The sequence below is a fragment of the Serinus canaria genome, chromosome 1 (assembly GCF_022539315.1).
Source record: "Serinus canaria isolate serCan28SL12 chromosome 1, serCan2020, whole genome shotgun sequence".
NCBI lineage: Eukaryota > Metazoa > Chordata > Aves > Passeriformes > Fringillidae > Serinus > Serinus canaria.
Window position 1 is genome coordinate 112,049,224 of NC_066313.1, and position 60,948 is coordinate 112,110,171.

Below are 60,948 nucleotides of genomic sequence, written 5' to 3' on the forward strand. Positions count from 1 at the left end.
CTCTCTGGTGACCTAACTGGACACACAGACTTTGACAAGCTGCCTGCCTTGATTTCCAAACTTCTCCCATGCTCACCACCAAGCTGACTCCATCTACAATGTTAAATAAATGTTCAATAAAACCAGGAATGGTTCTGCAGCCTTCAGACCGAGCAGTACAAGATATCCAGGTCATACAGCAGAGCAGCTGGCCCTGAGTCTTGTGGGGACTTTCTCTTGGTTTTAAGACATAATTAGTTAATTAACAGTGATTTTTTTTTTTAATAATCTTCAGATTATCAGAACAAGGTGAGGTCTGTGTTGCAGGCCAGGGGTTTATGTTGCTTGCAGTAGGGGTGAGATGAGAGCCTGGAGGTGTCTGAGGGAGCAAAGGTGGAACTGTGTTGGCAGACAAGAGTGAAAAAAAAGCCAAATCTGATTCAATCTCATCCATGCTGCTGAATGGGAGCACATCCTGTCTCCCAAACCCTTCCCAGGTATTTTCTTGGAGCACTAATTGGTCCAAAGCCAAAACAATCAATTTGCTAAATTAGCAGTGCAGTCACCACTGGCCAGGGCAGCCAAACTCCTATTTACACTTCCAGAAACAACCAGGAGAACTCCCCAGATATCAGAGTGAAGAATTAAATGAGTCAGAATTATCTGTGTGAAATGTTTGGGCCAGAATTATCTACACAAAATAGCTCAGCTGATCAGCTCATTTTTATTCTCACAGTTTTCAGTCAGGAAAATCTTGAGAATCTCTTCCCACAAAAATTGGGAATACTCTTTTTCCATGTAATCAGTAAGAGAATACCTGGAGAAATCAGGATTTAGCCCTCATGTAATTTCTCTGTAAGACTGAGTTCAGGTGCAAAAATAAAGCTGCAGAGAAAATGAAGCCTTTCTCTTCTCAGAGGTGCACTCTGAAGTGGTTCTGTGTTGAACAGCACATTGAAACCTTTAGAGGTTCCTTACAACCCAGAATATTCACTGATTTGAGCAGATTTTGAATTAATTTATCCATAATTTCTAGCAGTTAAAGCATACAAACAGTTTAAAATTGATAGCAATAAGGTCAGTACAAGTTTTTCATGCTTTCCCCTTTTCCTGGTACACCCCACGGAGAAGAAAAGCTGAGCTCTCAGGAGATTTTAGAAGAAATTTTGTAGCTGACAAAAATTCTGGCATTCAGATACCTGACAGCAACTGGCAGGAATAATTGGGGTTGAGTGACTGGGAAAAAAAGTCTCAGGGATCACATTAGACAAGGACACCTTGCAGCAAGCTGGGGGACATGTCTGACCCAGAGGCATCAGAAGGCAAAAGTGTGGCCAGGATTTGCAGTTTGTCTTGGTTTGAAAAGCCAGGTGTCTGCTGAGGAAGGCAGGAGCCTCCCCTGAAATGGAAAATGCAAACCCCCTCCCTCTGAATTATTGTAATTTTGAAATTAAGGGGCTCTCAGGCAAAGATGTGGAAGCAGGAATAACAGTTCTTTATTAGGGAAATGAAAAATACAATTGTAACAGTACAAACAAAAAAAACCAACCCTGCCAGAGTCAGAGCAGTCCCTGTCCCCTGTGTGTCAGGGTGGTGGCACAGTCCCATCCCAGGGGGCTCAGGGTGGTGGCACAGTCCCATCCCAGGGGGGGCTCAGGGTGGTGGCACAGTCCCATCCCAGGGGGGCTCAGGGTGGTGGCACAGTCCCATCCCAGGGGGCTCAGGGTGGTGGCACAGTCCCATCCCAGGGGGGCTCAGGGTGGTGGCACAGTCCCATCCCAGGGGGGCTCAGGGTGGTGGCACAGTCCCATCCCAGGGGGGCTCAGGGTGGTGGCACAGTCCCATCCCAGGGGGCTCAGCCCTCCTGCAGTGCCAGCTGTGGCTCTGCTGGAGCAGGGATCCTGCACAAGGGGGGAGTTTTCCTCTGCAGCTCCAGGGCTGCTGGAGATGGGCCTGCTCTCCCTCTGGGAATGCAGGGCAGCAGAAAGCTGCTCCTCTGGGAATGCAGGGGGCAAAGGCTGCTGGGCTGTTCCCAGGGTAGATTGGATCCAGGTAGGAATGCTTGGCTCCTCCCCTGGGCGGAGCATCTCCCCATGGGATGGTGGGATTTGCTCAGCCCTGCAGGGACACTCCCTGGCCATGGACAGCAGAGATCTCCTGCAGGGAGGATGGGCTGTGGGAGAGATAAAGAACAAACTGCCCCAGGAACAGCAGAGAGCTGCCCCAGCTCTGAAAGAACGGTACAGAGCACACACACCCCCCTTTCCCACCTCAGACACAGCTGCTGGATCCCTGGCAACACCATGACCCATCAGTGATCCCTGTTATCCCTCTGGCAGCACCTGGCACTAGTTTGGCACATGGAAATACCAGGGAGGAGCCCAGCTCTGGTGTTGCCAGGTGGCACAACTCAGGCTGGCACACCTGGGCTGTGCCTGCTGCTGTCCTTGTGCCACTGCTGACAGCAGCACTGACAATAGTAAGCATTTTCCGAGTGCAAAAAATGCTTTATCTCAGCTTTGTCACCTTGTCAGAGGAAACAGGGCTCTGAGGAGGCTGATCTCTGCAGTGGTTTTGGATAGGACAAGGACATGATGGAATCACAGAATTGTCTGGGTTGGAGGAGCCTTAGAGCTCATCCAGTTCCAAGGGCAGGGAACCCTCCACTAGACCAGCTTGCTCCAAGCCCTGCCCAGCCTGGCCCTGGACACAGAAATACCTTCTCTGAAGCTCAGGCTCAAGCTTTTCTGGGAGCCAAAACCCTGTTAGAGCACTAATCTGACAGGAAACCTCTCCTTACTCCAGAAATCTGTGTTCAGTGCCAGGCATTTGCTCTAGAGGTGGCTCTGAATAAAGGCTGACTTCAAGAGCTCAGGCTTCAGGGAGCAAACAAGTTTCATAATCTAATCTGGGACCCACAGCCTTGTGGAAGGCTGAGGATGTTGATAACCAGCTGTCTCTGCACATCTTTGCAGGTTCACAACCTTCCTACAGCCAGGTGCAGACTTCTTCCACTGCCCCATAAATGTCACCCAGCCAAGGCTGTTTGGCTTCCCTGTGATTCAAATGAAGATAAATTTAGCAAAGCAGATGTAAAAACAGCATTCTGGAGCCTTCAGTGGTAAATTCTGCAATGAAGTTGGTTAGAATCCAAGACAAAAACTACAAGGTCAAATGACTACCAAAAATGGAGTAATGTGTTTTTAAATTTGAGTTATCAGATTCGTTTTTCCACCCTTCATAATAAAAGGGCCAAAAATCAAGAGTGAATGGAAATGTTTGTGCTGCAGAGACACAGAGTGTTACTCAGATTGATTTCTTGCAGCTGTACAGGCTTAAAAGAAATGAAAATAGTAGAACATTATTTTTATCAAGTTGGATTAGAAGGCAGTGATGAAGCAGGTAATGTGAAAAAAACAAAGTCTCATCCTTACAGTCTCTTTTCTAATCATAAATATATCTCATGTCTTGTCTTTTTTAGTGAAAGCTGCTGCTGAGATAAATCTCAGTCACACACATGCTCCCTCTGAAATTAGGTTTATGATTCCATGGGTGCAAAGAAGCAATCTGGGTCTTGAAGAGATTTGCCAAGTCAGTGTTTATTGAGCACTCCAACATTTCAAAGTGAGGCCAGGCAATGCTTCCAGCTGAGTGAACAGTCAATCTTGCATTGATTCCAGCAGCACAAGACCAGATCCTAATTCTTTTCTTTTTCAGGGAAAAGGATCTGTGCTCTGTGATAATGACTGCTTGCAGTTGTTAGCTGGTTATAAAAGACTCCACTTTTTTTCTCTAAACAAGATTCTTTCTCCTCATATCTTGTGGTGCCTTGCAGTGTGGATTATGTGGCTGGGCTCATCCCACAGACAAATCCCTCTCTCTTCCCAGAATTCCTGTGTTCCTCTGCCCCCTTGTTAGCATTCAGGAACACATAATCACGAGAAATGATTCTATGCAGGTGCTTTTATTGAAGAGCTCTGGGTGTCAGGGGTACAAACCCAAATCTGACTCCGACATGGGTTCGGGATGGATATGCTTTTATATTCTATCCTTATATAACTTTCATGTTAATTTTTAAACTTACATTGTTCTATAGTATACATAGATTTCAGCCAAGCATGGCCACCTGAGAATAGGAATATACAGTTTCTCACTGTTCTTCTTATGATTATACAATAATTATTTTAATTACTACTACTTACGCAGGTAAAACACAAGGCTTAACATTTCAGAGTTTAACTTAGCATTTTCCAGGGCGCCACTATCACCCTGTGCTCATCACAAACAAGTTTTTGAAGAGCTCTGAAACAAAAGCCATCCAGAGATGAGGCAAAGCATTCCAAAATCTCCCCTTCCCTGACTGCTTCCACTGCAATCAGGAGGAGAAACGGAACAACGTGGATTTAGGGTGTTGAAGGCTACAAGAAATTCCTTGTGCTGTGCAAAGCCCAACAACCCCACAGGGGAGCCCAAACAGCCACCAGGTCCTGCCAAATATTCCACAGATGGATGCAGTGCCAGGGAGGCTGGGGACCACAGCAAACTGAGAGGTAAAACACTCGAGACTTCCCAAAAACCAAAGTTGGACCTCAGAGATGCAAACACCTGCTTCACTTAAAAGCAGCCCTCATGCCACCAAGAAAGGGGGGAACAAGACAGGAATCACAGTGCCTGCCCCACACTTTTCTCTACATGCAGTAAAGCCCATGAGGGCAATTTTTAGATTGTAAATGATTTTGGCAATCGGGACATTTCCAATGAATTTGCACACCAAATGTTCACGACTCTGTGATAAGAGTTGAAATCACTAAATTGCAGTGAAACGTCCATGGAACTTTCTAGGTCAGCTTCTGTTACAGAAAGGTCAGTTATGATTTGCAACATTCTCTGTTGGAACTCCTCATTATTTTGCAAATCATTCACGACCAAAACAGGAATACAGAACTTAAATTGGACAAGCAGGCCCTTCGTGTTCCTCCTTTTGCTTTGTGTTTGCACAGCACCACAGCAACTTCTCTGCAGCACTACCAAAATACACCAAAAATCACATTGTTGATGATAAAATGATGGCTTAAGGGTTATAGTGATGTGTTACACTCACAGCCTCAGAGGGAGAGAGCGTGTCCTGTCCTGTTTTGTTGTTGACACTGGTTTCATGTTGTTCTACAGGCTTTAAATAAAAGGATGTGCTTGGAAAATCAGGACTGTGCCTTTCCAGGGCTGCTTTGGAGTAGACAAGAGCATGACAACAACATTTGCTGCAATTTTACTAGAAAATTAAAATGTTCTGAGCACTGGCACAGTTCAGAAGCCCCTGGCATGGTTTGGACCAGTGCAGAACTGAGCACACACAATTCCTGGCTCCATTTCAGGACACAGATTATTCCTGTTTGGCAGATTGTATGACACTAACCTGCCTGGAAAACAACTGGAGCTCAATAATCCAAGTGTGGGCTGCACCACTCTTTACCATCCACACTAAATAATAGGTCTGGGCACACTTAATTAGCTAATTTGGCCACAGCCAGGACATAAGTGAACTGTTCAGGGACTTGTTTAGGAGAAGTCCTTGTCATTTGCTGGGAAATTAAACAAATCACTGAAATCTCCTACGTCTTGTAGGTTTTGCCTCAGAGAGTAACCAAAGCAGATCATTTGAACAGAGTCCTCTAAATTGGCCTGGATTGGTTCATTACCTGGCTGTTGTGTTCAAACCAACATCATGGGGTTTTGTTGTTTTTTTTTGTTTTTTGGTTTTTTTTTTCAATGCTGATTAATAATATGTATATATTTTTGTCAGGAAGAAAAGCAGAGAGAGCAAAAATAGCTCTCAAGTGAGGCTGCTGCTACTCACTCCCCTGTTCCTGGATCCATGACAGGCATTATGTAACCAAAAGGAAAATTAGATGAAATAAACAGCAGAAGTTAATTGGGTCGATATCAAGTAAAAATATAATTAGTCAAAGTATTTTGTGGCAAAGGCACTGACAGTTTGTGGCTGTTCCTCAGCCTCAGTGGTGAGCAGGGATCCTGCCATGTGTTTAAAACTTATTCATCAATCATTTCCATGGAAACACACAGATGCAAAACCTTTGGATCACTTATTTCAGGAATTGCTGCTCCCAAGGTTCTCTCTGGAGTGAAAGCTCAGTCCAGGAGAGGGTAACAAACTGTGGTTCTGATCCAGAAACCTCTCCACAAAGAATTCATCCAGAGCAGGATGGGGTGAGGGAAAGAAGAAAAGGGCATCTTGCAATGAAGGAAAAAAGACAAAAAATCTGACCTTAATTTTTTCCTCTCAGAGACTGAGAGTTAAGAAATGACAGCACTGGGAAGAGTTTAGAAATGGCCAGATGCCCTCAGGAAGATTGAAATGTCTGCAAGAGTGTCAAATAAATGCTGTAATGAGAGACATTTGGTTAAACGCTGGGTTTGTTACCCAAACCTGCCCCCTTACAAAGCCAGATGAGAGCCAGCCCCTCTACAACTTCTCCAGGTGATGAAAAACCCTCCCACACTGGAATTGTCACAAGCTGATCCCACTTACTGTGACAGCAGCTCCCTGCTCCTACAAACCCATGGACACAATGTGGTCCTTCCCTCATGCTGTGAAAGCCAGGTCAGGCTGGTTGTGATGCACAAATCCACAAAGAGCCTTTGGAAAGCACCAGTAAAAATTTGCTGTCTGAATTAAAGGTGCTCCAAGTACCTCCACAGGAAATAAACACTGCATGGTAAGGAGGAGTGGTGTGGTGGGAGGGCAGCCCTGGGTGTCCCCTCAGCACCTGGGTCCCCTCCCAGGATAATTTCTGGTCAGAGATGCTCAGACAGGGAGGTCTGGGACATGATTCCCTTTCACAGCAGGGCCAGGAGTCAGGAACATTCTCTAAACCAACAGGATTCTCCCACTCCTGGTCTCTGTGTCCATGCCAGCCTCTGACTGGGAAGGGAAAGCAAATTATTCATAATGCCTGAAAGATAATGAACCCCGTTATATCAGCATTAGTAGTTTAACATAAAGCCTCAAAAGCCAGAGCCTTCAGAGGTTGTTCATAATTATTTGAGGATTCTGTTGCTGCAGTGATGTGATAACTCCTGTGGACTGGAATTTCCTTAGGCACAACGGAGAGCTGAGCATAAAATGTGAAGCCTTAACTTCAAATTTCCTGGCTTTGGCTTAAGTCTGCCTCACAAAGGCCCTGCAATGCCTTTTGATTGTGTTTTGTCATGCATTGCCCAGCATCAGGGATAATGCAAGCTGTCACTGACTGGGGGAGTTCATTCAGAACTGAGGGCCCTGGGACACTGCTCCCAGTGCTGCCACTGCCATCAGCCCTGATAAGGCTCTCCTGAGACACACAGCAAGCTGAAAAGGTGACAGGATGGGGGGCACGGCCTTAAAACATGGAATTGCTCTCAGATTCTGTGCCACTGTAGGGCTTTGAGACTTTCTTTGAAAGAGGAGCAGGTCAGGAGGAGAGACAACCCCTTTTTCCCCCTGGATATTTCTATAAAACTCTGCAAGAGTCTGTGATCTTTCTCTACAGGGATGAACCTGCACATCATGAAAAAGCTGCAGGTGCTGCAGCAGATCCAGCTGCACAGGATCTGCTGCACAGGACACGTTTCTAGGAGTGAAAAAGGCTTCTAGAGCCACACTGACCCAACTGAGAGCAACACTCCATAAAGAATGGTGCAAAATCACAGCAGTGCTGCTTTTTAGATGGGATATTGGGAAGAAATCCTTCCCTGTGAGAGTAATGAGGCCCTGGCACCGGGTGCCCAGAGAAGCTGTGACTGCCCCATCCCTGGAAGTGTCCAAGGCCAGGTTGGATAGGTCTTGGAGCAACCTGGGCTAGTGGAAGGTGTCCCTGTCCATGGCACAAGGTGGGGACTGGGTGATTTTAAGGCCCCTTCCCACCCAAACCATTCTGAAATTCTCTATTCAAAGTCAAGCACCTGGGCAGACCCTCCGGAAGACTTCTCCCTTTACAGTCTGGCAGAAGAATGACAGCAGCTAGCCAGAAGAGAAGGAATTAGGAATTCAAGAGCTGAAAACCCTGCAGGAAGAAGCCCCAGAAAACAGAAGGATTTCAGCTGAAAACAACAATTACCCCCGACCTCACCATTTGCTCCATGCTAAACACATTCGATTAAAGCACTCTCCTCCTCAGTGCACTCTTTTTTTCTCTGGCACACAACCATAACAAAGCTATTTATCTCTGAAGGCTGGGAAACTAAAAAAAAGGCCCAGATCATTAGAGGACAAGGTACACTGGAATTAAAGGCCAGAGGCACAGTGAATTCAAGTGAAATCTGAAGTACCGTAGGTTTTACGTTGCTGGGAGAAGGACACACAATTCCTTGTCTCATTATCAGCAAGACATTGATTTTCTGTGGAAGTGTGCTTGAATTGCTCTTGATAGATATTACAACTTTCCTTCAACAAGAAGAGGATTGTTTCTTTCTAAAAACTGTTGGCTTTTATTATTTTTAATCCTCCTTGTGCTTATTTAATACTTTCCCCACAGCAATGCAATTGATGGGAAAAAATAGCTCAGCAATAGCTCATTTTCTCTGCTCACCCCCAAGTGAATCCATTGCCTCATTTATATCTTTTATCTCCGTAAGATCTTTGTTGGTGCATAAAAAATTTCATTCATTAAACTGCAAAGGGGCGAGGGGGGAAGGAATATCTGCTTAAACCCATCTTGTGGGATTTAAATATGGGTGTGGGTAGGATGACCTGATAAGAAACAAGAGTTTGCTTTAATTTTATTTCTCTGTAGCAATAAAATGAGGGTGCTTGGCATCTGATTAGCAAAGAACAAGGATGATCATTTTATTGATCAACACAGGAAAGGGTTTTGTGTTGACTTAGAGCAATAACAAGAGGGATAATGACTTTTCCATGTATTTTTGTTTTCCATGGCAGCCAACGTCCTGGAAGAAGACTCAATGGAGCAGGACATCGAGAGCCCTGTCACAATCCATCAACCAAAGTTGCCCAAACAAGCGAGAGAGGATCTGCCAAAAAACATCAGCAAAGAATGTGCCAAGAGGAAAATCCAGAGGTACGTTCGGAAAGATGGGAAATGCAACGTCCACCACGGGAATGTCAGAGAGACTTACCGGTACTTGACTGACATCTTCACCACCCTGGTGGATCTCAAGTGGAGGTTCAACCTGCTGATCTTTGTCATGGTTTACACGGTGACCTGGCTCTTCTTCGGCATGATCTGGTGGCTCATTGCCTACATGCGAGGGGACATGGATCACATAGGGGACAGCACGTGGACCCCCTGCGTCAGCAACCTCAATGGGTTTGTCTCAGCCTTTTTATTCTCAATCGAGACCGAAACCACCATTGGGTACGGTTACCGGGTCATCACGGACAAGTGTCCCGAGGGAATTATCCTGCTTTTAGTGCAGTCTGTCCTAGGTTCTATCGTCAACGCCTTCATGGTTGGCTGCATGTTTGTGAAAATATCCCAACCCAAGAAGAGGGCGGAAACCTTGGTTTTTTCTACAAACGCAGTCATTTCCATGCGGGATGGAAAGCTGTGTCTGATGTTCCGAGTAGGAGACCTTAGGAATTCACACATTGTAGAGGCATCAATACGAGCCAAGTTGATCAAATCCAAACAGACAAAGGAGGGGGAATTTATACCACTCAACCAGACAGATATCAACGTAGGTTATTACACAGGGGATGATCGTCTCTTTTTGGTTTCACCACTGATCATCAGCCATGAGATTAACCAGCAGAGTCCTTTCTGGGAGATTTCCAAAGCCCAGTTGCCCAAAGAGGAGCTAGAAATTGTTGTAATCCTAGAAGGAATGGTGGAGGCAACAGGTAACATTTCTTATACTTTGTATGAGGTAAATGCTTTAATTTTAGCAAGGAAAATCAGTGGTTTTGCTTCGTTTTAAAGGAATCACTTCCACGGTCGTTACGTTTGAAAAAGGCGTCCGTTCTCTGGTGAGCCTCAAAATTAAAAGCATGCCCAGTTTAATTGTCTGCTCCATCTTGCCTAACGGAATTAGTGTTGTTTCTGCTCTGTTTGGAAAATGGGAGAGCATCTCTCATTTTCTAAATTTTTCACAGCATGTCACCCAGTTATTTGTCATTCTATCGCAGGAGCAGCTCAACCACAGGGACTTTGCGGGATAAAAATGCTTAGGGGAAAAAAACAAAAAAAAAAATTCAATGCAAAAAACTCTGTTTGTGATTAACGTGGAAGCACCGTGGTCCTGCTGCTTCCAATCACCCCTGGGTATCTGCAGAACAACTGCCAGCCCTGTGGCATTCTGGATCCAGTAGGAAGTGATGATGTGTTCAGTTCTCTCTCTTTTTTTTTGGTTTTTTTGCCTGCTCGTTTTCCTTGGTTTTTGTTTTAACTTGTAACGTGGGGCTTGTTCCGCTCTAGCTCACAAAAGGTCTCGTCTGATTTGGTGTTTCACTGGGGCCCCCACAGGAGTGCACAGAGCACTGGAAGCTGGGATGTACAAACAAGGAATGTTGTGTCACCGGAGTCTTGTGGAGGTGCTGGGTGGTTGTTCCCTGCAATTATGCAGCAGAACAGCAGAAATCACTTGGTGCAGGGGAAAAAAGTGCTTGAAATCCACAGCAAATGCACCACTAAAATAAGGTTTCTTTTTTGTATTAAAGCCAGAATTATAGGAGGGTACTTTTATCTGTGTTTTAGAAGATGGAGGTGTTTTTTTCCTGTTAATAACAGCCTCAATGCCTGAAATGAGTAAATATAATCAACACATGGGAATGGCTATTATCAAATGAAGATTTGATGTGCTTGGGGGAGGAGAACGCACTGATTATAGAAATAAAAGAATGAGATTTGCCATTTTCCCCCACAACTGCAGCAAAACCCAGGGAAGTTTGAGCACGTGGATTCCACAGCTCTGACAGAGGCACAACCTTTCCAACCCTGACTCATGTTTTGCAACTGGAGCCAGGAAATAAAGAGCAGTCTCTTACTAGAACATGTGTGTGTGTTTCACACATCTATTATGTGGTGTCAGAAGAAAACTGCATTTGTCACCATATAATAAACGTGTGAGACAAAAATGGAGCAGGGAAAAAAAAAAAAAACCAACAAAAAACTGAAAGGAACTTGGCAGGGAGTTTGAAGTGGTAAATGCAAGGCTTCCAGATTTTCCAGGAAGGAGGTGGTAATGAGGAGAAATCAAGATGAAATGTTTAGCGCTCCTGATCTCTGCAGCAGGCATGGAGATTTCAAACATCTGCATCACCTTTGGGTGAGACAATGAGGAAATTGCTGTTTGTTCCCTGAAACCCTCCTGAGATCTCAGAACTGCAGCTGAAGGAACTCCACATCCCAAGGGGGTGGGGGATATTTTCAGGTTTGCTGAACAGAGCATTTTCCAGCAAAGGGATTGGCAAGTAGTGGCAGAATAAAAAATGTCTCACCATACCACCTACAAGATCAAAAGACAGAATATTTCTGCAGTGCAGCAAATGTGGATTGGTTGGTTTAGAGTCTCATCTCTCTCAGTTTGTCACCCCCCCTTTCCTCACCTCATTTTCACCCCTGCACACCCCAGGGCTCTGTCCCAGGGGTGTTCTTTGCTGCTCTGGCCTGAGCACCTCTCCCACTCAGCCACCAGCAGCCTCCCCTGCAGCACAAAACCCCTCAGACTGCTTGGGCTGGCAGGGTTTGAGATAAAATCACATTTGTCATTATCTCAAACCTTTCCCGTCCTTATCATGAGAAGAACTGAATGCAGTGATCTGGAAAACCATGGAAGATATCCAGGATGAAAGAGTTTCCCCTGCACTGGATGGGTCCATTTCCCATTTCAGGCTGTTCTGTTTGGGTAGAGTCTCCTGCTGAGTGAGATATGAGCAGAGGGCATCAAATAATGTCAGAATTACCAGCACAATTTCTAAAACATATTTGTGAGGAAGAAGCTTCTTGTGCTGGGCTTTGACCCCTTGCATTGTTATTTTTGTTGAAGGTACAATCAGGCCAACTTTCCACCAACACTAGGAATTTTCACTCTTTTAATTTACAAATATTTACACAAATTTACGCAAATATTACAAAAAATTATATTTATTTCCATCCTGGCAATCACAGAAAGCCAATCTAGGCAGTCAAATATTCACCTTTCCTTCCTCCACCTGCTGCAGGGTGAGAGCAGGGAAAGAAGCTGCTCACAGCAGCAGAGCCCAACCCTGCACTCCTGCCAGCAGAGTTATGGAAACTGAAACTATAAAAGCTGAAGGCAGGAAAATGTGATGTCACCTACAGCAGTGTCCTCGTTTGGTGTCATTGCTGAGGGATCCAAACCAGACTGAGGTCAGCAGGTTGCGTCACCCATCAGAAAAGCCACTCCCAAATTTGAGCAGGGAAAACAATCCTTTATTTTTTTTTTCAGAGCTTCCCCACTCAGATCTAGCTTCAATGAGAAATAAAATGGGAAATGATAAGGGTAAAGCTTTGCTAATATTGTTATTAATTATTGATTCTGCTTTAATTTGACTCAACGGGTAAATACATTTATAATGACTTCCACCCTAAGTGCTCCAAAATCACATTTCTCTGTTGTATGAAACACAATTTTTATGGATTCTCATGGAAGTTCTGCATTGCGTGTTAGGACAGGAAATGAAGGATAATGAATGCTCTTAAATGACATTAAAATAATGAACCAAATTAAAATTCAGCAGAAAGTTCAAGTCAAGGAGCCCTTGATTCCCCATGGGAGCATTGCCATAACTTCCTGAGATGCAAAAAGAAGTGGATGTGTCTTTTCTAAGGTACATAACAAAATATTATCCCAGACACAATCCCTACACCTTGGTTATTCCCATTCTTTCTACCATGAAAATCACTTCGAGGGAGAATCCTCAGCAAGGCATTTTCTAGAAACATGAAGTCAATCTGACTCCTTCATCCAGCACCATCAAAACTCAAAATAAGGTTGATTTTAAAAAATGTTTGCTATGGATCCCTTCAATATGCATTTTTTTCTTGATTTATTTACAGCAATATTCAAAAATATCTCTTTGGATTTGAAGGCTAAAACTTTTGCAAAGATTTAACTCAGTGCTTTTCCTGGTGGTGGTGCACATCTCTCCAGTGTCCAAAAACATTGATTTTGGGACAGCAAAAGCACATTAGGCTGCTGTGGCACCACTGGGGAGCCTGGGGGAGTGGGGGGAAAAAAATCCAACCAAACCTCACTGCAGCTGGAGGACACATCTGGTATTTCCACATTCTGCAGCCCCATTTCCCAGAGTTTTAAATGTAAAATAATCTAGAGTTAGGAATATCTTATGATAACTGAATCCTAGCCATGGGCTTAAAAAGCTTAAACAGTTTCTCACCTGGTGAAATCTATTTCCAAGGGAAGCCTTATCATCACAGGCAAAGTAGGTATTTTTAAAAATTAAGCAAATGTATAATTCTGATAAGGAAATAGACCCATAAGCAGGAAAGGAAAGCCTTTTAAATTTGGAAGGTGTAGTGGGAAGGTCAGGCAGTGAACAAGAGCAAGAGAAACTGAGAGAAAGAAACTCAGAGAGAGGGGAAAAAAGAATGGGAGGGAGGGGAAATGGTGAGAAAGAGGAAAATTCTGAACAGGACTTGTGAAGTTGTATCTGGCCAGTTGGTGACACTCTGGCAATTCCCTCTGCCTAAAAATAAACATTTGAGCATTGAACAGTTCCAGGGAAAGAAAATGATCTGCACAGTTGTGGCTGTCAAAAAAAAAAAAAAAAAAAAAAAAAACAACAAGCAACAAAGCCAGGCAGAGAACTCCAGGTTCAGAGGGATAATTTTACAAATAAACTCAGAAAAGGGTTCATTTATAATTCTGACACTGGGGCAGCCTTGAGAGCAGCATCTGCAGGAGGTTTTACAGCCACAGAAACAACCACATTTGCCAGCTGTGGAAAACGTGTGTGCAAAGCAATAAAATGTTCACTTGGATGGTTATTTATCCAGCAAACAGCGTTATCCACCAGACAAATATTGTATAAAGCTGTTCCCCTCTTCACTCCAGCCCCTTGGCCTGACTGGTTTATTGTGGGTTTGATTTCTCTGGGGTGAAATGTTGTATTTACCCCTTAGCCTTGCACAGTCCTAGCACACATCTCCCTCTGGTATGGATTTAAGCAGTTCCAACCCTTCAAAACCCCTCAGCAGACTTTGCTCTCTCTCCAAATAAAAATGGCTGGGGTTAGAGTTTCTCACTTGAATTTTCTACTGCTCTTCAAGGAAGAAATATTTATCCTCTCCAGCTGCTTCTTGAGGGCATGCAGGTGACAGGAAGAAAAACACCAGGATTTCTCCCACCTGAGTGTTTCTGCAAGACAAAGAACAAAAGTGGGTTTCCTTGTGCTGCAGGATGTGACTGAAATGCAGCTTGAGCAGGGTCAGGGACAAGTGGCTTCTGCTCCAAACTGGGTCATCTTCATTCCAGAAATGATCAGAACACAAGGGCTCTCCAGTCTGCAGCTTTCCTTTCTATTTTTAAGGGTTTTAACATCTCCTGCTGCTGGGTGCTAGACTTGGACAAGGTTTAACTTCTCACACATCCCCACTTCCCTGGAGCTGCCAGCAATTCCTTTCATTCCCATCCCATTTTGATTTTACTGAGTCTAACCAAGCATTCCATTGTTATTTATTCTCACACAGAAAATTACAGGCATTGGCAGGAGAGGAGTTCTAAATGCCAGCAGGGAAAGGAATTCCCATCTCCCTGGCATCTTTCCTTCAGGAGGATTTCTCTACAGGTGGAAAAGATGGGTTTCATTGCTGGAGAGGATTGCAAGACTTAAAGGAGGCAATTACAATTTCACAATAGTCAAAACTATGAGGAATAGCAAGAAATCAGGGAGCAGTGTTTGTGGGAAATAGAAAGGAGATGCTGATGAGGAGTGTTTCAACTAAAATGTTGCTGTATCTCACTTTCAGGGAAAAGGGATTACACATCTGTTGAACAGCTTTATTCTCTGGGGGGTGCTGTACTTTGCCTGTTATGAATGTTTGAGAATGGCTTTTTGTCCACCTCTCACACCTTTCTCACCAATTAATTCCTCAGCTCTTCACAGCTCCAGCTGCTCCCTCAGCCCTAAATGTTCAAATATAATATTCAGATTCTAGCAGTAACTCATACCAAAAGGTAAGATCTCTAAAAGACAGCTATTCAGGGATTACCTAACAGATCAGATGTTATGAAATAATTCTGTGCTGACCACATGTCAGACTTGCACAAGAAGAGCTTCATTTTGCACCTCCTGTCTTTGCAATCCCTCCAAGATCTCTCTGGGCATGGACAAAGGGCAGGTCCCTGCTCTTTCCACACTCCCACCACCCTCCCCTGCCAACATTGTTCCTTCCTAAACCAGGGCCAAGCACAGAGAGCTGCCCCAAAGTCCTGGTTTTGCTCATCCCTGCTGAGCCTACACAGGCTGCTCCCTGCAGGGCTCGTGATCTCCATGGCCAGAGCAGTGACAGGATCCCAAAATTTCCTTTAACTGGCCCTGGTTCTGTTTTCCAAGCAGAAAGGCACAGTGGGAAGCTGGGCTGGCACCCTCCTCATTGACCAGCAGAGTCTTCCTAAAATACTGTGATTCCAGATGCTAAAACTCTTCTTAAAATCTGTGATTCCAGACACATAAACTCTTCCTAAAATCCTCTGATTCCAGACTCTAAAACTCTTCATAAAATCTGTGATTCCAGATGCTTAAAGTCTTCCTAAAATCCTGTTATTCCAGACACTTAAACTCTGCCTAAAATCGTGTGATTCCAGACACTTCCACACTTCCTAAAATCCTGTCATTCCAGATACATAAACTTTCTTAAAATCCTCTGATTCCAGACACTTAAACTCTTCCTAAAATCCTCTGATTCCAGACACATAAATCCTTCTTAAAACCCCATGATTTCAGACACTTAAACTCTTCTTCCTAAATTCCTGTCATTTCAGACACATAAACGTTCTTAAAATCCTCTGATTCCAGACACTTAAACTCTTCCTAAATTCCTGTGATCCTAGACACTTAAACTCATCCTAGTTTCCTCTGATTCCAGACACCTAAACTCTTCCTAAAATCCTGGGATTCCAGACACCTAAATTCTTAAAATCCCATGATTCCAGACACTTGAACTCTTCTTAAAATCTGTGATTCCAGATACATAAATTTTTCCTAAAATCCTGTGATTCCAGACACTTCCACACTTCCTAAAATCCTGTCATTCCAGACACATAAATTCTTCCTAAAATCCTCTGATTCCAGACACATAAATCCTTCTTAAAACCAGATGATTTCAGATACTTAAACTCTTCTTCCTAAAATCCTGTCATTCCAGACACATAAACTTTCTTAAAATCCTCTGTTCCAGACACTTGAACTCTTCCTAAAATCCTGGGATTCCAGACAAATGCTTCTTAAAATCCTGTGATTCCAGACACCTAAACTCTTAAAATCCCATGATTCCAGACACTTAAACTCTTCTTAAAATCCTGTGATTTCAGACACCTAAACTCCTCTTAAAATCCTCTGATTCCAGACACCTAAACTCTTCCTAAAATCCTGGGATTCCAGACACTTAAACTCTTCCTAAAATCCTGTCATTCCAGACACTTAAGCTCTTCCTAAAATCCTGGGATTACAGACAAACGCTTCTTAAAATCCCATGATTCCAGACACTTGAACTCTTCTTAAAATCTGTGATTTCAGACACCTAAAAAAATTTCTCTTCTTAAAATCTGTGATTTCAGACACCTAAAAAAATTTCTCTTCCTAAAATCTGTGATTTCAGACACCTCCTCTTAAAATCCTGTGATTCCAGACCCTTAACCTCTTCCCAGAATCCTGTGATTGCAGACCCTTCAACTCCTCTGCACCCAGGCTAATCTCAAGGCAGTGTCCCAGCAGTTCCAGCCCAGAGCACGGCCCTGCAGAGCTGTTCCTGCTCAGCCCTTGGAGCTCCAGACCCAGCTCAGACCCCAGGGAAGGACAGGAGGGACCAGTGCCCGTGTCCCCCGCAGTCCCAGCTGGCAGAGCAAAGGGAGGATGCTGTGCAGAGGGCAGCCCAGCCTTAGCCAGGTCAGAGCAGTCCCCAGGCAGGATTAGCTCACTGAACATGTCCCACCTGCTCTCTGAGTGCAGAAGTGATTCCTGAGCCCCTCAGAGATGTGCTGGGGGCCACTGGAGTGCCTTTTCCATTCCAGAGCTCTTCCCAAGATGACACCAGGAACTTGAGCGTGCTCAGCTTGCTCCAGGTGCAATGTAAATAAAAAGGGTCAGCACTGAAATATTTTCCTGGAAAAGGAAATATTTTGCTGGTATTTCTAATTTTAGATTTTCATTGTTGGTCATCTGGGGTTGTTACCTGCCTGGAGATGCTGCTGGTGAAATCCCAGCATGGATTTGAGTCAGGGCAGGGTCTCACCCCTGGAATTTTGCTGGAATGAACTGACTCTTTCAGGCTGATTGCCTTGTTTGCTCAGCTTGATTTCCACATATGAAGTCTGTCTGGGTAGCCTGCAGTCCAAAACCCTGGGAAGTATTTTTGGTGAACTCTGCTCCTTCCCATGTTTCTAAAAGATCTTTTCACTTCTCCCCTTGGTGCTTATCTACTTCCAGCTGCATAATGTTCTTTCCTCCTGCCTCCCTGAATGGTAATGAAGGAAAAATGAAGGATTTTAAGAAAGGTTTAAGTGTCTGGAATCACAGGATTTTAAGAAGAATTTAAGTGTCTGGAATCACAGGATTTTAAGAAGAATTTAAGTGTCTGGAATCACAGGATTTTAAGAATTTAAGTGTCTGGAATCCCAGGATTTTAAGAAAGGTTTAAGTGTCTGGAATCACAGGATTTTAAGAAGATTTTAAGTGTCTGGAATCACTTTGCATTACACTCCCTGACAAGCAGAAGGCCCCTCTAAAATGACAAATATTTACATCTGTTTCTAAGGAATGTGAGCAGAAAGATTATCCACCTCCAGCAGAAAGTTTTCACCAAATTGAACAGAGCAGCTGCTGTAAAGCCAAAAGTGACCTAAAAGTTGAAAGAATGAGCAAAGTGAATTAAACCAGAAATTCAAACTCAGCAGTTGATAGATTGAAAAGAACAAGGCCATGGACTGCAAATACACCTCTGGCTGCATAAAGGACATGAAAAAAATACAGAAAATTCAGGAGTTTAAATTTTTTATCCTAGAAAGCAGCTGCCAGCACTAAAAACTCCCATCGTGGCACAGTTCTTGGGATTCCCAAAACCTCTGAAAAAAGTCCTCAGGGGATTGAAGGAAAAAGAAATCACAAAGAATTGCAGTGATCTCAGTGGTCTCAATCACAGCATTCCAAGGAAAACCAGACAAAGTTTGGATTCCCTGCTGTGCCCTTGCTCGCTCACTCCCTTTCCTGCATTCCCAATATTCCCAAGAATGATGTAAAGAAAGTCCCAATTCTCTCCAGGTTTTCTTTTCTTCCTGATTTTGGCCATTTTCCTTAGTTGGGATTTCTGTAGAATGGCATAAACCTTTAGCTTGAAAAAAAAATGGGATTTTAATAAATACAGGATTGTTGAATATGAGATATCCCATTCTTACACTTAGACCAGAAAGAAACCAGATTTAACAAAACATTCAAAACAAAGCAAAAAGGAAGGAGATCTCCAAAACCAAAATTCCAGTGCTCATGAGGAACATGATTGAGATACCTGAGGAATGCTGAAATTTGATTTAGAAAAATGAATTCAGAGGGAATATCTGGCTGAATTCCATGAACCTCCCAGAAGTGAGGAGTGAGGAGTGAGGAGGGTACCTCACACTCTGAGGAATTTCTCCCATCAGTTTGAATTTACAAAGTGATGAACTGGACAAATAATTTCCACTGATCAGGATTTATCTCCCACCAGGAGCAAAGGGAGGTCAGAGCAGCCCAAATTTCTTCTGGAGGACACTCCAGAGCAGAGGCCAGGGAAGCCAAAGCTCCAGGGATTTGTCAGGGAATTCAGGGATGTAAGAAACAGAGTTGGAAGAGGGTGAGGCTATCCAAGAGGATATCAGGGTGTGCCTGATATCACACAAGGGGATAGAAATCCCCTTGTGGATTTCCCCAAGGTGGCTCCTCCTTGTTTTATTTATGGCTGTGAAGAACTGAATGGCTTTGAAAACTTCATAGCCCAGCTCAGAGCTTTCATTGCTCTCCTCTGTCACCCCTGAAGAAATTGTGGTTTATGCAGCTTTGGCATCTTTTGCCCCTCTGGAGGCTGAGATGAGTGTCCAGCATGGATTGGCCATGGATTGCCTGCTCCTCTCTCCTTGGGGCAGGCTCCCTGTGATTCCAGCTGCCAGCAAAAACCCAGCTACAAACAACTGCTGGGTTGTCATTATTATTATTATTATTATTATTATTATTATTATTATTATTATTATTATTATTATTATTATTATTATTAATAATAATAATAATAATAATAATAATAATAATAATAATAATAATAATAATAATTTTATTATTATCATTCTCATCATCACAACTGTGTCTAACAGGACATTCCAGACTTTTTGAGGAGAGCCTTAAGCACCATCAAGGTTGACAACTTCAATTCCACATTTCTGACTGGTGCAGACCAATGTGAACTGGGGAGAGGGAGAGAGAGAGAGAGAGGGGGACTTCCCCTAAAAAAAATAAAATAATTCCATCTGATTGTGGCAGAGCTGCCAGACACCACCAGAACAAAAAAAGATTAAAAGATTTATGGTCAGCCACTCCAATTAAATTGTGCTGGCACTTTTTTTAACCAGCCATTAGCTTCTCTTTTTTTCCATTTTTTTTTTCTTTTTTTTTTTTGCAACCTTGCATAAGTATTAATTTATTACACTTAGATCCCCAGAGTGGGGGGAAACCCCCATCCATTTTCATAGTTCTCCAATTCTGTTTCCATTAATCTCCTTTTCCAGGGGGCAAGACAACAAATTAGCCACTTTTTCAGATATTAAGTGCAGCAATGAGTCTCCAGCTGCCAATAGGGCTGTGACAGATGCCGTGAAAAAGTGCAGAAGAGTCCAAAGCCAAAGGTTTTGAGGCAGTCAAAGGTTCTTGTCTGGCCAAAAATCTGCTTCAAAGGCAGCAGCCCCAACTCCAGTGTGAAGCTGGGAAGGGGAGGAGGTTTTGCTTTGCGTTTTAAGGAAAGTGCTCTTCTCCCCCCATGAGTCAAGGGCTGAATCTCCTCCTTTAGACATTCCCATCAGGGCTTGATCCCAACTAAATCAGCATTTTAAACCCCTCATAATTAGTCAAGATCCAAGGTTTGAGACATAAAACATGAATTTTAACCTTGCTACATCTTCCCTTACCCTCCAAAGGGATATAAAATACCCATCAAGCATTCAAAAGCCACCAGTGACAGAAATTCAGCCCCAAACCATCCCCTCCCAGCGTGGATCCAAGGTTTCATGCACAGCTCTAATCCAAAGCCCTCCCAAAGCTGTGGAGCAGGACTCAGTCTCAGGTGGCCTCTGAATGAGGACCCTAAAGGACTGGATTGAGCTGTGCAGAGCCTGTCAGCTCCTTAATGGTCTCAGAGAAGAAGCAATTAAGGCTCTAATTAAGAGGCAAATGGAAGGTTAGAAGCAGATGAATGTTTATAATCCAAAGTACCCACACTGGAAGTTTTGGCTTTGCAAGATCTGAGGTGACTTCAGAGCCATGGGAGGAGGAAGGGTGGATCCATGCAGGGTGTCCTTCCCTCAGGAGATCTGTCCTGGATGGATGGAAAGAGCCATTCCACAAGGACAGACCCAACAAACCTGGAATATTTCAGTGTACAAACTGTTCCATGGCAAATAGAGGCACTGGAATGGACAACAATTCTCAGTTTGTGGGAGTTCTCCTTCCTTTTTTGCCCTTCCTCGGGTTCTGAGTTCATCCTTCCCACCACACCTTCCATCCATCATCTGTGGTTTGATGCTTAATCTGTCATCAAGAAAGGAACCAAAAGCCAAAATTCCAGCAGGTGCAGCAGGTCCATTACAAACATGGGCTAAGAATTCCATTGGAAAGGTGACAGAACTGGAGCAGGTATTTCTGAAAACACAGATCTCAGAGATTCAGATTCTCTGTCTTTATGGCAGCCAAGACATTTATCACATCTCTCCTAAACCTCTTTCCATTAGATTCTGTAAATATCACACCCAGCAGAACAGAGTAACATGGTAAGAAAAATAAAAATTAAAACATTTCCAGGAGTTCCCCTGGAATTTTTTTGTGCAGATTAAATTCCTTCACTTCCTTCTAGCAGGACCCAGGAGACAGAGAATCCTAATATTTCAAAGTAGTCTTCTGAAGAGCCTCTGATGCTGGAAAGGACCTCTGAGAGGGAAAAGACACCAGTCAAGCTTTACTGATGCCTCCAAAGGGGCCAGAGCCCAAAGCACAGAAAGCTTTAAATATTCAGAGCAGTTTCTGTCCAGCACCTTCTCCCCAAGGGCTGCACCACAGCCAGGGCACGAGGGGCTGGTGCTGCTGACCCCTCCTTCTTCAGGCAGCTCTGATTTCCAGCTGTACCCACTGGGACATGGAAACAGCCTGAGGGCAGCACAGAATGAGCCTGATCATCCTTTAGGGGCTGAAACAAATCCCCAGGGATGCAACAGCAGCCAAGGCAGAGGTGAAAATTCTGGGCTGATTTGCACCAAGTAAAGGGGAGCTGTGGGACTGAGGAAAAATGGGAAAGAGTTTAAAATAAAAGAGGAGGAGAATAGGGTTAGATGGGATCTTGGCAATGAGAAATTGTTCCCTGGCAGGGTGGGAACAATTCCTCATTCCCAAGAGGAATTTCCAAGGGCTGGGATGGAATTTCCAGAGCAGCTTGCAGGGCCTGGAGGAGCCCCAGGAAAGCTGGAGAGAGACAATTCCCAGGGGATGCAGGGACAGCAGCCAGGGAATGGCTCCCAGTGCCAGAGGGCAGGGCTGGGTGGGATCTTGGCAATGAGGAATTGTTCCCTGGCAGGGTGGGCAGGGCTGGGATGGAATTCCATCCCTGGATCCCTGGCAGTGCCCAAGGCCAGGCTGGACACTGGGGCTGGAGCACCTGGCACAGTGGGAGGTGTCCCTGCCATGGCAGGGGTGGCACTGGGTGACCTTCAGAGCCTCTTCCAACCCAAACCATTCCATGACTGTACAATATTTTATTAATATCACCTGTGCCAGGTTACCAGGCCCTTCTCTCCTCCCTCAGCACACCCTCAGTATCCCACAGGCACCTGGGAGAGGGGAGGACACCAAAATCTGGGCACTGTTCTTCAGGGATGCAGGAGGGACCCCCATGGAATCCCCAGAACTCCAGGAAGTGCTGAGGCAGCTGGAGTAGCATCCTTCAGCCTCATTCCCCAAAACTGCAGGGGGTATCAGCATCCCCAGGCAGGGGTTGGTGTCAGGATCCCCAGCACAGGGATGTCACAGGGAGAGCAGTTCCCTTCAGCCAGACTCCTTCCAGGAGAGCACCACAAACCTTATCTGCACTATTCTCCTCACTGCAGGACTGGAGAAGATAAGGAAAAATCCCATTTTAAAGCAATTTCATGGAGGATGGCCATAGCTCTCTTAAATGGACAAAACACACAGCATACCTGTAGGTTTTTGGGACAAAAGGAGAAGAAAAGAGCAGGAGGAGCAGGTGTAGTGGCACAAAAATGACACTTTGTGTGCAGCTGGGGCCATGAAAGCCCAGAAAATGCAGGTTGTGCTATTAATCCAGGCTGGTGTTTATAATCTGTGCTGTAAAGTGTTTACCATGAGACCCCTGGCATGGCACTGGAAGGAAAAGATGAAACCATGCTGATATAAAGAGGATATTCCATGCAGGTGGTGGCATTAGGCAGCAACTGTGTTTTCCAGAGATGTCATGTAATCACAGCCAGCTCAGGCTGGGAAATCTTGTAAAAAAGTATTATTTGTGCTGGGGTAGTTCCCTTCTGCTCTCCAGGCTGTAAAATCTTGCTTTTTTTTCATTATTGTGAGCCCAAAGGCCTGGTGTTAAAGAGATCCTGGGAACAGTTGGGGTCTGCCAAGGAAGAAATGTGATTTTCTCAGTGAGTTTTGAGGCACAGATTGCTGGAAAAGCTCTGAGTTCATGAGATTGCAATAAAAACCAGGAAAGGGCCTGGGCTGAGGCCACAAAAATACAGATGGTCACTCAAATCCCTCAAAATGAGTGACAAGGTCCTCTGACTCTTCTTGGGGATGTGTGGGAAGAAAGGTTGGAGGAAAACAGAGGGATTGATACAAATCCAAACTCACTTGCTAACACAGAGCACCTCGTGGTTGTCATTTGGGTTAAGGTTTAATGTCAGCCAGTTCCTCCACTGTAGACTCAGAGACCAATAATTGTGCTGAGAAAGGAAGGATCTGCTCAGTATAAAACATTTTCAGCACAAATTATGGTTTATCTTCTTCTCCTGCCAGTTTAAAGGATGTCCAAGTCTGTCAAGGAGGAGAAAAGGAAATTTGTGGTGCAGAAGGGTTTGTTGATGGCACAAAAGCATTTTGATGGTAAAGCACACCCCTTTGGAAGGCCTTGCTGCTGCCCAGAGGACACTTTCTTTGTCTCAAAATGCCAAGATCCTGAGCTGGAGCAGTTTTCAGGGCGTGTGAGAGCACTTGAGTTCACTCAATCAGCAGAAAGATTTGTTGCTTTGAGTCAGGTCTGACCACGTCATCACCAGGGATTTTGCATGATCACTGCACTGAGATTCCACATCCAGACCAACAGATATCCCACTAAATCTATCTCAGATGTTCTTTTTGTTAGGGGTTGGTGCAGGTTTTCCACTTCCTCCCCTCTGCCTCGGAACAATGGAACAAAAGATCACTTGATTCCGAAAAAAATGGGAGCAGTACTTCAAGTTCTGAATTTGAACGCCCCAATTTCACACAATGGGCTTTTCCTTCCCCACTGGAATGAGATCCTGAGGAGGGGAAATGCTCAGATCCCAGTCTTTTGGCCTTGTTTGGCTTTGGCTTGATCCCACAGAGAGAAAGCAGAAACCCAGCAGAGGTGCCATGCTCCAAAAAGCAGGATGGGCAGCAAAGAGAGGAGCAGAGGGGCTGCAGATTCCGAGGTGGAATCTGCTTCAAACAAGAACAGAACCTTTCAGCATCCACCCAACATTGCTGCCTCTGCCCTCCAGCTGCTCCTGCTGCTGTGGGCACGTGCTGAGTTATCCTTTGTCTGGGTTTGGAAGGACAGCTGTCTGCTAAGGAAGGCAGGAGCCTCCCCTGAAATGGGAAATCTGAACCCCCTCACTCTGAATTACTCTAATTTTGAAATTAAGGGGCTCTCAGGCAAAGATATGGGAGTAGGAGTAACAGGAAAAAAATAAAAGTAAAATAAGAATGCAGTGATACAAACCAACACTGTCAGAGTCAGAGCATGCCCTGCCCCTGTGTGTCAGGGTGGTGGCACAGTCCCATCCCAGGGTGGTGGCACAGTCCCATCCCAGGGGGCTCAGGCTGGTGGCACAGTCCCATCCCAGGGGGGCTCAGGGTGGTGGCACAGTCCCATCCCAGGGGGGCTCAGGGTGGTGGCACAGTCCCATCCCAGGGGGCTCAGGGTGGTGGCACAGTCCCATCCCAGGGGGGCTCAGCCCTCCTGCAGTGCCAGCTGTGGCTCTGCTGGAGCAGGGATCCTGCCCAAGGGGGGAGTTTTCCTCTGCAGCTCCAGGGCTGCTGGAGATGGGCCTGCTCTCCCTCTGGGAATGCAGGGCAGCAGAAAGCTGCTCCTCTGGGAATGCAGGGGGCAAAGGCTGCTGGGCTGTTCCCAGGGCAGATTGGATCCAGGTAGGAATGCTTGGCTCCTCCCTTGGGCGGAGCATCTCCCATGGGATGGTGGAATTTGCTCAGCCCTGCAGGGACACTCCCTGGCCATGGACAGCAGAGATCTCCTGCAGGGAGGATGGGCTGGGGGAGAGAGAAAGAACAAACTGCCCCAGGAACAGCAGAGAACTGCCCCAGCTCTGACAGGTGGAAATTGAACACACAGCCCCAGACCATATCTTCTAACCTGAGACATCCTTGCTGGAGCAGCAATTTCTGCCCAAAAAATAAAGGAACAGCATGACACAGCCTTGAGATAAAACTCAAGATTGGGCCACAGGAATGAAACACTTTCTGGCAGGATCAGAAATGGACCCTTGGTGTGACACAGACACTGGCGTGGCCCAGGTGGACAGAGCAGATCCCTCCCTCCCCTCTCACCCTCTGCCTGGTGTTCCCACACCTGAAAAAGTGAGCTCACAGCTCCCCCAGAGTTCAGCTGCAGAGCTCAGTGATAACTGAGACTCATTTTTAGGCAATTTGCATGGATGGGAGCAATTACAGCCAAGGCACATCAACAGAGAATCAAGCCCTGCATCTAATGTTGGTAAGGCTCTTAATAATAACAACCTCCCTTTCCTGGAAGAGAACATTAAACCTGTTCAAAATACAGTATTTTTTTCCAAATGATAGTATTTCTCCCCTCCTACACCACATCTACCTTAATCATCTGACTCCCACGTAGCTGGCTCGACTTCAATGACAGTCTCCTCTACTTGTTTAAAAGTCATGTTATTTCCACTGCCATCAAAAAGGCAGGATTTTCAAGTGAAGTTATTAAAGTTTCCAACACAAGGAACAGTGCGTGGGTACTGCTGAAGTCACCTCTCAGGAATGAAAAAGAGATTCCTTCACTTCTGCCAGAGGATTGAGCCTCCCTTCTCTCTGGGGCCAGCATACACCTGGATTTATGACCATGGTTTTTCTGTCTGCAAAGCATCTCAGAAGTGTTTTCTGCTCTGAGCCCAGTGATCCAAACCTGAATTTCCATCAGAAAAAAAAATCCAACAAACCTAGGGACCAGTCCTTGCTGGTGCTGGATGAATGGAAAAATACTTGGGAATTAGTGTGTTCAAAGTCTTCTAGCCAAAATACAAAAGGGTAAAAAATAAAGGCAATGGATGAACCAAACTTCCCCCAGGAGGCTCCACAAGGCCATCCCATCTCCTTACCTGCCACCCAGAGCCCTGATTTGTTACAGCCCAGAGTAATTAGGGCTAATCCACTGCCTGACTCCCACCCAGCTGCTAAGCACCTCATATTGGACACAGAAGAAGGAAATTTTAATACTTTAATTGGAAAAAATCCCTTCAGTGCTGACCTGCAGCTGTTCACCTCCAGCTCTGGGTCTGTGCTGAGGGCTTTAATCAACTTTCCTGAGTTTCAACAAGTTTTTGCAGCAGCCCCCTGTGCAAGCACAGGCTTTGTCAGGGACAGTGGTTTGTTCACTTTGTGCCACTGATGCAGCTGAGAGATGAGGAATTGACCTCAAAGCAATTCAGTGTTTTGGGAGAGTTTCAGCTCCTTTTCCAGCAGCTGTCAGATCACTGCAGGGCTTCATTTGCTGAATCCACCTCCCTGCATTTTCACCTCATTAGCTGCCCTCTCACCAGTCCTGTTCAGTCCCCCTGAATCCTGCAGGATTGGGAGGTGGAGGGATGTTCCAGCTGCTGCAGCAGGAAAGGTTCATGAAAACTGCATCGTGCAGCACCTACACTCGTAATGAATTAAATCCTCCAGGTTCATTCATTTGTTGTTTCAAAACCTGCCAAACCCCTTAATCAAATTACAGCCTTCACTCAGCTCAGGATTACACCTGATGGTGTGTCAGCCTGACATTCTGCCATCCTTTGATGAGGAAAGAGAAAAGAACAGACAAAAAGGAAAAGGAAAGAAAGTTTTTTGGTATCAGAAGTGGTCCAATCCCTTCCCTTCATCAGCACAATTGTGTGCTGGCTGTGATGGCTGTTGGGGTTTTTTTAAACTTTGATCCATTCTCTTTTGTGTTTGTTTTAAAAAGAGAAGATAGGAAATATCTGGCACTTCTGATGGCAGCTATTGAGTTTCAGCTGTCACAGGAGTTTATTCCTCAGTCTTGCCTCTGTACTAACAGAAAGGTTCCATTTTGGCCTCCTTTGACCTCCTTTCCCCAGGATGGAAACAATCCACAGTTCCTTGGGTCCCACAGAATGATCACCTGAAAACAAGCACAGGTTTAGATTCTCTAGAGATGGAATGGCAGGTGAGGTGTTTGGCATTCAGCATGGATTGGACCCCTGGATTTATGGCCTGTGTTGCTTTGGGAAGGAGATGAAGAAGGGCCCAAAGTCAGTTGATTCACCTGAGATGCAGAGGAGCCACCAGCTGCTCTTGAGACCTGCCCAAAATCTTTAATTCTGGACTAATTCCAATGAAAATCATCCTTCAGGAGAAAAACACCAACACCTTAAGCTCTTGTGTGGAGAGCATCTGTGGGAGCAGATTGCCTGTCTGGAGTGTGAATGGTGGCAGAATTCAGCTGCAGCAGTGGGGTTTGACCCCTTGCTGTGGGTGGCAGTGCCCAGCCTGATTGCCCATTCACTGCTGCTCCTGATTTGGCTGCTGTGGTCAGCTTGGTTTGTCTCCTCATGGCAAGGCTGAGCCACAGGGAGAGCAGCACTTGGCCTCTCACAGTCCCTCCTCCAGTGTCTCTCCCTGGCTTGTAGCCTGATTTAGAGCAGCAGACTAAAATTAAAATTAAAATTGAAGTTGTCCAGTTGAAGCTGTCACAGTTGATGTGGCAGTGCCCTGCTGGGTCATCCTCCTCCCCTCCCAGCCCAGAGCAGCTGGTGCCCTCTCAGCCCCCACCACAGCCACGTGCTGACACCAAAAGAGAAGAGGGGATTGTCTGTTCAGTCAGCACAGCTGAGGGAAACAGCAAAAGGGAATTTATCCCTCTCTGGTGTTCACGCCTCCCTCTGAGCCTGCAGTCCAAAGCACAGGGACCTGCTTGGGCTGGAGGAGTGGTGGTGATGCCAAACTTGGACTCTTTCAATGCTCTTCCAGTCCTGGGGAATGTCTGTTCCCTCAGTAGCTTCTAAAACCATTTCTGCCCTCAGCCTGCAGCCCCAAAGCAGCCCCCAGAGTCAGAGGGGGTGGTGGCACCTCTCACCCCACTCCTTCCCCAGAAGGGTTTGCTCAGTCTCTGGGCTTTTGGATGGTCCCTTCTGGCTGATCCCTGTTTCCTGGGACAGGGGAGAGCTCCAGGAGCAGGAGCAGATTGCTTGAGGGCTGTTTTGCCCCTCTGAAGCAGCACAATGCAGCACTGGCACAGGGAAGGATCTGCTCCATTAACTTTTGAAATGAGCTTATCAAGGGAGATGGCAGCGCTGGTGGGAAAACAAGACATCCAGAGCTCCTTGCAAATCCAAACTCTCCTCCTCTGAAGCATCACACCTCATCAGCTGTGCTTGGAGCTCTCTCTCCTACAGATGACAGGGTAAAAAAAAAGGCTGCAAAGTGGATTTTCTCCTGTGCTTGTCATCTTAATCTCCATCTTTCTCCTGTTAGCAACAAGCTCCAGCATTATCCCGGAGTTTTGCAGTGTCAGGGCTCTGACTGTGCTCCCTCTTTGGAGAGAATTGTTCACAGCAATTTAGCTCAAGGCTTCCCACAGCAGCAGCAGGCCAGGCTGGTTTGGCTTGAACACGGCACAGGATACAGTGGAAACTTGTGGGATTGTTGCCACGTTATTCATGGGGTGAATTAAACCTTCTAGAGGGGAATAACACCGGGCATGGCATCCTCATCTTGGGGTTGTTTCCTTTGGAAGGTCCTTCCTGTTGTCACTCTGACACATTTGCATTCAGAAAACATCCATGTGATTAAGCAGCCACGTGAAAAACTGGAGAATTTCCCCAAAAATCCCATATGGGATCCTGAAGAGTGATTCCATTCCCTCAGAGAGCTTTGGTACCTGCTCCCATCCAGACTTAATGCACTCCCTGCTGAAAGCCAAGTGGTGCAGCAAGGAGATAATCTGGGTTTTTGTGAAGCTTGGTTTGGGTCTTTGCCTTCTTGGTGACTTTGGTCCCTTTGGCTGGATGGAATCTGGACAGTGGAGCCACTGCTGGGCACAAACAGCACCGACCACAAGGAGCCTGTTCCCAAGGGAATCTCAGTCCAGAGTGTGGGGGAGCCCAGCTCATGGAGCCACAGGATGGGTTGGGTTGGGAGGGACCTCAGAGCCCACCCAGTGCCACCCCTGCCATGGCAGGGACACCTCCCACTGTGCCAGGCTGCTCCAGCCCCAGTGTCCAACCTGGCCTTGGGCACTGCCAGGGATCCAGGGATGGAATTCCATCCCAGCCCTGCCCACCCTGCCAGGGAACAATTCCTCATTGCCAAGATCCCAGCCAGCCCTGCCCTCTGGCACTGGGAGCCATTCCCTGGCTGCTGTCCCTGCATCCCCTGGGAATTGTCTCTCTCCAGCTTTCCTGGGGCTCCTCCAGGCCCTGCAAGGCCACCCTGAGCTCAGCCCAAAGCTTCTCCTGTGCAGGTGAGCAATGCCAGCTGTGCCAGCCTTTCCTGCCAGCAGAGCTGCTCCAGCCCTCTGCCCATCCTGGAGCCTCCTCTGGGCTGGCTCAGTTTCTCATTCTCAGTCAGGACAGTGAAGGATGCATTAATCACCTCCTCTTTCAGTGACAAACACCCCCAGGGACACACAACCAACCTGTCCACGTTCCCAGGGGGATTTATTAAGTGAGAGCCTTCATACCCGACTGAATTTCGAGGCATGCTCCCTGAAATGCTGGCCCTGAATTCTGTGCCCAGCCATGGCAGCAGCCCCTGGTTAGCTGGGCTTTTATCCCTGTGCTGCCCTGAGAGAACCACAGGAGCTTGCATTCATACTCCTGCTGAGACCTGAGCAAACCCTTTGCTCTGTGATTAATAATGTGTTAAGCCACAGTTCCAAATTATTTCAACTTTTCAATGGTTATGGGAACATTTACAAGACTGATGGCTGGGCCTTACACTGCCAAGAGGCTGAAAGAGCTGTCGTTTATTACTGGGATTTCTTGTAGCCAAATTGTGTAACAATACCCTGCTAAAGTGCAGAAAAAGAATGATGAGCTTTGCCACAGCATCTTCCCAAATTAGAAATCGAGTGGAGCTTTCAGCACTACCAATGTTTTTGTGAGTGGGGAGAGGGAGGAAGTGAGGAAATGCCATTAAACTTCAAAAATACAAACCCCCAAACATTTCTGGACTGTGGTGGGGCAGCAGAGATTCACCCCCTGGGTTGGCTGGTTTAATCCTGTCACACCACCACACTTTGTGGTGATTTTTTTGCTCAGTTTCACCATGTGTTTGTAATCATGGAATCCCAGAATGGTTTGGCTTGGAAAGGGCCTTAAAAATCATTTTGTTCAGCCTCTTCCCGTGGGCAAGGACACCTTCCACCATCCCAGGGTGTTCAGAGCTCCATCCAGCCTGTCCTTGGACACTTCCAGGGATGGGGCATCCACACAACCTGATCTAGTCATGATTTCCCAATTATTTTCTTGTAGCAACTTCTTAACCCTCCCAGTGCCTCTCTGAGCTCTGTTGTCTTCTCCCTGCTGCCAGTTAAATTCTCCTCTCCTCCCTCCTTCTGACACAAGGAATTCTCTCCTTTGATGAGAATCCACAGATCTCATTAAGCATTTGAAGGGACTGAGGATTTCCAAGGCTCCCACATCAAGGATTTGCTAATTTTGGGCACAGGGGAAGGTGGAGTCCCTGCCCTGGTGTCCCTGCACATGCCACAGCCCTGTGTCACCCCAGCTCCTCCAGGAAAAGGCTCCATTACTCTGGGAGCAGGGAATTTTCAATCTTGATAAAAAGAAGGAGAGAGCTCCACTGCTCAGAGAAGAGGAAAAGGCTGAGGAAGAAAAATTGCTGCTCCAGGAAAACACTTTGGTGTTCCGTGACTGTTTCATCCGATCTTCCTTCTGTTCCCCAAAAAACCCCATCCCCTTTTGCCACCCATACCCTGCCCTGCTTAAAGCAGAGGAGAGAAAAGGTCTTGGGGAAGATGCTGAGATCTGCTGAGACCCCAGCACTGAGCCCAAACTTGTGTTGAAATAGCAGGACCTGGGGAAGAAAAAAAAAAGTTGTTCCTAAACTGGAGTTCTCCATGAAATCCAAATCAGTGCTCCAGACCAAAAAATCCTCCTGTTTCCACCAAAAACCAACAAAAATCCAGCTGGCCAAAATTCCACCTGACCATCAGGATGTTCAGCTCCTCACCACAGCCTTTCTTTGCTGAACACTTTCCATGAGGCCTCGGGGCAAGTTTGCTGCTCCCCTCCTCAGCTTCCTCACTGGAAAAGAAAAACAACAACAAATCCCTACCTCAGAGACCTCCAGATAAAAAAATAATGGAATTAGAAATATGAGGTCATGAAAGAAGAGCCAAATACTGCTGGTCCTGTTCTTCCTGAGCTTTAATAATTCACTCCCTGCTGGGCTGCTGGGTCCTCATGCAAACTTACAGGCAAAGCACTTTCTGTGCCTGTATTGCTGTATTTCCATTGACCTGCACTTCCAGCAGGATTGGAATAAAATGTAATTGGAAAATTGATAGGAAACACAAGAACAAAATGATCTGGGTTGTGCTGAGTGAGTTGCATTCATGCTCTGTGGAAGCAGGGCCCAGCATGTGCCATGTGGAATGTCAGGATTTAGGCTGGGATGGGGTTGTTATATTTCCAATTAATTTTCAGTACTCACATTCCTATTGGGAATAAGCAATGCTGGTTTGTCTCTGTTTTCCCTTTAGAAAGGTGTGATTTAGGTGAACAAAAGAGCTTTCATTCTTTGAGACAGCTGTGAGGAGCTGAGCTCAGCTCAGCCAGGCAGGAGCTCAGCCTTGGTGGGTGAGGGAGCATTTCCTCACCTCGGGGCCCAGATGTTCAGCTGTGCTCTGAGGAGAAGCCAGGGTGGCCCTATTGATCTGCCACCCCCCAGCTTTAGGTAAAGGGCTTTGTGCACAATATTTACTTCTTTTGTCTCTCTGGTTAAAATAAACTCCTCTTCTTGGAGTTCAAAGGGAGGGCAGTGGCTGGGTGTTTGGTTTGGCAGCCAGGGAAAAGTTCATTGTGGTGGGAGGAGAGAAGGGCTCAGAGCTGGTTGGATTCAGCACCATCCCAATGTCTTCTTGAACATCTCCCAGACTCACAGCCCTTTTGTCACCTGCCTTGTGTCCAGCCTGTCCCATCAGGGAATAAACCCATCCCTGACCTCCCCAGTACCCAAACCTGATCCACTGCAAGCATGAAGGAGAGAATCATGGAATCCCAAAATGGTTTGGGATGGATGGGACCTTCTTAAAGCCCATCCAGTGCCACCCCTGCCATGGCAGGGACACCTCCCACTGTCCCAGGCTGCTCCAGCCCCAGTGTCCAACCTGGCCTTGGGCACTGCCAGGGATCCAGGGGCAGCCCCAGCTGCTCTGGGAATTCCATCCCAACCCCTGCCCACCCTTCCAGGGAAGGATTTTTTCCCTGATATCCCATCTAACTCTGACTTTCTGTCAGTTTGAAGACATCCCCTTTGTTCTGTCTAAGGACTTGGGAAGTTTCCAAAGAGACCAGGCCAAATTTTATTTCTCTTTCCCACCCTGGAGGTTAAACAGAGCTCAGGAACCCAGCAGGAGCCAGGGAATGCTGCCCCAGGAGCAGACATCTTAGGTTTGGTTGCTTGGGACTTAACAAGGATCCCGTGGAGATGTAAAACTGTGGAGATCTGAGTCAGGTCTGCAGTGTGGAACAGCAAAATCCCCATTCCCAGAATTCCCAGAATGACCAGGTTGGAAGAGACCTCCAAGCCCATGGAGTCCAGCCCTGCCCCAAGAGCCCAACTGAGCCCTGGCACCCAGTGCCACCTCCAGGCTTTGTTAAACACCCCCAGGGATGGGCACTCCATCACCTCCAGGGCAGCCAGGCCAGAACTTTCTCCCCCTTGCTGGAAAAACCTTTTCCCTGCTCTCCAGCCTGGATTTCCCTGGGTGCAGCTCCAGGCTGTGAGCTCTGGCTGTGTCAGTGCTGCTGCAGACAGAGCCCAGCCCCAGCTGAGCACAGGCACCTTTCAGGAGCTGGCAGAGGGATGGGGGCACCCCTGAGTCTCCTTTTCTCCAGGCTGAGCACCCCCAGCTCCCCCAGGGCTCCCTCTCAGGGTTTGTGTTCCCAGCCCCTCTCCAGCCTCGCTGGCCCCTCTGGATGGGCTCAGTGTCCCAAGGTCCTACCTTGGAAGGTGCTGCTGGTTTGACCTGCTGCTGACTGGGGCTAGAATCGGGAAATTTAAAAATTCCTCATTAAACACTCACATGAACATTAGAGACAGAGGGTTTTAACCAGAAATGCCTGGGTTCCCTTTTTCCCTGTTTAGCTCTGAGCCTGGGAGCTCTGATTTTGGTGAGGAAGGACACCTGGGACTGAGGGATGTCCAGTTTGTGCTCCTTGTCCCATGTCTGGACCAAGGAAGGTTCCAAAGCAGCAGTGCAAGGTGCAGCAGAGAGGCTGTGGCACTGTGCTTGCCCTGCAGGAGGGCATGGGCTGCAGCTGCTGCCAGGAGTGCCTCGATCCCACCTGGGAATCAGGAGGGAAGCAGGGAAAGCACCATCCTGAGCTCAGGTGCATCCTCCAAGTAACCCATCCCTGCCACAGCCACACAGCATCCTCCCTGCCCAGACATTCCCAAAGAAAAACTTGCAATAATCCCTCGGCAATATTTTCCAGGGATTGCTGGCTTGTTTTTTGTTTTTTTTTTTTTCCTTAGACACACTCTCACTTCCGAGGCAGCTCTGCTGGGAGAAGAGTGCCACCTCATGACTGCTACTGAGGATGGAGCCAGCCCCAGCAGGGAAGCTGGGATTGAGCAGGACAGGGACAGCTCCTGCCCCGGGCAGCTTTCCATCCAGCCCCACCGCACCCTGAGACCATCACCCCCCTCCAAAACTCGTGCTTGTGTGCTCTGCTGAACACAGAACCCGGGCCTGAGCAGGAATTCATTCCTTACTTTCATACATTAGAAAGATTTTCTTCCTTTGAAAGCCCTCTCATTTAATTCCAGACTCTTTTCCATCATCTTGATCACCTCTCCTCTGGGAATTCTGCAGTTTGGGTGTGAGCACCCTCACCTTGCTTCCCTTTCCACGCACACTCTTCTCAAGTTCTTTATTTTTTTTCCTAACTAAAACCAGCATTTTTTTCCTCAAACTTTTCACCTGAGATAATTATTGTTAAACTAAGAAAAGTTTTAAACTCCTAATGGCTCTTTCTTGCTTCCACAAGTGAGGTGCAGGTGTTGAAGAAACTTAGAATTTCTCTGCTCCATCACTAGTTTGGACTGTATGAGGAAAATGTGACACATTTTGCAATAGATTGATTAGTCTGCACTGCTCCAGAAACAATTTGTTTAAATATTTCCAGTTTAAATATGAAAAAATGGAAAAAATTAGCTTTATGCTGGCTTTTTGCTGTTTTTTGGTCCCCTCTTCCCCTACTTTAATTAAATTTTAATTAAAGACCGTGGTTGTGTCAGATGATTGGAGCTTAACGTGTTTAATGGTTCCCCTTAAAGAGATTTTTATAAAGGGCTTGATCAATGAATTCAGGCATTGAGGAAAGTGCCAGACTGAAAAGCCCAGAGCTTGAAGGTGTTGTTCCAATTTTTTTTCCATAATAGAAATATCAGGAGAGTAGAACTGAAGCTTTCCTAAATCCCAACCCTATTCCTGCTCTTGTCCTTTACTGGACCCATTGCTAATTGTGGGCAGTAATTAAAGATCCCAATCAGCTTCTCCCACGCCACCTCCAATACAAGCACAGTCAATGAAAACCAAGTGAATATTAATTTTTCCAAAATGCTCATTGATCTACCAGCAGGTGTATTAATAGCTTCTACTATTGGTCAGGGTGCCAAGCAGATAAATATGGATACAAAATCTGACATAACTTGAATGTTAAATAGCATTTCACAAGTGAAAGATTTTGCATCTCATTCCCCCAGGCAGCCACTTTCTGCTCCCTCCTGCATCTCAGAAATATGCTGCTCACACTGTCAGATAGCCAAATATTATTAACCTGAAAGCATCCACTTCGTAACTCTCATCCCATGAACAGGAAAAAAAAAAAAAATAAATCAACAACTCAGAATAAAAATCAAAACCCACTTGCTGCTCAGTGGGAGGATTTTACAGCACAGATGATTTTCTGTGCAGAACTGCAAGAAGGCCTGCAAAAGTTCACCAAAAACGCAGGGAGCCTGGCATTGGCTGAGCCTTTTGTTGTGACCAGGATATCAATAAACCCTCTTTAAATTTTAATTAAAGACCATGGTTGTGTCAGATGGACTTGGAGCTGAACGTGTTTAGTGGTTCCCCTTAAAGAGATTTTTATAAAGGCCTCGATCAATCACATTAAATAATGACATGGACAAATGTTAGGTTGCTCAGATTCTCTCCCACTAAGAAAATTAAAGGGGGTAAGATCTACTCCCCAAGCCCATCACTTAAAACAGGGACAAAACCAGCCCAGATATTCCAACTCCTCCTCCCAGAGCTTGGGATTCAGAGCTTCCTTCTGCAGTCCATGGAGCTCCTCTCCCCCAGCCCTCTTGCTGCTCTTTCAGGTGAAGCAGAAGACAAAAATATCATCTCTGAACACGGGGATATCTTTAGAAAAGCTGATTTCTTCAAGTTTTCTCTTCTAAAAATCAAGTTTCACCCACCCACGTGTGCCTTGTCCCAGCCCACCTAAAAGGAGGCAGCGTTACAAAACCGCCCGGGCCACCCCACTGAGCTGGGCTGTGCCTGCCCAGAAATTCCAGGGATTTTGGAACTGGAACTGGGCTGTGCCTTCCCAGAAATTCCAGGGATTTTGGAACTGGAACTGGGCTGTGCCTTCCCAGAAATTCCAGGGATTTTGGAACTGGGCTGTGGCATCCCAAAACTTCCAGTGATTTTGGAACTGGAATTGGGCTGTGGCTTCCCAAAAAACTCCAGGGATTTTGGAACTGGAACTGGGCTGTGCCTTCCCAGAAATTCCAGGGATTCTGGAACTGGAATTGGGCTGTGCCTTCCCAAAAAACTCCAGGGATTTTGGAAATGGAACTGGGCTGTGGCTTCCCAGAAATTCCAGGGATTTTGGAACTGGAACTGGGTGGCTGCTTCCCAAAACTTCCAGTGATTTTGGAAGTGGAATTGGGCTGTGCCTTCCCAGAAATTCCAGGGATTTTGGAATTGGGCTGCTGCTTCCCAGAAATTCCAGTGATTTTGGAACTGGAATTGGGCTATGCCTTCCCAAAATTCCAGTGATTTTGGAACTGGAATTGGGCTGTGCCTTCCCAAAAAACTCCAGGGGATTTTGGAACTGGAACTGGAACTGGGCGGCTGTTTCCCAAAACTTCCAGTGATTTTGGAACTGGAATTGGGCTGTGCCTTCCCAAAAATTCCAGTGATTTTGGAACTGGAATTGGGCTGTGGCATCCCAAAAATTCCAGTGATTTTGGAGCCTTTGCTTGTGCTGCATTCCCAAGCATCCCTTCTCACCAGCAGCGGCCTGGCAGGAAGAAGTGCTGTACCCTGAGCTCTCTCCCAGCTCCCCCTCTGCTCTCTTCAGCCACAAACCTCGAAACAACCCCCGCAATATTGGGTGGCTGATTCACAGGTTTTGCTGTCAGAAAGCTCCCAAAGCTCCCAATCTTGCCTTATTCCCTGGATTTTCCAGCATGCCAAGCTGCGTGTTCACACTGTTTTGTCTTTAATCCTGGCGTGGCAAACGTTTCCCCAGGGAAAATGTGACATTTTTATAAAAAGCTCCAAGCTGGGAAGGTTCAGCACGGAGCAAAGCTTGGATGTTCAGCATTTTAAGGAGAGGAACAAAAGCCACCCAGACATGCAGACTGGAATGAGGTGTGGAAGAAGGGCTGGAATAGATCACACTTCTATTTTAATGAAATGTTTATCCCCCAGCCGTGACAGCACAAGTGTGCAGCAGGTACAGAGTGTCACAGAAAATGGCTCTTTTGCAGAAAACACCATTCCAAGGAAAGGGTTTTTTTTCTCCCAGCCATCCTTTGGGAGAAGGAACTAATTAATTAATTAATTCCTTCTCCCACTTAATCATTAATTCCCATGAGTAGGAATTGAGCAGTGCCTTGTTTTGGTGTCAGTCCCATTGCACTGGGATTGGAGTTCCTGTTCCCCAGGAGAGGTGCAGGTGTTGAAGGTTGTGTGTATTTTTCCACTAAAGATGGTCTTTCCATGCACATTCCTTGAAGGATGCCATCTTGCAAGAGCTCCTGCACAAAAAATGTTCAATCCTTTCTCAAGGCCAAATGCATTTCACAGAATCTCAGAATTCCAGAATGGTTTGGGTTGGAAGGGACCTCAAAGCCCATCCAGTGCCACCCCTGCCATGGCAGGGACACCTCCCACTGTGCCAGGCTGCTCCAGCCCCAGTGTCCAGCCTGGCCTTGGGCACTGCCAGGGATCCAGGGATGGAATTCCATCCCAGCCCTGCCCACCCTGCCAGGGAACAATTCCTCATTGCCAAGATCCCACCCAGCCCTGCCCTCTGGCACTGGGAGCCATTCCCTGGCTGCTGTCCCTGCATCCCCTGGGAATTGTCTCTCTCCAGCTTTCCTGGGGCTCCTCCAGGCCCTGCAAGGCCACCCTGAGCTCAGCCCAAAGCTTCTCCTGTGCAGGTGAGCAATGCCAGCTGTGCCAGCCTTTCCTGCCAGCAGAGCTGCTCCAGCCCTCTGCCCATCCTGGAGCCTCCTCTGGGCTCTCTGCAGCAGCTCCAGCTCCTCCAGGGCTGGCCCAGGGCTGGGGCAGCTCTGCAGGTGGGAAATCACCTGAGGGGTCACAGGGACACAATCCCAATCCCTTTCCTGCTGCCCACCCTGCTTTGGATGGAGCCCAGCTCACATTTGCCTTTCTGGGATGCAAATGCACATTTCTGAGTTGGGCATTTTCTATTCCTCACTTCCTACTTGCATTCCATATGTGCCCAGTTCCCATCTTCTGCCTCCCCAGCAAGGAGTGGAGAGAGAGGAACCTGCTTCAGCTCCATCCAGGATCCTCTCAGCTCCAGCCACATCCACCCAGGATCCTCTCAGATCCACCCAGGATCTTCTCAGCTCCATCCAAATCTATCCAGGATCCCCTCAGCTCCATCCACATCCAGCCAGCATCTTCTCAGCTCCATGTAGATCCATCCAGGATCCTCTCAGCTCCATCCAGGATCCCCTCAGCTCCATCCACATCCAGCCAGGATCCTCTCAGCTCCATCCACATCCAGCCAGGATCCTCTCAGCTCCATGCAGATCCATCCAGGATCCCCTCAGCTCCATCCACATCCAGCCAGGATCCTCTCAGCTCCATCCACATCCAGCCAGGATCCTCTCAGCTCCATGCAGATCCACCCAGGATCCTCTCAGCTCCATCCACACCCACCCAGGGTCCCCTCAGCCCCTCACTCTGGTGGCTCAGCTCCCCCTGCTCACTGACAAACCCCTCAGGACCCTTCTCCAGGGAGGCAGCAGCTGCAATCAGAGCCTTGCTGCCCCTTCCTGGATATTTTCATGGAATGGTGGAGCAGGATGCCTGAGAACCATGGCAGGGGAGAACATCCCACCTGCAGGACTTGGGTTATAGCAGTGTGGTTTTAGAAGGTCAGGACAGCTCTTCACTCACTGAATGCTTTGGAAAATGGAGCTGCAGCTTCTTTTAACCAAAATTCCCATCAATCCCCCCGTGGTGGGCGCCCAGTAGGGAAAATAAAGCTCTTGTGTGGTGCTGATCTGAAATCTGGGGAAGCTCTGGATCCATAAATGCATCCCAAGAGCCAAACACAGAGCAGGGCACCAAATCCTGGCATTTCACCTTCCAGCTCCTCTGAACTGAGCTCCCAGCCTTGAAGTGCCAGTTCTGGGACCAGCTTCTCTCTCTCTGGCCAGACATTGTTGGATTGAATAAGTTTCCCAGATTTAGGGGGCAGAAAAATGGAATCATCACCCCTTGGGGAAAAATCAGCTGAAAAACAACATCCAAATTCAGACACAGCAGGATTTGCTGGGCACAGCCTGAGTATGAGGCTAAACTGAGGTAAAATATGGTAAAATTGCAATTTTTGGGTAAAATTCCCATCTCTTTACAAGCAGTTTATTGGGAATATGTTGGCACATTTTGCTGAAAGTGGCAGCACATTTGAGGCTGAATCAGACAAACTCTCCTGCCCCAGCAGGTACCACTTGTCAGAAAGCAAAAAATTAGACACAAATTACCCAGTATTTAATTCCTGATAGGAGCAACAGTAACCAAGTAAATCAAGCATTTCTAATCCAGCATTTTTCCACTGGAAAATATCATTTCACTGGCATTGAAATCTCCTGCTGGGGGAAAAATGCACTTTTTAACAGTTTGTGAAGGACCAAAGCATGCCCATTTTTTCTTATTTAGGTGTTGCATTACACAATATATCACATTTGAAGAAGTCAGAATGAAACCAGAATGCTTTGACCGATTCAAGTTGGATTTTTAGAATTTAACTTAATGTAGACTTCATTTTTTTTAATGCCTGTTATTTGTTTTAGCAAGGAATAGAATTCAGAGCATCAGAAAGTTCAACTGCCTTGAAATTATGGCTTCAATTTCCTTTGCATATTTATCTCTGGAGCTGATAATCTGCGTGTTCTCCTGCAGAGCTGTGATTCCCTTCCAGGGTGGGGTGGCCAGAGCAGCTGCTCCAGCCCACTCACTCCATGGCAATTTGGATTTTCTGGATCGAGCTGCTCCCTGCTCCCTCCCCAGCTACCACAGAGACCCCTGAGCAGCATTCACAGATGGTGGCAGCAAATAAAATCTCAAATATGGTGATCTCCTCCCGAGAAGGAAAGGTGAAAACAGAAATATCAAATTACACAAATCGTTGGCAGGGAAAAAAAAACCCAAACCAGTTTTAACAAAAGGAAAAAGAAAACAAACAGAACCCAGCAAAAGTTAACTCCTTGTATTCTAATAAGGATAAAAAACATCTGCCCTCACTCCTCTCCTCTCCCACTCAGCTCACAACCCCACAGCACAAGGGTTCCACACCAGACATGCTGAAGCAAAGATATTTAAAATATTTTAAAGGCTCCCAGGCACCGGTGCAGTTTTGACTTCTTTCAGGATGTTTTGACATTTCTCAGGCTGAGATAAACAACCAGTTTCCAGGTGTGCTCTGAACCAAGTTATCAGAACCCCTGGGAATTCCCCTTTGCTACCTCTACATCAAATCCATCATTTTATCTATCTATCTATCTATCTATCTATCTATCTATCTATCTATCTATCTATCTATCTATCTATCTATCTATCTCTATCTATCTATATTTATCTATCTATCTATCTATCTATCTATCTATCTATCTATCTATCTATCTATCTATCTATCGATCTATATCTATCTATCTATCTATCTATCTATCTATCTATCTATCTATCTATCTCTATCTCTCTATTTATCTATCCATCTATATCTATCCTATCTATCTATCTATCTATCTATCATCTATAGCTATCTATCATCTATCTATCTATCTATATCTATCTATATCTATCTATCATCTGTATCTATCTATCTATCTATCTATCTATATCTATCATATCTATCTATCCATCTATATCTATCTATCTATCTATCTATCTATCTATCTATCGATCTATCTATCTATATCTATCTATCTATAGCTATCTATCTATCTATCTATCTATCTATATCTATCTATCCATCTTTATCTATCTATCTATCTATCTATATCTATCTATCTATCTATCATCTATCTATCTATCTATCTACTATATCTATCTATCTATATCTATCTATCTATATCTATCTATCTATCTATCTATCTATCTATCTATATCTATCTATCTATAGCTATCTATCTATCTATCTATCTATCTATCTATCTATCTATATCTATCTATCCATCTATATCTATCTACTATCTATCTGTCTATATCTATCTATCTATCTATATCTATCTAATCTATCTCTATCTATCTATCTATCTATCTATCTATCTATCTATCTATCTATATCTATCTATCTCTCTATCTATCTATCTATATCTATCTATCTATAGCTATCTATCTATCTATCTATATCTATCTATATCTACCATCTATATCTGTCTATCTATCTATCTATCTATCTATCTATCTATCTATCTATCTATCTATCTAATCTATCATATCTATCCATCTATATCTATCTATCTATCTACTATCTATCTATCTATCTATATCTATCTACATCTTCTATCTCTCTCTCTCTCTATATATATAATATATATGATAGAGGTATAAAATATAAATATAAATATATATTTGTGGGGTGTTAACTCAAATAAACTGAACTTATTGTCAGCTGTACCTAAATTCTAGGATTTTATGCTTCCAGCTTTAAAATGCTGCAGTGAATTCAGGGTCCAGCACATTTTGCTTCCTTCTTTTTAGCTTGATTAAAGAGGACCAATTAACTCTCATGGAATGTTGTTTCTGACACCGACTTGGTGGCACTCTGGAAATTTTATTCCAAATTGCAAGTTTTATTCCAAATTTCTGTCTCTTTTCCTTTTTTTTTTTTTTTTCCCTTGAGGCAATCATTTTCACACCAGGGAGAGCTGTTTAGTACAAATTTGACAGAAAAAAAAAAAAAAAAAAAAAACACCAAAAAGCTCTAGAGAAGGAAGGAGGAAGAGAATCCACTGCCAGCACATCTCCTGCTTTTCCATCTCAGCGTGTTGCTGGTGGCACAGCAGTGAAACAGAGCCAGCAAAGCAAAGCTGGGGAATTTGCCAATTTGCCAAAGCCCACACAGGGTCTGCAGGAGAAGAGGGGCATCAAGCAGGGGGTCCTGACTCGGAGCCTTTGGCTTGTTTTTAATAGCCCACGCTGCTTTCTTCTTCTCCTGAGCACTAAAAAACAGCCCCAAAAAGTGACAAATCCTTCAGCAAGCAGATTGGAGTGCAAAAGGTCAGCGGGGTCAGTGGGTCCTGGGAAGGATCCTGGAAATCCACCTGGGCCTCCTGGAGCTACAGGAAAGGTGCAGGTTCATCCAATTCCCTGAATTTTGGGGTCATTGGAGAGGGATTTCTCTGCAGAGGGACCTTTCCCACCAGCCTGGAGGGACTGGACACAGGGAATGGCTCCCACTGCCAGAGGGAGGGAAGGCTCCAGGTGTTGGGACCCAGGACATTCCTCTGGCTGCCCTGGAGGGCTCCAGACCCTGGCAGGGGCTCAGAGACCTTGGCACAGAGTCAAAAACACCTGTGTCTTCCATTTTAGCCCATGGGAACAATGCCCAACTTTGTGTGAGGAGTTACAAGCCACAAGGGTTTGAGTAGAATGATAGTGAATTTGCCACAAAGTAGAAAAGTAGAATTTTGGGGTTTTTAGAATGCGGGTTCAAGAGGCAAGATGGAGGAATCTGGGTGTGTCCTGTCTTTCTCCTTCTTCTTCTTGACCTCCATCTTCTGCTGTGATGGTGACACTTTTAAATTACTTTAGAGTAGAGACAGACTGTCTAACATAAGTGATAAGTACTGAAAAATTACTGTAAATAAAGTACCCATAGTAATTATGGTAAATAAAGTACCCATAGTTTTTAGTATAAAAAATAGCACCGAGTACCAGAGTACCCCTGTATCCAGCCTACTCAGCAGACCTCAGTGAGCCAAAAGGGCCATGTGTTAAATAAGAGCAAATAAACAACCTGAGAACGAGAGCCAAGGAATCCCATCCTCTGCTTTGGTCCCACAGCTAAGGAAAAGAAACTTTCTAACACCTCAGAGCCATCTCGACACCAAAGACCTCAGATGGGATCTTGGCAATGAGGAATTGTTCCCTGGCAGGGTGGGCAGGGCTGGGATGGAATTCCCAGAGGAGCTGGGGCTGCCCCTGGATCCCTGGCAGTGCCCAAGGCCAGGCTGGATGGGGTTTGGAGCAGCCTGGCATAGGAGAAGATCCCCACCCATGGCAGGGGTGGGAACTGGAAGGTCTTTGCTGTCCCTTCCAACCCAAACCAGTCCGGGATATTTTGGTCACTGTGATGAAGCAGAATTCTCCCATCTTCTCCACCCTGCCCCAGACAGGTTCAAAACTCAGCTCCAAGTCCACAGGTCAGGGCTTCTGCTGCTTCCTGAGTGCCACAGCTCCTCAGCAGGATACAGGGATTTACCTCAAGGGGCTGAGAACTTCCTCCACGTTTAGTTTTGGTTGTAAAAGGTTCTGCCTTGGTTTGAGAAGCCAGGTGTCTGCTGAGGAAGGCAGGAGCCTCCCTGAAATGGAAAATGGAAACCCTCTCCCTATGAATAATTATAATTTTGAAATTAGGGGCTCTCAGGCAAAGATATGGGAGTAGGAATAAGAGTTATTTATTAGGGAAATAAAAAAATATAAACACAATAGTACAAAAAAAACCCAAACAAAACACTGCCAGAGTCAGAGCATGTCCTGCCCCCTGTGTGTCAGGGTGGTGGCACAGTCCCATCCCAGGGGGGCTCAGGGTGGTGGCACAGTCCCATCCGGGGCAGGGGGGGCGTCCAGGGGGTCAGGTGGTGGCACAGTCCCATCCCAGGGATGGCTCAGGGCTGGGTGGCACAGTCCCATCCCAGGGGGGCTCAGGGTGGTGGCACAGTCCCATCCCAGGGGGGCTCAGGGTGGTGGCACAGTCCCATCCCAGGGGGGCTCAGGGTGGTGGCACAGTCCCATCCCAGGGGGCTCAGGGTGGTGGCACAGTCCCATCCCAGGGGAAGCTCAGCCCTCCTGCAGTGCCAGCTGTGGCTCTGCTGGAGCAGGGATCCTGCACAAGGGGGAGTTTTCCTCTGCAGCTCCAGGGCTGCTGGAGATGGGCCTGCTCTCCCTCTGGGAATGCAGGGCAGCAGAAAGCTGCTCCTCTGGGAATGCAGGGGGCAAAGGCTGCTGGGCTGTTCCCAGGGCAGATTGGATCCAGGTAGGAATGCTTGGCTCCTCCCCTGGCCGGAGCATCTCCCATGGGATGGTGGGATTTGATCAGCCCTGCAGGGACACTCCCTGGCCATGGACAGCAGAGATCTCCTGCAGGGAGGATGGGCTGGGGGAGAGAGAAAGAACAAACTGCCCCAGGAACTGCAGAGAACTGCCCCAGCTCTGACAGATGGACATGGGACACACAGCCCCAGGCACATCCTGTAACCTGGGACAGGTTCTCATTACCCAAATGAACCTTCTGATTAAGCAGATCAAAACCCCTGCAGGGATCCTCAGCAAAGGCTGCTGTGGATACAGAGAGAGTGAAGGGAATTCAACAGGAGCATCACAGGAAGCCTCAGCTCCCAAATACAGACCCCAGACCAAATTTTGTCCTCCTGCACACGAGTGAAACCCCGCTCAGCCCAAAAATGGGGACACCCCTGTGCTCCATGCACAATTGCAGCTGAGTTTTACTCCAGGCTGAGCTGTGAAGCAGAATTCCCACAAAATGTTTATAAACAGCCACTATTGTGGGATATCCCAGATAATTTAGTGCAGCAGGAATTCTGCCTGGACCTGCCAAGTGCCAGCAGCAAATTGCTGAACCTGAGCTCTCTGTGACTGTCAGAGAGGTGCAGCCAGTGGTGGGCCAGGATTCTTGGCTCCTCATTTCACTGAGAGCCCTTTTTTATCCCAGAAATGGGATTTGAAAAGAAAAGGTGCAGCTGTAAAAAAGGCCTGTCTTGAGTAAAACAAAAGCTGAATGAGGCTGTCACTGTGTGGAAGTGGCAGGGCTGGGAAATCTCTGTATTTCAGCCCAAACATGGGTTTGATGCCTTGGTTCTGAAGCAACCTTTTCCCCCTGAATGTTTTAGAGCATTTTATTTTTGATGGCTCCCATCCCAAAGGGAAACACTGCATGGTACAAGTGCCTGACACAACATTTTATTGTCTGAGCCACCATGAACTCTTCAAGTTCTTGTAGAAGCAAAGACCTTTTTTGGTCCTATTTAAAAACAAAACAATAAAAATTTTGAATAATAATAAATAATAATGAAACAACAAAAAGCCAAGGTAGCTTGGCTGCCTAAAATTAAAAGTCTCCTTCACCCAATCCTCATAATTTAGTTTCAGTGACTTGAAAAATCCTAACTTCCATTCCAGCACTGAAAGTGTTTCATCCAGCTGTGGAAAAGGAACACGAATTAAATCATTGATGAATGGGAGCCTCAATTAAAAATGGAGACCAACATTTCGGAGGAGGGTTTGTTTTTAATGAGCTATAACTTTCACATAGTCCCATTAATCTTCTTGATTTCTGCAGAAAATTGTCCCTCCTCTTTCCCACCAGGCAGAACGATTCCTCCTAACCAAAGCAGCAGGATCTCTGAGTGCTTGCATTCCTTTAATGAAAATTCCAAATTTCCAACTCTGTCCCAAGCTGAATTTCAGCAGTACAGGGATTAGGAACAGATGACTTTTAGGATTGGCACCTTCCTTTGGGAAAACCCATCAGATCAGGGAATCAGAGAAACATGAAATAATTTAGGCTGGAAAAGAACTTTCAGGTCATCCAGCCCAGCCACCACCCAGCACCACCGCCATGCTCAGCACTGAGCAGTGTCCTCAGGTGCCACATCCACAGGTTTTGGGTATTTCCAGGTGTGGTGACTGCAGAGCTCCCTGGGCAGCCCCTGCCAAGGCCTGAGCCCCCTTTCCATGGGCAAATTCCTGCTGCTGGCCAAGCTGAGCCTGCCCTGGCCCAGCCTGAGGCCGTTCCCTCTGCTCCTGTCCCTGTGCCCTGGGAGCAGAGCCCGACCCCCCCGGCTGTCCCCTCCTGGCAGGGACTTGTGCAGAGCCACAAGGGCCCCCTGAGCCTCCTTTGCTCCAGGCTCAGCCCCTCCCCAGCTCCCTCAGGGATTCTCCAGCCCCTTCCCATCTCCCTCAGGAATTCTCCAGCCCCTTCCCAGCTCCCTCCCCTGCCCTGGACACGCTCCAGCCCCTCCAGGGCTCTCCCTGCAGGAGCAGAACTGGACCCAGCCCTGAGGGGCTCTCAGAGCCAGCACAGAGGGACAATCCTGTTGTGGCCATGGTCCCCTGAGTGGGCAGTGATCACCACTGACTCCATGACTGCAGAAGGCTGATCAGTTGTTCCATTAAGCTGCACTATAGGATTGTGCTACACTTTACTGTCTCACTGAGGAGTTGGTCACCAGCTTCTCTTACCAACATCTGACACAGCCTTGACCTGCTTGGCCAATCCCTCCAAACACCATCCAGTGTCTAATTAAGAAATCACTCTCTGGTAAATAATCTCCATAACACATTCCACATGTGCACAACAACAGGTGTAGCAGATGGAGATAAGAATTGTTTCTCATTCTCTTCTCTGAACTTTCTCACAGCTTCCCATGAAAATCCTGGCAGGGAGCTGTGTCTGTCTCTGTTCAGAGGATTTGTGATCACCACACAATCCCTGCTGGACACACAATTCCTCATCCAGCCCAGCTGCCAGTGCCCTCCTGCCCCCCTGGGCACCCCTGGGCTCGTGTCCAGCCCCTGCCAGCAGCACCCCCAGGGCCTTTTCCAGCTCTCCAGCCCCTCTGCCCAGCCTGGAGCTCCATGGGGTTGTTATTTACAGTGCCCTGTGAGCTGCCACATTCCTCTGCCATTTTAAGGGAAGCAAAACATCCTTTAGAACTCAAAATCCCACAGGAAATGTCACCAGAGGTGATTTTGTCACAGGGCTGGGTTACTCCTACCCTTCCCACCTGTGAAAGAGCAGCAAAAGGAGAGATCTTTGTCTTTCCACACGTGCATCTGCTTGAGAACTGAAATGCAAACTTGTCCTGGAAGCACAAAGAGACAAATGAAGGCTTCAATGTTTGTTCCTAAAGGAATAGGGCTGGGCTGGTGTTCCTGCCTGGCTGCAGCAGGGAGGTCCAGAGCAGCAGCTTTCCCACTTTTTTCTCTGGAAATCTTCACTCCACGGGGCCCAAGGTGCTGCAGGAAGGGCAGGGAAACACTGGAGCAATGTCACAGTGTGGTGGCAGCTGGTAAATGCCTTCCTAAAGGTGACAACATAATTGTTAAGTACAGAGAAACAGCAGTTATCTGCCATCAGAAGGGAGAAATGAGACCCTGGGAGAGAAGGCTTTAAAGAATGAGGGCAGAATTACCTGGAGCAGCAATCACAGCCCTGAAAAATGTTTGGGACATTGAACTCCCAGTGCTGGCTCTTCACAGGACCCTCCATGTGACTTTCCTTGATGCCACCAGCACAGGGAGACAAAGGGCATTCCTACAGTCTGCCATGTGTGCTCTCTAGATTTATTATTTTTATTATATTTATGATTTTTATTATATTATTATTGCATTTGTTATTTTTAACAGTTTGTGATTGCCTTCTAAACAACTGACGTGTGGGTTGTCCAGAGCTTAAACAATTTTATTTACTAAATATTCCATATATGCTGTTCAGCTGGGGAGTGCAGTGCTAATAATGTGCAGTAATCAAAGCTGGCATCATTTTTGGCCTCTTAAATTCCCTTCTCCTGCTATTTTTGCCTGGGCATCAGGGTTTCCCATATTTCCTGGGCAGCTGGGATTTTCTCTTCCACTCCTGTGCATTAATATTTTATTGCAGTGCTTCCCTGAGCTGTGGGTCTGGGAAGGAGCAGTTTCCAAGTCACAGGTCCCTGCCATTCCCAGGGATTTCTTCACCCAGAGGACACTCTGGAATGTGAACTGAGCTTGGATCAGCACCTCTCTTTGTGTCTCTGGACAAGGCTCAGCCTTTTTTTGCCCCGTAGGGTGAGGTTCAGCAGAGCTGTGAGCAGAAGGTAACGAAGAAATTAATTCAAGTTTTCCCAATTCCACACCAGACACGATCCCAACATCCTTCAGGAGTTTTATTGATGTTTTTGTGTTGCTCACCAGCCCAACTCTCAGAGCAGTGTGACTGAAAGGTGACTCCCACCCCTGGAGGAGCCAAGGCTGCCCTAGAGCTAAAGAATAAAGCAGGGATTGATTCCAAGGATCTCCTGCATGGACCCACCTTGGGCAGCACCAGAGCCCAGCCAGGGCTGCACCCAAGATGACCCAAAATAGCCCCAAAATGCCCGGCCGGGCACGGGGTCTCTCCCTGGGATCAGCTCTGCTCCATTCCCACCTTGCAGTTCATTGTCCCAGCCCAGCTTTAGCCCAGGCACTCCCACCCTGCTTGTTTTTCTCTCTCCAGCCCACGGGGTTTGTGCTCCTGGGCTGGGATTGGGATCATTTGACCTTGGTCCCCTGTCACTGTCCCATTTTCTGGGAAATCCCTTTGCCCAGGATTTCTCTCCTGGGAAGCTGAGAAGCCTCAGAGAAAAAGGAAACCAATATTATCTCCTTTGCTTCTCCTGTGATTTGCTGCTTTGAAATGTGGTTGGAGATTGTTTATCCAACATGTGAATTGTTTTTACTCCTTGGCCAGTCTGGGCCAGGCTGTGTCAGACTCTGGAGAGAGTGACCAGTTTTCATTTTTATCTTTTAGCTCTCTGTCTGTATCCTTTCTCTGTTCTTTAGTGTAGTTTAGTGTAGCATTCTTTGATTTAATATAGTATCATAAAATAATAAACCAGCCAGCTGAGACCATGGAGTCAGATTCAGCATTCCTCCCAGCGATGGGGGACCCAGAAAATACCACAGTGCCCAGCTGGAGCAGGAATTGTTTTGTCTCCCTGCTCTGTGCACAGAGCTCACCATCCCATAATATGAACCCAGACTCACACCCTAAAGCAGCACAGAATGTGAAAAATAGAAAATATCAAACCTGAGGCATCAAGGGAACCCTTGGATTGTGGGATCAGGGTGGGCTCCAGCACAGGGAAGCTTTGGTGACAATTCCTGCTGCCCTGGGCACGTGCTGAGCGTGGCAGTGGGTTTGTGACAGCCCGGGGACCGAGGATGGCACAGTGCCCCACCCCACCTGAGACCCACAGCAGGTGAGTTGTGAAACACAGGCAGAAGAGCAATGTTTAATAAAGAAATTGTGAATAAAATCTTCACTGGCAGGCTGAGCCCTTCTCATTCAGCACCGCCCAGGAGGGAAGGGCGTCAGCTGGCGCTCCCTAAACCGGCTGTGTGAGCTCCACCTCGTGTGATGGCAAACCTCATTCTGTCCTTCTTACAGACAGGAAAAAAACCAAATTAAAGATTGGGGAAGCCGTGGGTCCTGATTACAGCACTTGTCCCTTCTCTGTTGTTGCAGGGATGACCTGCCAGGCTCGCAGCTCCTACATCACCAGTGAGATCCTCTGGGGCTATCGCTTCACCCCCGTGCTCACGCTGGAGGACGGCTTTTACGAGGTTGACTACAACAGTTTTCACGAAACCTACGAGACCAACACCCCCGTTTACAGTGCCAAAGAGCTGGCAGAGATGGCCAGCCGAGCAGAACTGCCCCTGACCTGGTCTGTTTCCAGCAAGCTGGACCAACACGCCGAGCTGGAAACGGAGGAGGAGGAGAAGAACCAAGAAGACCAAAACGAACGAAACGGAGACGTGGCCAACTTGGAGAACGAGTCCAAAGTGTAGAACCAGAGGAGAAATAAAGGCCAGCTCCTTTATCTCCTCCCTCTCTGCTCCCTGTTTCTTTCTGCGACACGCCTTTAATTTTTTTTCTCTTCCTGTTGTTGGTAACTCACGGAAAACAAACGCTTTAGATGAGAAATCCCAAGTTCAACCCAAGAGATTCCCAGACTAAGCCAAGGCGTGGGTTAAAGCTGCAACAGCCATCAGGGATGGTGGAATCTCCCCCTGGCAGTGACTGGTGGCCCCTCTCCAGTGCAGACCACCAGGTTTTTCCACATCAACCACACAAAACCCAATCCCTGAACGCAAAGGAAACGGATGCAAGGGATTTTAAAGGAAAAACTAATTGATGCCCATCAGAGCAATGGGCCTTGAGTGAGTTTTTATGTATTTCAGGACAGCTTCCCAGACTGGGTGACAGTGGAATGGGCCTTGCAGCTGTAAGAGGAAGGTGAGCAGAGGGACCTGCAATCCCCCACCGCCCTGTACATATGCCTTATGTAACTATTTCTCTCTACATTTAGTAATAAACGCCGCATGTACAAAAGTACTGTAGTAAAGAACTTCTAAATAATGTACACAGCTGTGTAATTAATGTAGGTTTAGAAACAGAGCTCTAGAAATATTGGGATGCAAAAACTAACTACCCGTCGAGTAGGCATTTCTCTTCAAATATTTGCAGTGTAAAATTGATTTCAATTTATTTTTCTTTCCCCTCCCCTCTATGACTCTTCTAGTGCATAACATTTTCTTCAGTGTACCAGACTGGCAGCTATTTAGAGTACCTCAGTGTTGGCCAAACAGATTGTTTCACTCACTCTAAAAAGCCATAAGTCTGGGAGAGGGCAGGGTAGAGAATTGTCCTCCTGACATACTGTGAAAATGTTTACAAACAAGGCAAAACCCTTCCTGGTTACTCTTTTCTGGGGGCAGTTCAACTGAACAATTGAGGCTGTGGCAAACTCATGGCTAACCAGAATTTCCTGTGCACTCTTCAGAGGACGAGCATGTGTCATGTGGAGGTGTTATCCTTAACGTGCAATATCCAGGGAATCTGCTCCCGTGGGATTTCAGTGGGGCAGTTTGCTACACACACACAAAAGAACCCACACACAAGCCATTGAAAAATGAATGTTGCACCTCAGCCAGTAGATTTTGGCTACTTCAGCTGGGAAAGAACCAGCTGGGTGTCGCGTGGAGCTGGAATCCATGAAATTTGCAATTTGCTGGTGCTGAGGCGCGGGGGGCACGACATTCCCAGGGGTGTCCTTCCACCAGGATTCCCAGGAGAACACACAGGTGGATCCTGCCACCCACGCTCAGGGGAGCCCTTCCTCAGTGAGCTCCTCCACCTTAGGTGGCTCCCTGGCTGTTGTAAATCCCTGGAAAACCCTGGGAATTCCATCCAGGGGCGGAGGGAACTCGCATTGCTTCCACGGCACTGGGGGAGCTCAGCCCCAGCATGAACAGCATTTCTGCCAGCAAAGGAGGAGAAGCTGCAGCCTTAATTTTGGGGGGTTTATTCATGCCTGCCTACTCCAGGAAGAAAGAAAACACTGAAGAGAATCTGAAGCTCTTTTTCCTTTTTTTTTTTTTTTTTTGTACAGAAAACTTTACGTTTAAATAAAAGATAAAAAAAAAAAAAATAAACCTCAGGAGAAACTTGGTGGGCAGGTGGAAAATTTGCACTGTGATATAGCTTTGGCATTAAATTCACACCTCTTTTCCTTTTTTTTTTTAATTTTCTTTTTTTGCTGGTACAACTGCCCCTTGCTCATTTCCAGAGAGGGTGGCTGCTCTGTGCCTCCAGGTGAGGAGGGCACAGGGGAGGGGAAGGGAAGGGTTGCACACCAGGGCAGACCAGGCTGGATGGGAAGAGGGTTTTTGGTTTCAGCACTGACAATTTTGCCCTAAAAGGCTTTTCCAGGATGCAAGGAATGGTGCAGGATGAGGATTTTGGGCAGCTCAGTGAAGGTTGGGACATTGCTGAGAGACAACACTTGGCCACAAGCTCATCCTGCTGCCCCAGCATCAGCCCCGTGCTCCAGCCCATCCATCCCCACCCCCATGGCTCCCCAGCGGGGGTGCTGAGGGTTTTTAGGGTTTTTAGGGATTTTAGGGGCTCCAGAGTCCCTCTGGAAGCGTCGGGGCCACCCACGCGCGTCCATCGCGCCAAAGGTGCACGAGCTGAGAGCAAAGCTTTCCCTCCGAGGACAAACCCGCTTTTGGCTCTCACAATTCACTGGGCCACTCCAGAAGTCGCTGCTGCAGGTGGAGAACATTTGTGTTGCAGCTCAGGGCCCTGATGAAAGCTTTTTTTTGTGTCCTTCAGCACGGAAAAAGAGACTTTCCGCCACTGGGGCATGCGCATGTGTAAGCTTTATTTCTGTGAATAGGGCACTTACAGCTTAAGGTGTGTGTGTTTTGTCTCCTTCTCTCTCTCTCTCTCTCTCCCCCCCCCTGTATTTTCTTGTCTTTGGTATCCATGTAGTACGGACTGTAAAGTTTATGAGATCTCATTTTTGTAACATAAGCTTTAAAACAAAAAAATAGAGAAGCCTCCAAAGCTTTCAACGGGGAAGCTTCACGTAAACTTTGTACTAGAATGTCCCTATCAAACACCTCTATTTTTCTACAATGATTGATTAAGCAGTTTAACAATGTATTTTGTGTCAATGATTTCAACTGAATTGGTACGAAGACAATTAAGAATTGAATGCTGTTAATTAACAATGGATTTTCAAGCCGTATATCCTGAGTGGTGTTTTCATTGACAGTAAATCATTTAACCCAGGAATTTCAGCTCTTGGTCCTGAACAATCTCTGAGGAAAGCTCAATTCCCTGTGGGAATATTTGTGGCATTTAAGGGATGTGAATAACGTAACATCTTAATGTAATTGGCTACAGAATTAATCCAGACCCATTACACCTCTATTTCCTTCACTAATATATTTTGATGGCTTTTTCTTGGATTACCTTGTGGATTTCTAGGAGAGAAAGGATTTCCAGAGGTAAATGGGAGCTCTCAGTTATCTCCTGGAGCTCTCAATCCCTTCTTCACCGACCAGAAGCATTGCTGAGTGAGAGTGTGACCTTCAGCAAATGCCCCAAGCTCAGCTTAATCATTTCCCACCTTATCACAATTAAGATAAATCCCCACAATGATTTTGAGGGATCACCCAAGAATGCAGATGTCCTGCTGGGTGTCTACAGCTGTTCTGATCTGCATCTTTGCCCTACAACTCCAAAGCCATGGGAGCCATCCCAACCAATTCAGCAGCTGCCAAACCCAGGAGGGACAAAAAAAAGCTCTTGAAGTTCACTTCAGGTTTTTGGTTTCAAGTCTGGGTTGCTCATGTTCCTCTGTTGGAGTTAAAGAGGTCACTCAGGCTTCCAAACCCAGGGAAGGATGGAATTCCTGAAATCCCTGTTCTGTTCCCAGCCACAGGGCAGCACCTTGGGTTGTTTAGGAAGGCCTGGAATCAGAGCTCTCTTCGGCCCAGGGATGTCCAAAACCAGATCCCACTTCTCCCAAGAAACAAACCCAAGAGCCACAAGAGCAGCTCCAGCCCCTCTGCCAAGGGCTGACTTGCTCTGGAACTCTCCCAACAGCTCAGCTTTCATCTTTGAGTGTGGAAGGATCCCTGCCCCTGGCAGAGGGGTGGAACTGGATGATCTTTAAGGAGCCTTCAAGTCCAAACCATTCCAGGATGCTGAGATTCTATAATTCCAGGATTCTGTGAAATCTTCGGGGTTTTTAATGGAGGAAGGGAAAATCCCTCATTCCCTGGGCCCAGCCCACCCCTCAAGGTATTTCCTGGCTAAAAGGCAGCCCTCAGGCTGAGGCAGGACAATGCCCAGGTTTGTCACCTCCTCGCCTGGAGCTGTGTGATCCTCACTGTCCACAGAGCACGGCCCCAGAGGATGCACTGGGTCATTCCCAGAAAACCTGGGATCCCTGTCCCTCCTGCTTTTGGGGGATTGGAAGAGGTGAATTTATATCACCTCCTCAAGTTCTTTGGTGTGGGTGTGAAGGAGAGGCTCAAGAAAATTTGTCTCCTTTGCTTTGGGCACCTGGACCTTCCTTAGCAGCCACCCCCAGAGCTCCTGGCTGTCACACGTTAAACTTTTCCTGCTGTGGCACTCCCTGCCCATCAAAATATCCTCCTTTTCTGAGTATCAACCTCCTTAAAAACAGGTTGCCCCACTCAGGCACTTTTTAGGCCATAAATCAAACCTGAAACATGAGGAATTGGCTCCTCTGCCACTCTTGTTCCCTCAGCTCCCAAACTCCTCTTTGGAAAGAAGCACGTGGAGAGCAGGCATAAATCTGGGCTTTGAGCTCTAAATCATTCTCAAAGACAAGACCTGGGAGCTGTTATTTGTTAATCATTTCTGAGTGGATTTTAAACCTCTAGGGTTTGGTATTTTGGAGGGCAGAGGTGGTGTCAGATGTTCACAAGTCATTTTGTGGGTATAGGTTTTCTTTCTCCTGATTTATTCTCACAGTTTTATCAGATCCTCTGGATTTACAGGAATTATAATCCAGTGGCACCCCCAGTGCAGAGGTGCAGTTATTTCACCACTTCCACTGCCCTATTCGTTGCCTGTTGGTGCTCCAAGAATTTCCCACGGAGAGCCCAGAGACATCATACCCAAAAATAGAGTTCCAGAGGGACTCAGCTCTTCCTCTTTCACCACAAGTGTGAAATCTGGTTTCTATTCCCAGCAAATTCACAGCCACAAACCACAGCTCATCCCTCCTTCTCCCCAGCTCACGTGTCATCCACACAGAGTAAAAACTTCAGAGTTTCTGGTAACATCAGCTGCTTTTTGGGATTTTGGTTTTTTTCCAGAGGGCAGGAATGGGGAGAGCTCTCCCTGCTGTTGCTCCTTTTTTTAAAATCAAAGGCAGCAGCTCCAAACTCGCAGCTGAAGCTGTTTTCCCTCAAATCATTACAGGCAATCGTTTGCACTGACTTTCCTGGAGGATTTCAGCTGGGAGAACTGCTGCAGAACTGTTATCCCACCAATTTCTCCTTCCTGTGTTGGATTGGAATCCTTCCAGCTCAGGCAAGGAGTGTTCCTGGCTCACCAGGATGGATCCTCACAGTCACCTTCCCTGGCCACTTCCCCATCATCACGTCCCAGATCCCTCACTGGAGCATCACATCCCTACAACAGCTCTTCAGTCTTCCCAAATCTTCCCAAAATGTAACTCTGATCAAATTAAAAACAGCATTTTTTAAAAAAGAGAAGGTTATGATATCACAATGGGAACTCTCTAATCTGAGCAGATCAGTGGGGTTTGGGATGGGGAGCCCAAACTGTCACAGTTTGGAGTCACTCCAAGGAATCTTGCTCCGATGGTGGTGGAAGTTATTTCCTTTCCACAGCAACGTTCTTGGATCAGCTGGATGGGATCATGGAGCTGAATCTCTGCTCGTGCTCCTCAGGAATGCTGAGCATGGACCAGCTCTTCCCAAAATCACTTGGAATTGGTTGGGAGGGACCTTAAAGCCCATCCAGTGCCACCCCTGCCATGGCAGGGACACCTCCCACTGTGCCAGACTGCTCCAGCCCCAGTGTCCAACCTGGCACTGCCAGGGATAGAAATCCAAAATATCCCTGGAAAAGAGGAATAAAAACAAGTGCAAAGTCCACAGAGGAAGCCAAGAGAATTCCTGGACACAGGGCAGGGCCAGTGGCATCAGGAGGTCAGAGCTCAGCCACGCTGAGCCATTTGTCACAGCTTCACGTGTCATTTCTCTGATATGCACAAAATTCCTATTGATCAATATACTAAATATAGCAGGACCAAAATTATTGCTTAAAAATGTTGGCCAGACAAATCATCACCACAGAATTCCTATTAATAAATGATTTCAGCAAAGCACAACCAAATTTATTGCTTAAAATTCTTGGCTGGACAAATCACCACCGTGAACTCTCCATGACGAGGACAGACAAGGGAGAAAAATCAGATTTTCAACCCCACACAGAATTTTTATTTTTTTTTTTTCCCCTTGTGAAATGCAGGAAAATAACTCCAGGAGAGATGGCATTGTTTCTAAACTCCCTGGATTGGAAGGAAAGAGGGATCTGTTCAATGCACAAAAATCACGGGGCCTCTCCAGGACTCCAACTCCTTTTGGTCACCAAAAACGTCTCTGAAATTTCCCAGGAAACTGGCAGAGAAAAGGGTGGGTGTGGCTTTATTTCACCAAATTTAAATAACAAATTCCATTTCCTTTTTTAGGGGGTTTTTGTTCTCTCTTCCTGTCAGTTCTGACTGATTTGCCAAAAATCTGCACGGCCACAAAAATGTGACCTTCCAAGAGAATTTCTAGTTTTGTAAAAAAAGTCATTTATTTTAGGACTTTAATTATTAATTACTGAGGAATCCGTGGATTAGAGCTGATAACTAAAAAGGGATCAATCCCAGAAAAAAAAAAAAATCCCAGAAATTAAATCCCAGCACCTCACAGATCAGAACAGAATCTTCCATTCACAAGTTGTTTTTTTTTAATCCCCCTCACATTTCCAAAATAAATTAATGAAGCATTTTGCTGTGAGAACAAATGTTTTGTTCATCTGGAGACTTGCTTGAAATAAGTTGAAAAAAACCAATTTTTGCTCAACTTTGCAGATAATGAACAAATTCAGGCATCAAATTAAATCAGTTCTCCTACTGCAAAATGGAATAGGCATTAATTTTTGTTATTTTAATAAAAAGCACTGCTGGGGATATCTGGAAATGAAGAAATCTGCCCTTAAAATGAGTCAGTCACTGCCAGACTTTGATCACAGATAAAATTAAACTATTCCCAATCTGACATTCTGTACATTTTCATCCCAAAAAATGGATTTTGGGAAGGGTTTGGACCGAAATTTCAAGGGCTCGCTTGGGATTGAGGAAGTGGAGGCTCAAATTCCTGCTGGGACTGACTCAGAGAGAGGTTTTAACCTTGGAATATTTTAAATGTGGAATTGCAGATGCTCAAACCACATCTCCTTCCTCACCTGGCAGGGTCCACCCAGCAGGGGACAAATTATCAAAGTGGAGGAGGGAAAAGGAGAAAAAAAGGGGGAAAAAAAGAGGGAAAAAAGGAGAAAAAAAAGAGAAAAAAAAAAAGAGAAAAAAAGGAGAAAAAAGGAGAAAAAAAGGAGGAAAAAAGGGGGAAAAAGGAGAAAAAAGGAGAAAAAAAGGAGAAAAAATGGAGGAAAAAGGGGGGGAAAAGGGAGAAAAAAGGAGAAAAAGAGGAGAAAAAGAGGAGAAAAAAAGGAGAAAAAAGGGAAAATGGGGGTAGGGAGAAAGAGGAAGAAAGAAACAGAAAAGGCAAAGAAGGAGGGAAAAGGAGAGGAAAACTTAAAATGGAGAAAATTAAAAAGGGAAAAAAAGGGAGATGGTGGGAAAGGAGGGAAAGAGAGAAAATGAAAAAAAGAAAAATGGAAAAAAAAAGGAATTGGAAAAAAATGAAAGGGAAAATTGGAAAAGAGGAAAAGTGGGAAGGGGGGGAAAGGAAAATGGAAAGATGGGGGGAGGAGAAAAGGGGAAAAGAAAAGGGAATAATGGGTAAAAGGGAGGAGGGGGGAGAGAGAAAATGGAAAATCTGAAATAAAAAAGAGAAAGGAAAGAGGGGAAGATAACAGACAAGAAAAACTCATTCCCAGCAGAGTAAGAAATAATAATGTCTAACCAGATATCAAACTCATTTTTTCTGCATTTCTGACTGAATCCCAGAAGTTGAACATTAGCAGGACTGGGTTAGGAACTTGGGAAATTGTGTCTGCCTTAAAATACTCACAGAGAAATGAAGGAATAAAGGAATAAAACAATTTTGGCTCAAATCATCTCAGTAAATAAACAGGAACCATCAAAATTCCTGATTTTCCAGGGAAGGGGGGGTCACCTCCTGGCTGTCCCAGAGTGTCCCTGGCCCTGTCCTGCCAGGAAAGAGCAGATATGAGGAATAATTCCAATACACCTGGCAGTGGGTAAGGATCAGAGTATTCCATTTTAAAAGCAGATAAAATAATGAGTTTTGAGAGCCAATAAAAGGAAAAAAATATGTGAAAATGGGTTCTAGGAAAATAATTTAAGATGAGGTGATCCCAGTCTCTGGGACAGCCTGGAAGCTGCTTTTGCACAGTTCCAGGGAGCTTTATCTCCCATTAGATCAATGTTCATTTCTCTTCATACCTCCCCTAAATGTTGCACCAGCAGATTGTCATGGAACGCTGCAGTCAGCTTTCAAAGGACAAAATATTTCTCTAAATGTGCTTTATAATTGGGAAAAATTAATTTAATTTACCAGAACTCATTTTCTTAATGAGAACTCAGCCTTTTATTCCACCCCTTGTCCTTGTCATTGGTCCTTGTCCTGCACTAAATCCTGCCCATCCCGGGCCAATCCCTGCTCATCCTGGGCCAATCCCTGCCCATCCTGGGCCAATCCCTGCCCATCCCGGGCCAATCCCTGCTCATCCTGGGCCAATCCCTGCCCATCCCGGGCCAATCCCTGCTCATCCTGGGCCAATCCCTGCCCATCCTGGGCCAATCCCTGCCCATCCTGGGCCAATCCCTGCTCCTCCCTGTTCAAATCCTTTAGAATTTACCCCTGGAAAGCCCATGAGAATGAACTCTAAGCCTTGTTTGGTCGTATTTGGAGTGGAATGAACTGAATTGAAGCCGTTGAAATTTGGAGTGAAGCGTCACAAACCGGTTCTGTGCAATCAAACAAATCCACTTCAGATTATTCCAGCAGCTAATTTAGATAAATTCCCCTAAGCAGACAAATCTCAGCTACAAAGAGAGAGAGAGGTAACAGAAGAATCTGAAGAGAAAAGGCAGCAATGCAGAATTTTTGTTTAATTAGATAAGGCTTCAATATCAGTAAATACCATTGTTGTGGTTTTTGTAACAGGCACCAAAAAAAAAGGCAGAAGTTTCCAGGAGGAAAATTAAATCTATACATAAATCTATAATGTTTATTATTTATGGAGAGTTACTCCCCAATGCAGGAGAGAAACAGGGGGGAGAAAAAAACACTTTTGGTAATTTACACTTTTCATTTAAAATGTAGAAATTTGCATTTAAATCTAAATTCCATTTAAATTTCTGGGCCTTGATTCGGAGTGGAGCTGTAGGAACAAGGGAGGAGGAGAGGGAAGGGTTTGAGTTTTCCCCATGCCAGAGGATGGGGTGGGACAGAAATGGGGACAGAAATGGGTGGGGAGGAGAAGGGATCCAGGAGAGCAAAGGAGCTCCCCAGCACACTCTGGAGAGAAATCCTCTGAGGAAAAGCTGCAGGAGCAGCTCCAGAGGGAAGATCTCCAGGAGGTGCCACTGCAGAAACCCAGAAGGACGGAGAGCCCAGGAGGTTTGGAGTTCCAAAGGCTCCAGGAGTTTGGGTGCTCCAAAAGCTCCAGGTTTGGGAGTTCCAAAGGTTCCAGGGGGTTTGGGAGTTCCACCAGCTCCAGGAGTTTGGGTGTTCCAAAGGTCCTTCAGTAGGTTTGGGTGTTCCAAAGGCTCCAGAGGGTTTGGAGTTCCAAAGGCTCCAGGAGTTTGGGTGCTCTCCAAAAGCTCCAGGAGGTTTGGTGTTCCACAGGCTTCAGGAGTTTGGGTGTTCCAAAGGCTCCAGGAGGATTGGAGTTCCAAAGGCTCCAGGAGTTCTGAGTGTTCCAAAAGCTCCAGGAGGTTTGGAGTTCCAAAGGCTCCAGGGGGTTTGGTGTTCCAAAGGCTCCAAGAGTTTGGGTGCTCCAAAGGCTCCAGGGGGTTTGGGTGTTCCAAAGGCTCCAGGGGGTTTGGTTGTTCCACCAGCTCCAGGAGTTTGGGTGTTCCAAAGGTTCCAGGGAGTTTGGTGTTCCAGGAGGTTTGGTTTTCCTAAGGCTCCAGGAGTTTTGGATGTTCCAAAGGTTCCAGGGGGTTTGGGAGTTCCACCAGCTCCAGGAGTTTGGGTGTTCCCAAGGCTCCAGGGGTTTGGGAGTTCCAAAGGCTCCAACACCAAGCTGGGGCACACAGAGGAGCATCCCAGGGTTTTCCTGCAGGGAAATCTCCCCCATCCCTTCTGCTCCAGGGAGAGCAGGGGACAAGGGACAGCACAGGGGACAAGGGGAGGTGGCACTGCAGAGGGAGGAGCAGGAGGGAGATGTGGAGAGAGTTTGGGCTGCAGAAAATGTCACCAAACCCACAGCCAGGTGCTCCCTTTCCCACTCATTTTTGTTCTCCTCATCCTGTCTCAAAGACTGGAAAAGCCCTGTCCTTGCCTATTGAAAATCAGAATTCCATCAGAAGGGTGCATGGATCTCATAAGGGTTTTATTCCTTTCTTTTTTGTGGCTCCATTTAAATTCTTCACTTTCTTTGAGCTTTATCTCCCTCAGGAGAAACGGAGGAGACAGAACCAAAACTCCCTGAGGGATCGGCCAGGAGCCCTTCCAGGGACAGGGATGGGAGGGAATTAAAGGGGAAAAAACCAAAAGTAAAATTCCTTTTCCTTTTCCATGAGTTGTTTCTTTTGTTCTCCAAAACTCTGGCTGCTTTTCAGCTTTTTCCAAACGTTGACAATGGTGGATTATTTGAAAGTTTGCTTGATGTAAGAATTGCCAGGCCAGAGGTTGAACTTTATCTGAACTGGAGAAGGCAGAGATGGATTGGAGAGAAACCTGGAGCTGGCAGCCTGACAATCAGGAACTGCCAGAGCAGACAAAGCTGGGGGCTTAAATAATATTTTAAAATTAATGACTGGAGCAAGCAAGAACTGGATGAGTTTTAAGGTCTTTTCCAAGCCAAACCATTTTGTGATTCCATAAGAGTGGAGGTCAAACACTGCACCACATCCCCTCTACACTGAATATTCAGATTGAATGATTGGATTCAAGCTGTTCTTGCTAAAAATCATGAAAAATGGGTAAGAATTTGAGCAAATTCTGTGTGCCAAAAAAAAATCCCTCAATCCAGGGGTTATGAATCATTGAAACACCAACCAAGCCCCACACCTGAGGTCTAACACATACAAAATATAAAAAACTGGAAATCAGGCTCTGAGATTGATTTTTTGTGGAAAAAAAGAAGGGGAGAAAGAGAATTTTCTGTTGTTCAGTCCCCTGCTGGTATTAAAGAGCTGAGGGCACTCAGATACAGTTTTATATGATGTCAGCAGATTATTAATCCCTTCACCCCAGATTTGACATCCCATAATTTAACTCCTGGAGAAGGGACAGAGATGACAATAAGAATCACTGACTTTTCAGGGGAATTATCATCTTGCACAGAGCTCAGGGAGAAGTTTCCTTTGTACAGAGAAATCAGGAGCCCACACCCTCCAGAACCAGGAACACGTTATTTCCATTAACACAGGGATGTTGCTGAGAGATGTTTTGCTAAAATGTGCTGGAAGAAGGATGAGAAAGCATCATTTTAATCACAATTTGAATTCTGTTTGGTTGGTTGTTTTTGGGTTTTTTTTTTTCCTCAAGGGAACTGAAG

At 46.2% G+C, this 60,948-nt stretch overlaps 1 protein-coding gene across 1 annotated transcript; it reads left to right on the forward strand.

The window, feature by feature from the left end:
* Positions 1-8,907: 8,907 nt before the first annotated feature.
* KCNJ6 (potassium inwardly rectifying channel subfamily J member 6) lies at positions 8,908-49,460 on the forward strand. The gene is made up of 2 exons (XM_050974138.1): positions 8,908-9,835; positions 49,135-49,460. The coding sequence occupies exons 1-2, from the start codon at positions 8,908-8,910 to the stop codon at positions 49,458-49,460; spliced, it is 1,254 nt and encodes a 417-aa protein (XP_050830095.1).
* The last annotated feature ends 11,488 nt before the right edge of the window (positions 49,461-60,948 follow it).

Bases quoted from the DNA above. Each gene is read 5' to 3' on its own strand.
- KCNJ6 (XM_050974138.1), top strand. From the start codon at position 8,908: ATGGCAGCCAACGTCCTGGAAGAAGACTCAATGGAGCAGGACATCGAG. The intron at 9,836-49,134 runs GTAACATTTCTT...CTGTTGTTGCAG, and splicing joins AGGAATGGTGGAGGCAACAG to GGATGACCTGCCAGGCTCGC.